Source organism: Sminthopsis crassicaudata, chromosome 4 (assembly GCF_048593235.1).
Source record: "Sminthopsis crassicaudata isolate SCR6 chromosome 4, ASM4859323v1, whole genome shotgun sequence".
NCBI lineage: Eukaryota > Metazoa > Chordata > Mammalia > Dasyuromorphia > Dasyuridae > Sminthopsis > Sminthopsis crassicaudata.
Window position 1 is genome coordinate 291,937,562 of NC_133620.1, and position 68,570 is coordinate 292,006,131.

The window sequence follows — 68,570 nt, forward strand, 5'->3', positions numbered from 1 at the left end:
ATCACAGGGATCCTCTGTAAATGAATTTATAGACCCAAAAACCTAGATTGATAAAAGAGGTTTATTACGGGGATTAGGAAGTAAGGTTAGAAATCCTGACAGAGAGGCATAAAGTCTCAGGGAAATAGGTGAGGGTAAAGAGAGGATAGCACTGGAAAAGAATATTCCAGTGGGTAGAGCTTCCTTGGCATGGCATGGCATGTTAGGACCCCTGCAAGGATTTGTTTCAAATTGATTCTTTTTATTTACAAGCTGGGTTTTGGCTATAGCTGGAATTTGAATAGAATTGAATGAGTTTCTTTAATTCAATAGGTTTGGAATTCTTTTGCTCCAGACTGAACCAACCCACCTAGATAACAGGATGAAACTGTTTATCTTGTTTCCCTGGGGATAGGGTGGGGTGGGGTGGGGGGTGTCCTTCACTAAGGCAGAGTTGAAGGAGATTTTCTCCTTCAAGGAATTTTAGTTTTGGGATCCCTTCTTCACAGGTATCCTTTTCTAATTATTTCTGATTGCTGTCTTACATAGTATCCCTTTAACTCTCAGCATTAGGGCTCTGTGTCCTGTCAGAGAGGACTGCCCTGAGGAAACTTAGGGTGATGAAGAAAGTATATTTTGTGTTTGCTCTATCCTTTTCTTTCTTCCTGAGTGACCAACACAAGCCACTATTCAGAGGAGTATTTGACTAACCAAATGTCCAGGTCTCCATCCTTTCCCCTTCAGGAAATTCCTTCTCTTTTCCTACTAGTTAATGATAGTTAATGATAATGTAATTGTCCCCCAAAACTGACTCTTATGTGGCTGATGTAGCACCAAATATTATTTAGGTACCACATGATGTGCTTTAAGAAAAACACCAAAGGTTGGGGTCCGGTCGTGTGTAGAATTCACAATATGCATTCTCTTTGGCAAAAGGCAGATTTATTTAGGGAAGAGTTTACAGACAAAATGAAAGGATACAATAGACACCAGGAATGGTAAATATGAAATAATGTGGAACTCACAACTACCTAGTATAAAGGGAGTATCCCATGAGGTTGGGGCATACCCTTAGCTGGCAGGCTAAAATCATGAAAGGATTTAGCATCCTAAAAGGGTTAGTTAGCTATAAGGAAGAGAAGTGGGTGGAGAAGCACAGTGGAATTAGGAGAAATACCACGTGGCATGGGGGAGGGGTAAAGGACAGACACCATGAGGCACAATGTCATTGGCAGATTGACCCAAAGGAGGACATTAGGAAACCATGGCTCATAAGCTATTTTATAGGGAAAACTAAGTTTCAGAGATTTAATATAACTTGAATTTCTAATTGGATTATCTCCAGAGGATGGGACCATGAAAATAAACTAATCTAGATTATCAGAACTTTTTTCCTATCTGCCCAGGGAAAAATTTTTGTCATTTCTTCAGTTTCTCTCTGCCAATCACACCCAGCACTTAGGACCTCATCAAATCTACTTCCCTTTTTCCTTATGTATAGAATCAGGCCACCAATTAACAAGTATTAATTAAGCACCTACTATGAATCAGAAGTGTGTATTAAAGTTTAATAATAATCATGTGATACAGGTATTGCTTCTTATGTAACATCTTTCAGGGACTCCATATTACATTTGGATTGCTGCAGTAGCATTAACAACTGGCTCACATGCTGCTGCCTTCCTTAAGGAAGTTTAAGGAAACTATACAAATAAAGTTGTTGTTAAGCTGTTTTCTAGACTTGTCCATCTCTTCATGATTCCATTTGGGATTTTCTTAGTAAAGATAGTGGTTTGCCATTTCCTTCCTCATCTCATTTTACAGATGAGGAGCTCAGCATTTAAGATTAAATGACTTGCCTAGGACCACACAGCTATTTAGTGTCTAAGGCCAGATTTGAACTGAGGAAAATGAGTCTTCCTGACTCCAGGCCTAGCACTCTATTCAATGTGTCAATGTGGGATTCTAGTTGCCCAAATCAAGGAGTGTATGGAATATATTATTTGTTCAACAGGTAGTAATCTTTTCAATCTAAGTGGTCTCATCAGAGTTGCTCTGGTACCTCATATACCCTACTCCCTACTTTTACCTCCTCCTCCTCTTCTTTTGTCTGTCTGTCTGTCTGTCTGTCTGTCTGTCTCTCTCTCTCTCTCTCTCTCTCTCACACACACACACACACACACACACACACACACACACACACACACACACTCCATGACCACCATTTAATGAATTTTACTTATGAGCTTGTTATAAAATACTTTCAGGATTGTTAAAACCGGAAAATCTCTAGTTTACTATGCCCTACTTTGTATCTGAGATTTTTCTTCTTTCAGCCAAATAACCCTCTATGTTTATAAAGTGCAGTCAATCAATTTTTTGCAGCCATATAGCTTATTTAACTTAGTGAACTTGTAAGGGAAAATTTTTCAGTGCTCTCACATGGGTTAGATATGTCATATTCCAGAACTTCCTTTCAAACGCAAAGGTTCATGGACAAGGAATAATAATAGTACTGAATAGAGTACAGGGCCCAGATCTAGGTCTGGGTCTAAATACTAAAAATGCTAAAGAAATTTGAGGTAGTGATAAGAGACAGGTCAGCCTTCTGATCTTCTTATCAATTCAAAGGTTTCATAATGCCTTATTTGCTGTCTCTGCATAATGATGGTTCTTTACTAGCTGCTCTCTTTTTTCCTTGTGTCGTGATCAATGGAAGATGAGGGAAGAAAAGAAGATGGCCATTTTCAGAGACTTGATTTTTCCTCATTTTGTTCCTTAAATTACAAGATGCTGGGGAAAATATTAATTAGGAGATAAGAAGATAGAATGACCATAATACCTTTCACTTTCATTCTCATCTTATATCCAGTCAATTCCACTTACTCAGCATCTCTCACATTCCTCCTTTTCTCTTTATTGATGCAACTTATCTGGTTCAAACTCTCATTATATTTCTTCAAACCTTCATCTGGATTACTACAATAGTTTCTTAATTAGTATCTTTATGATCAGTCTCTTCTCTAAATCATCTTCTGCACAGTGCTAAGCCAATATTCTTTTTTTGTTGATGTTGTTATAGTTTTTTATTTATAAAACATATGCATGGGTAATTTTTCAACACTGACCCTTGCAAAACCTTCTGTTCCACCTTTCTCTCACCTTTCCTCCCAACCCCTCCCCTAGATGGCATGTAGTCTAATACATGTTAAATATGTTAAAGTATATGTTAAATCCAATATATGTATACATATTTATACAGTTATCTTGCTGCACAAGAAAAAATGGATCCAGAAAGAAAGAAAAAAAATAAACCCAAGAAGGAAAACAAAAATGCAAGCAAACAATAACAAAAAGAGTAGGAATGCTATGTCATGGTCCACACTAATTTCCCATAGTTCTCTCTCTCAGTATAGCTGACTCTCCTCATTTCTAAGCAATTGGAACTAGTTTGAATCATCTCATTGTTGAAGAGAGCCACATTCATCAGAATTGATCATTTATAATTTTGCTGTTGCCATGTATAATGATCTAAGCCAATATTCTTGAAGTTTATTCTTTTGCTTAATAAGCTTCAGGGTTTGCCCAATAGTTTGAGAGTAAAACCCAAATTCTTTTAGACTCCAATCTGTTTTTCTAAGTTAATTACCTATTAGCCACAGTCACAAATTCTGTGCTCCATTCAAACAGGCTGACTTGGTGTTCTTCATGCCATTTTCTAATTCTAGGCCTTTGTACAGATTGTCCTCCATGTCTGGAATGCCCTCCTTTCTCACCTCTGCTTCCTGTAACCTCTGCTTCCCTTTAAAGACCAGTTTTTTCAAGCTTCCTCTTTCAAGAAATTGTTCTTGATTCTTCTAGATGTCAGTTTTACCTTCCCTCATCCCTCATGATTGTGTATACTAGGTGGCACAGTGGATAGAGTACTGGAATCTGTATGAAGTAAAGTGGAGATCTGGAGTCAGGAATACCTAAATTCAAATCTAGCCTTAGACACTGACTAGCTTTTAAAGTACGTCACTTAAATTTTGTTTGCCTTAGTTTCATAAACTATGAAATGGAGACAATGATAGCACCTATCTTTAAGGATTATTATGAGGATCAAAGATTAATATTTGTAAAACATTGGTACATAGTAGGTGCTATATAGTCCTTCCTCCTTGTGTATCCATCTGTAAACATAATAATAATAGGATGTAAGTTCTTTCAACTCTGAGATAACACTACAAACCACTCAGACTAGCTAAAATGACAGGAAAAGGTAATGATAAATATTGGAGGAGATGTGGAAAAATTGGGACACTAATACATTGTTGGTGAAATTGTGAACTGATCCAACCATTCAGGAGAGCAATTTGGAACTAAAGGGGGCTATTTAACTGTGCATATCCTTTTGATCCAGCAGTGTCTCTACTGGGTCTGTATCACAACGAGATTATAAAAAAGGGAAAAGGACTCACCTGTGCAAAAATGTAGCAGCCCTTTTTCTAGGGGTAATAAACTGGAAACTGAGTGGACACCCCTCAGTTGGGGAATGGCTGAATAAGTTATGGTATATGAATGTTATGGAATGTAATTGTTCTATAAGAAATGATCAGTTACGTGAACTTATTCTGAGCCAAACAAGCAGAACCAGGAATACATTGTACACAATAAAATAAGAATGTGCAATGATCAACTATGAGAAACTTGATTCTTCAGTGATCCAAAGCAATCCCAATAGATTTTGAACAGAAAATGCCATCTACATCCAGAAAATGAACTAAGAGAACAAATGTAAATCAATACATGCTTTGTTCACTTCCTTTTTTTCTGCTTTTTAAAAAAAATTTCTCCATTTGTTCTGAGTTTTCTCTCTCAACATGATTCATAAAGTAATGTGTATTAAAAATTTTAAAAATAAAAATAAAAGTTAAAAAAAAAGAAAGAAAAAAGAAATGATCAACAGGATGATTTCAGAAAAGCCTGGAGAGATTTACATGAACTATAAGTGAAGTGAGTAGAACCAAGAGAACAGTGTACACAGCAACAAGATTATGGGATAGACATGGCTCTTTTCAACATTGAGGTGATTTAGACCAATTGCAATAAACTTGTGATGGAGAGAGCTAGCCATCTGTATTCAGAAAGAGAACCATGGGGACTGAATGTGCATCACAACATATATTTCCACCTTTTTTGTTGTTTGCTTGATTTTTGTCTTTCTTATTTTTTCCTTTTTGATCTGATTTTTCTTATGCAGCATGAAAAATGTGAAAATATGTATAGAAGAATTGTACAGATTTAATATATATTGGATTACTTACTGTTTAGGGAACGGGGAAGGGAAGGGAGGGAGAAAATTTTGGAAAACAAGATTTTGGAAAGGTGAATGTTGAAAACTATCTTTGCATATATTTTGAAAAAAAAAGCTACAAAAAAAGAAAAAGGATCCACAAGTGCAAAAATGTTTGTAGTAGCTCTTTATGTAGTGGCAAGGAGCTGGAAACTCGGTAGATGTCCATCAGTTGGAGAATGGCTGAATAAGTTATGGTATATGACTGTTATGGAAAATTATTGTTCTATAAGAAATGATCAGCAGGATTATTGCAAGAAGAAGACCTGGAGAGACTTATGTGAAATGAGTAGAACCAGTAGAAATTGTACACAAGCAACAAGATTATGTGATGATCAATTCTGTTGGCATGGCTCTCTTCAACATTGGTGAATCAGGCTAATTCCAATAGACAATTCCAATGTGATGGAGAAAGACATCTGCATCCAGAGAGAGGACTATGGGGACTGAATGTGGATCACTACATAGTATTCTCACCTTTTTTGTTATTGTTGTTTTTTTGCTTTTTTTTCCCTTTTTGATCTGATTTTTCTTGTGTAACATGATAAATTTAGAAGTATTGCACATGTTTAACCTATACTGGATTACTTGCTGTCTAAGAAAGGGAGGTAGGAGGAGGGAGGGAGAAAAAGTTGGAGCACAAAGTTTTGCAAGGGTGAATGTTGAAAAATATCTTTGCACATATTTTGAAAACAAAAAGCTATTAAAACTTTTAAAAATGTAAATTCCTTGAGGGCAGGAACAGACTCATTTTTGTATTTTTAGCACTAGTACTTAATATGGTACATGGCACATAGTAAAATAAATACTTATTAACCAATTGATTGAAGAAGGAAGTATCTTATCCTAATTTCACAGATGAGGAAACCGAGATTCAGAGAAAAGTGAAATAATTTGCTCAAGGTTACAGTGAGTAAGTAGAAGATCAAAGATTCCAACTCAGGTCTTCTGACTTCACAGTCAGTTCCATAGAGGAAACCTCTTTAAGGGGCATTGAAAATGGAATGAAGAGACCTGGGTTCAAATTCTGAACCACATGCTTGCTCTATGACACAAGGCAAGTAAGTCCTTTAAGGTCACAAAACCTTAAAATGTAAAATGATGATAAAATTACTACCTATCTCACAGAATGGTTGTGGGGAATGGGCTTTGTGAGGACAGAAACTGTGTGTTCTATTTTCACATGCTCACAGTATCTAGTATAAAGCAGATATTCAGTAAGAATCTATTGGCTAACTATCTCCTTATATATACACCTCTTTCATCTGCTTCAGCTACATTTCATTGCAACATTACCAAGTCAAGTTTGTGAGGTATTGACAAAAAGATATAAAGGGTCTATCTCTTAGGCTACGATGTTTCCCCTCAGAATATAAATAAAGGGCCACACAAACTTTATCTCTTTTCTCTTCCCCTCCCCTAGCCCTCAATCCCCTAAGGGACCCAGGCATGTATACCCTACCTCCTTCCCGAGTTCGGAGAATCTAGGCGTCTAGTTGCCCAGCCCTATCTCTGGGTAAACAGGAAACCTGGTTGGGGCTTACTGGGGAGGAACCATGATGAGAGGAGGGGTATTTGGAAAGTCCCAGACAGATGTGGACATGGTATATGTGTGTGGGGAGGTGATAACCCCACCCCTGAGGTATGAAAGACCCTCTTCTCTTGTTCAGGCCCTAGCTCAGTGCATCAATGGGGGCTTCAGGACTGGAGGCCCGAGTTGATGGACCTAACAGGAAGGGTTGCCTTTTGCTGGCTTCAGTAGGAGCTGCTGTGTTGGGGACTCTGCTGCTATCTGTACCCTTCACTGTCTTGGCTGTGCTGGCTCTGATGCCCCAAGAACAGGGGGGAAAGGTGAACATTGGCTGTTTGAGTCTCTTTCTCTAATCACACTTTTCTTGTGGAGAACCTTTGTTTCTCTCTCTAGGTCCTGGTTTCTTTCTCAGTTTCTGTGTTTTCCTTTTTCCATCTGTGTGAAATATCTGGCATCCCTATATCCTTCTATGTGAGCATCAATAACACCCTCCTCCAATTTTCTTCATTCATGGTCTTATGCTTTTTTCCTGTGGCCTATACCTTCGACTTCTCTCTCTTTGAGCTATCAAAATTTGACGCCTTCCTTTCTCTTTTCACATTGACTCCAGTGACTCTCAGACCCTGGGAAATGTTGGGGGGAGTTGCTGGGGGAAGAAAATCTAAAGCTGAAAAATCTAATTCTTGGATCCAAGTGGAAGAGGAAGTAATGATGCCACGTTTGAACTTAAGTCATTGTCTCCTCATCCAGGTAGCTGACCCTTCTGGTCCAGGAGGACAATTGCTGCAACAACTAGGTAAGGGTAATTCCTAGTGTCCAGATGTGGTCCCTTGGTCCTTTTCCCTATCCCTGTTCATCTCATGAACCCAAATATCTAGCTCATGATTTTTCAGAATCTTGACTATCCCAACCCTTCAATTTCCCCTCCCTCCCTGTCTTTCTCTCTAGGATTTCATAAACTGCCAGTGGAGTCCAGATCAGATTTCAGTTCCATTCCTCCAGCTGCCCACCTCATAGGTAAGAGCTTGGATTTACCAGAGGATGTGGAGATGGGCTTGAACTTGGGAAGATTTGAAACAAACAGGGCTTTTTGTCTCTCCTTCCCTTTCCCTATTAGCTATCTTTTTCATTTGCCATTATCTTGTGTCCACACTCCTTAGTTGGTTCCTCAAACTTTTCATATTCTCTTCCCCACCCCACCCCATTCCTATTCTATATAGACATTCTTCCTATTTCCATTCTCAATTTTCCATTCATTTTTGTCTTAACTGTCCCAGGCTTATGCTAGCCTCTCACAGGTTCACTCTCATTCCTTTAGCATCCTGAATCTTGGCCTCCTGAGAACATCTAACCTAAACTTGGAAAGGTGCCCTCTTCCATAAATCCAGATCTGAATTGTTATACCAAGACCTCTCTCTGGGATACACAAAATTCAGCTTTGAGTCCCTTAGACTGTTTAGAAACCTTCCCTTTCTCACCTCTTCCAACCCTCCCTGAATTTTCCAACCTTTTTCCCATCTTTTGAGCTTGTTCCTACTCTTGGTCTGATCAGCCACGGCTGGGCATACTGTAACTTGATTCTTAACATAGTGATGTCATTTTGGTCCTCTTCCAGACTGAAGAACAATAATCGACTGAGATTTCAATGCAACTTGCTTGATCCAGACAGAATCACTTAGCTCGGAAGCTGGTTCTTAAAGAGACAGTGTTCACCATTTCACCCCTATTTTTCTACAGGTGTCTCAAAATCAGCTCATGGACTGCACTGGGTGTCGGGACACGAGGAAGCATTTCTGAAGAGTGGAACACAATTCTTGGGGGATGAAGGGCTACTGGCCCTTCCTCAAGATGGAATTTATTTCCTTTACTGTCATATTGGGTACAGGGGCCGAGCTCCCTCTGGTGGAGAACAGGCTCGCTCTCATAATCCAGGGGACCCTGGAGTTCCTGTCATCCTCAGCAGTTGGTTATATAGGGCTGGGGGAGCCTATGGATCAGGGGAGCCAGAACTGCTGCTTCAGGGGGCAGAGACTGTGACCTCTTCTGTGCGACAAAACAAGGGAGTTGAGCAGGGTACTTTGTGGTATGCCAGTGTAGGGTTTGGAGGATTGGTTCAGCTTCGAGGGGGTGAGAGGATCTATGTTAATGTCAGTCACCTAGACATGGTGGACTTCAGGAGGGGGAAAACATTCTTTGGAGCTGTAATGGTGGGATGAGGGACACATAGATACTATAGAAAATGTCCATTGGTGGGAGTGGCAGTGACTTAGTTGGACTGGGGTTGGGTGCTGTTCAGGTAAAGGATCTCTAGGGAAAACGAAGGCTAAATGGTCAGATGAGTAGGGCCTAGAGGTAAGAGAAGGAGGGAGAGATGGGAAGAGAGATAAATTGTAATTGTATTAGTTTCTTAAATAAGGTATCAAGAGTATCTTGTAAGTTTTGCCCTGACAATAAAGATGATTGTCTCCTTTACCCTCTGTTTTGCTGTTTCCTTTGCTCGACACCTCAGCATTACCCTGTATTGTATAACATCATCTTCCTCTACTCAGCCTCAGATTTAAAGTAATTTCCAACTCCTTTACGGAGGGAATTGAGGTACAGAGAAGGTGAATTACCCAATGTCATACAGATACTAAGTGGGAAAGACAAGATTCAAACATAGGTTTTCTGACTCTAACTTAAATGTTCTTTCCTCTATACCATATGCCATCTCAGACTAAGGGTAAAGAGAACAGAACCCCATTAAATTTAAAAACATTCTCACAACATTCCATAAAGCTACTCGCATTCCATCCTGGAACTTTTTTTTTTTTTTTTTGCTCAAGAAGTCTGACCTGTTGTCTGTAATCTTCCTAGGTATAGATTGAGAAATTCAAAGGAAAGGAGAACAGTTATGTGGGAGACCTAGGCACTCCAGCTACATTCATCAATCTCTGCCTCACCTCCAGTCTCTTTAAAATATCCTCAAATAAGCTTCCCCGCCCCCCTTCAGGATCTATCAAAATTTCTTTAGCCTGGGAAGACTAAAGACTAAAGAGAAAGAGGAATAGGAACTTTGTGTGTTTTAGAAGAATTATAACAAGGGGAAAATTTCTACCATCCAAAATGACCTGGCTTAAAATGCTATATAGGGATTATGTCTGACCCTTAGCCAATGGTATCTTTCTGAGTTAGGCCAATGGAGTTATGATGCTTCTTTCCCCCAAAGAGACTAGAACTTTCATGACAGAGGAAGAGAGAGGAAGAGACATATAGGGGTCGGAAGATATATGGAAGAAAGAAACTTATTTCAAAAGGAAGTTTCTGTATGGCAGAGAGGAAAGACTATCCTATCTTAGGAAAAAAATTAGTGGTGGTGATTAGGAAAAAGAAAAAAAATTTTCAGAGGAGATCATTCTCAAATCCAAGGTAGAGTGGAAAGTCCTACTCCCCAGTTCACATCTTGGGTCCCCAGTTCCAAGAAGAGTTAGGGGAACTAGGGTGAGTAACAAGAGCATCCGCCCCAGCATCATTGACCCATTTAGAGCCCCAGTGTGGAGGAGGCAGATGGAGGACCCAACACTCTTATCTAGGTCAGTCTTACTTTATGGGACCTTGCCTCCTTTCATTCCTCCCAGAATTATTTGATGTTAGAAACATATTTGTTCATCTATATAGCAAAACTGGAGGTAGAAATGGGAGTGTGTGGGAAGAAAACTCTTTCCATCTATAGTTTTGTTTTTGTCTTACTACATATCTCCCTTTCCCCATTGTATCCTAATTCAGAGAGACCAGACTAGGTCAGACATAATCCCTATATAGCATTTTAAGCCAGGTCATTTTGGATGGTAGAGCTAACCACCAACTACACCAAAATTTTTCCCTTGTTATAGTTTTTCTAAAACACACAAAGTTCCTACTCCTCTTTCTCTTTAGTCTTTAGTCTTCCCAGGCTAAAGAAATTTTGATAGATCCTGGAAGGGGGCAGGGAAGCTTATTTGAGGATATTTTAAAGAGACTGGAGGTGAGGCAGAGATTGATGAATGTAGCTGGAGTGCCTAGGTCTCCCAAGTAATTGTTTTCCTTTCCTATTGAAAGACTATTTCAGAATAGTCTTTGTTGTTCTGTTTTTGATTTTTTCCAAATCTCTTTAATATCATTTCTTGGAGAACAGGAAAGGGAAAGGGAAAGCTGAGAGTACAAGAAACTTTGATCCCTGAAAGGAGTCTGTGAAGGAGGGAAATTGGGAGACCTAACACCTGACTTCCTGGAAGTTCTATGACTCGGGTCATAGGAGATATTGTCCGTCCCCTGCTTTCTCAGGCCCCTGAATCTTAAACTTCACCTGAATTATGTGGAATTTTTCAGCTAGAAATTGGAATTCCCAGATTTGGAAATTCTTAATTCTCTGGGTATGATTTCCCTAAGGAACTGGGGAAAAAAAGGGACTTGGAGTGGTGGTGGGGGAACAGATAGATGACAGCTCTTTTCAAGCAATTGAAAGGCTGTTCTTAGAGAAGGTATTGGATTCGTGGATTGAACAATAACAGTTGTTAGGTGATCTAGTTTAACTCCCATTGTATAGATTAAGGATCTTACAGAGACAATAATTTGTCTAAGATCACATAATATGTATCAGAGATGGGTGTTTCACTCTGTTTAATGTTCTCTCCAAGATAACACACTTCCCCTCTTTGTTGGTAACATTTAAAAAATTCATGAGAAAGGAGGATGTTCCATTTACATTTTGTTGGATGACAACAATTAACTCCCAATCACATCAAAATCTCTTTCTTTCAGTCTCTATTTGGTATGAGATTTTCCCCAATACATACAGAATCCCATTTCTCCTCTTTCTATAACATGAGACTCTTTTCTTTTCCATAGATTCCTGCCTTCCCAGGCTAAATAAATTTTGATTATTGATACTGAAGAAGAAAAGTTGTTTTCAGAAGAAGATGAGGATAAATACAGGTTGAGGGAAGGGACAGAAGCTAGTTGCATGAGATCTAGAAAAGTCTGGGTGACAGAAACAAAAATAAATGAAATTTTCAAGAAGTTGACAGTGAAATGGAGAGCAGATGTGTTTACAATCAATAGTCAAGGGAAGCTTTTTATATGACTGGAAAGACCTGAACATGTTTGTAGATGTTGGGAAGGAGTCAAGTAGATGGGTACTGGAAGTAGAAGAGGATGAGATCAAAGAATATAAGCTTGTGGAGGAAAAGGAATGCTTCTTCCTCTATGACAGGAGAAAAGAAAGAAAGGGTAAGATTTTTCAAGAGCAGTGTTGAGGAAGCTCCTATAGGATGGTCTCAATTGGCTTGGCAAAACAGGAAGCAATCTTTTTCTCTAAGTATCAAGGTATAATACTTTTCGAGTCTATCTCTATGAGATCTCTTGGATTCTATGATTTTAGAATGTAGCGTCTAGAGATGAGGAAAGGATTATAGAGAAAGCTCTTACATCCCAGAGAGAAGGAATTAGGAGGCAGGGATGAAAATTTTCTCACTTTGAAATGAGGCAGATAGAGGAAATAAAGCAACTGAATAACTCAAATGTATTGTGATCTCCCAGACATTTAATAACAATCACTTAATAACAAATCTCATTTTAAAGCAAAATTTATTTCACGCCACTGACAAATAGGGCGCTTACAAACATGGCTCCCCTGGGGAGCAGAGGTTCAGAGACACAGCAACACACAGCCACTAAATCAGCAATGTGATAAGATCAGATAATTTTTTTTAAATAGGCAGGTGAGAGGGTAGATGAGGGGCCAGAATAGGAGTACCCCTTGCTTCAGTTCCATTTTCATAGAAAATACTCCAAAGCTGGGGAAACCTCAATATCTGGGTCCCCCATGAATCCTAACATCCTAAATAAATATTTTCAAGAATAAATAAATAAATAAATAAATAAACAAACAATAAACACATTATCTAGTCATAAATAACAAAGGCCACCCCAGGTTTGATCCCAGGGAGGGGGGGGGAATAAAGGCAGGATTCCTGAATTACAGCCAATAGAGTAGGAATGATCTGAATTTTGATTCATTTCAGTGTTTAGATGAGATATATATATATATATATATATATATATATATATATCTATCTCAGAGAGTGTTCTAGAATAAAGAGTATCCTTTCCCTCAGGTCAGGCTTCAAGGGGTGGCCTGGGCATTCTGGTTCCCAGTTTCGATCTAGATTCTTAATTTGTTTCAGCATGGATTTCTTGATAGTTTTATATTACTCTGAATCCTTTATTTCTATGGCCTGACATATATAATAAATAATAAAAACTGCTGACAGCAGTTTTTATTACTACTTATATTCTTCTGACCCTTGTTTTCTTGATGCCCTTTGTCATATTTTAAATTGTTCTAAACTCTGGTTGTCAGTCTTTAAACCAATTCTCAAGCCCCCAAAAGGAAGGCTGATTGCCTCCAAGTTAAGGAGAAAGATTGATAAAGATTGTGGAATAAGGAGTTAGGAAGGTATGACTTCCTTTCTTCTCTCAAAGAGCAATGATCCCAAAATAGACCTGGCCAGGCTCAGCTAAGTCAAGATGTTTTGGATAGTTGGTGTTAGAACTGAGCTTATCACCTTCTTCAAGCTGGAAGACACCCCCCAGGTAGGTTGGTTCATACCAGGGATTAGCTTCCCTAGCTTCTCTTGTTGCCTTCTGGCACGGACTCTTGATGGCAGCAAGAAGGTTGACTTTGTTTTGGTAGGACAGTGCAAACCGGGAGATGGTATGAGTGAGGTACAGGGGTTCACTGGCACAATTCTCTCCCTTGAAAAGGAGCTGGGAGTAGACCAGGTAAAGTCCAGAGGCAGGTATCACCAGCTGATTGTCTCTCAGTTCCATGCCATTATTCAGGAGAGCATTGGCACTCCTATTCAACCACTGGAGCTGCCCCTCTGCCCTGGAATTAGCTGTTGGGAAGGAGGAAGAAAAAGTTAAATCCACATGCTTCTTTTGAGTTCCGTCTTCCACATTTTGTTCCCCACAACTTATTTCTAAAATTCAAGACATTCTTTGTGCCATATCCCTCAGGTTCTTTCCATCCCCATAGAATCCTATCCTTTGAATTCTTTCTTTCATCTTCCAGTTCTAGCCATCCAGTTCATTTCCACCCTCTCCCTCTTCCTCCCCTCCTAATATTTCTTCTCCTATAGGTTCTGTTTTATCCCCAAAGTTCCATATTGACTTAGCCCATTCTTTGATTCCAGGCCCCATTTGACCCCACTTCCAAAATTTCAGATTATTACCTATAACATGAGCTACAGGCTTGCCACTTTCACTCTGACAAGATCCTAGAATGGGAGAGAAAAGAGGAGGAAATGAAAGTTTAAAACTGAACTTAAGCTCTCTTTCATTCCCCTTTGCCAACCCCCACCAAAATTCAGAGATGCTTCCTGTCCTCTAAGAACTGTTCCCTTATCCCGATTCCCAGCCTCAACCCAGATACATCCCACTTGAAAATGAGGGTTTATGAGATTGGGATAGTAAACAAGGGATACTTACTGACTCTCTGTGTCAGAGGGTTCATGTCACGAAAGGCATCTTGCTCCTAGAGAAGAAAAAAGAAGAGGTTAATGATGAATTATGGACAAAAAGAGTTAAAAAGACAGAGGTCAGAACCTACACATGCCTCTCATAATTCTCATCTTGTCTCTTTTCTCTCTTATCTTTCTTCCTTATTTCATTTTTCTCTTTATATTTCCCCATTTATATTTCTATTTAGTTCTCCCCCTCCTTCTTCCTTTCCATCATTCTTTTTCTTTTCTATTTTCATAATTGTAATTTCCCCATCCCTCTATTATTGTGTTTCTCCCTCTTTTTCTTTACATCCTTATCTCTCTTTCCCCATCTGTCCTGCCTTTCCCAATTCCTCTCTGTTCCTGTTTTTATGGCCAAGTATTTGTGAGGCATCTCACCTCTTCCTTCTGAGGTCCTATCACACCGAAGTGCAGCAGGCAGAAGAGAATAGTAGCCCCAGCAAGAAAAAGGAAGGAGGTAAGTGTGAGGCAGAGGCAGCGGCCAGGGCCTTGGGGCCCCCTTGCCTTCCTTTGGAGTGCCTCTTCTGCTAGTTCCACGTCTCGGATCATGCTCTCTGTGCTCATGATTCCTCGTTTGGTGGAGCTGCTCAGTTTTCCAGGGATGTTGTGTCAGAAGAGGCTGAAGTCCAAATTTGTAGTTCCTTGGTGCAAAGAGGCAAAAGACTCAGTGGACAGAGTGTGTGTGCGTGTGTGTATGAGAGAGAAAGAGCTCAGTGGTTTGAGTTGTTTAAAGGGGTAAAAATTTCAGAAAGCCTGGAGTAGTCTTTCTTTCTCTCTGATCAGTCCCTTGATGTTCTCTGGGAGCTTCTGTCTACTGATGAGTGAACAGCTGCTTTTATATGCCCCAAGGACAGGGTGTGGGGGGGTGTGGAAGGGTGTGTGTGGAGAAGTTCTCATTCTGAGGGCGGAAAACTTCCCTAGTGGAGAAACCCATGAGCTCATCTGGAGGAAGCTGCTGTGGGGGCCCTGTGGACCTTCCCCAAGCTCCTCTCAGTTTCCTCCTCTTAACGGGGGCGGGTATTGGAAAGTTGGACTTAAAGGAATCCAAGAGTCCAGAGATATCACTCCCCTTATGGGTTAACCCCAATGATGATTTCAGGAGGGAAGATGTCCTGAACTGATTGCCCATTCTAATTCCCCAGGCCTGGGCCCTTAAATTTTGAGACAAGAAAGGCTAGGGCTTAAGTGGGATTTTCAGATTCAGATGTCTAGAACCCTTAAAGAAGAATACATTGAGGTCTGGGGGATTGGAGCTCTCTTAAGAGGAAAGGGAGAAAAAGAGAGAAAGTTGGTATTTAGAATCTGAATTTTGGAAAGGAGTAGAGACATCCCAACAAAGGTGAAATCAGTCCTAGCAATGTCCTTCTACTTTCATTCTGACTTCTGGATTTCTTCAGTTTCATTCTTGGTCTACAGGAATTTTTTCTTGATATAGGACCCCCATATCATCTATGATTATCTCAGAGCATCTTTATGTCAGGGTATATATTCCTGGAAGCCCCCTATATTCTTTGATATCACTCCCCACCCCCAATACCTTTATCATTCATCTTCTAAGCTTCCCATATTACTTTTATTTTCCCTTAGTCTTAAGTATTTTTCTCCTCCATTGTCCCCATATTTCCTCATGTATCCTTCCCTTCTCACATGGCCACTATTATCTTTTTTTTGTTTGTTTTCCCTTTCACAAAGATCTCTCTGTTACCCTAATCCTTTAAATAGACCAGACAGACAGGCATCTCAGAAGAAAAATATTTATTGAACTTTGCTGAGGGCATAAGTCCAGGCAGGATCCCTAGCACTCTGCTGTCACCATTTCTACAAGCTCTTCTTCTCACACAAACCACCTCCTTCCCTCTCTCTTATTCCTTTTCTACTTTTTCTCTATTTTACCTCTGTGTCTACTTGATAAGTCTTCCCTTGATAGTTTTCTGTCTCTTCTAGCTCCCTCTTCTCATTCTCTGTTTCTCTATAAATAAATAATATTCATCATTCATAAATAATTTTCTCTATTTCCTCTCCCAACCAATCCCTGATTCCCATCCTCCATACTCTGTTTCTTTTTCCCTTCCACAACCAGGCTTAAATCTCACTCTGATTACTAACCATTTTTGTATGGGTATTATTTTTGTATGGGAAATTCTCAATCCAAAATTTGACAGTGATTTGGGGGTGAGGATGTGTGTGGTTGTCCTCACCTCAACCCCCATTCTGGAGTGCCTTCAAACCTCCCAGAATTTCATCTTTGGAGGTTGTAGAGAAGGGAAGTACTTGAAAGAAATGAAGCAATGTTGGAAGCAGAGAATGGTGATGTGGACCTTTGAAACTGTAGAAATAGAAGAATGGACATGGAGATGGGCCTTGAAACCATTTTTCTCTTTATTTTTCTATTTCTTTATAGTGCAAAGGCCCCCAAAAAGATACTACTAGGGGACTGTAGCAGGTGGGAGATACCGTCTGTATGAGTGGATAGCTGATCTCCCTGGGTGAGCAGGAACACAGCTCCCTGGTAGACTGATTTCATCCAGGATCCTTGGGTCCCTTGGCACACAGACTTTTGAGCACTCAGGAGGGGTACATGAACTTGGTACTTGGTGGAGAAGAGGAGAACTTCATGGCTCAAATAGAGTGGGGTGGGAGCAACCTGAGAACAACTGGCTCCTGAGAAGACAACTTGGGAGTAAATGAAGTAGAGGCCGCTTGAGGGGACCAAGAGGGAGTTGTTCCTTAGAGAAAAACCATGTCGGAGGAAAGCGTGATCTGTGCTTGCTCTCCAATGTATAAAGTCCTTCGCGCTGAGATCTCCTAGGGGAGAGACACAGAAGTCAGGGAATGTTATGGGACTGGGGAGAATAGATGTACAGGCCACTTGGGAGGAGAAATCTGGGAGCTGGTTGCTTGGGTCTGTGAGGGGAGTGAAGAAGGTAGAACATCTAGATTCTTACCAACAAGATGGGCAGCTGGTTTCAGAGTGTCTCTTATGAGGCTCTTCTGGCTGAACTGTTGAGCTGTCTGGAGTAGGGCTGGGCTAGATGAGTGAGAGTTATCAAGATTGAGAGCCCCCTATGAAAGAACATGGTTAAGAAGGTACCAGGGGGCCAAGATTTCTTTCTTGCCCCTTTAAGCTCTCAATCCCCAAATTATCCCCCAGTCCTGTTGCTTCTCACCTGAGCCTCTGGTGGCTGCAGCCAAAGTGCATGGAGGCTCAATGCCCCCAGGAGACATAGGACTCCAGATGAGGTCATGGGGAGAATCTGAGGAGAGAGAAAGAGAAAGTGGAGAAGGGACCAAGGAGGAGATAAGGATGGAAAGAATTAGAGATGGGGAGAAAGAGAGAAAGGAAATAGAAAACAAGTACAGAAACAGAAACAGGAAGATAGGAAAACACACTGATATAAAAAAGCTTATATATACAAAGACAGAGACATAGACACAAGTAGACAGAAAAAGAGGAGAAACAGAGAGACAGAGAGAAACACAAAGACAGAGAAAGAGAGACAGACAGAGACAAAGAGATTGAGATAGACAGAAATGAGACATAGAGAAACAGAAACAGCCAGAGAGGAACAGAAACAGAAGTAAATAGAGACTAATGGAAAGAAAGTCAGAAACTCAGAAAGGATGAGGTGGAGACCAAGCTCAAAGCAGACCTAGAGAGGGGCAGGTAGATAGACACAGGAAGCTATGGTGAAATAATTGGAATCAAGGTTTTTTGGGGTTTTAGGGTTTTTTTTTTTTTTAAAGGGCCAGGGGAGAAACGGCAAAGGGTTCAGGAGTGTCTCAGCCAGGGGCCCCTACCTGCTATGAGCTGGGCTTCCTGGGCCCGGTAGCCTGAGTCCCTTTATAGAGGAAGCAGCATCAGGGCGGGAGGGTTCAGGGCTCTAACCTGGCCTGGGGAAGCCCCCAGGGTTTACAAAAGGAGTTGGTGTTTTTGCTGAAGGCAGGAAAGGTTGGGGCTATTAGGTTAAGGCTAGAGGCCCTGAGACTAGGGTTCTGGGAAAAGGGAGTAGAGTTAGGAGGATTCAGGGGGAAGGTGACATGAAAATGAAGGGGAGGATACTGAATTGGGAAAGCTCCCAGAAATCTTCCAGATCTTTATTTTCTTCATGATCCCTGCACTCTCCCCCTAGACTATGCCGCTGCTATTTTCTTCATTTTTCACTATTTATATCTATCCTATTTGCCATTTACTCGCTCCTGATGTCTCATTACATATTCCTTAGCCCATATAAAATCTACCTGTCTCTAGCATATGTTGCCTAAGTTTTAACAAAGAATAAATCATGTTGCCATATGTAACAAAGATTCCTTCTTCCAGATTGAGTCTTAGAGAATTGTCTTCTTCTAATCTCACATAGTTATGCTCACAGGTGGCATAGTTATCTTTTGTATATTCTATATGTTTCTTAATCATAACTTATGTGATAAATCATGCCAGTCAAATTACAGTTCATGTAAGCAGTATTCAACTGATAAGACTTCCCATGTTCTCCCATGTTCTGAGCTACCTATATGATATAAGATATATTGGTTATAATGTACTTCAATTTACTCTCTCCACTCTGACAAAACAAACACACACACTTGCATGGTGATTCATTCTTGTCTCTCAAATCTTTCTATCCCTCACCCCCAAGTTTTTCTCTACCCCCTTTCTCATTTGTCATTTCCTACTTCTCCCTCCTTCTCTTATCTATTTCCCATTCCTTTTCCTTATATCTAAGCTTGACTGCCTCTTTTTCTCACTATCTCTACCATCTCTGTTTCTTTAATCTTTTCTTGTATTGTTTCTTTCTGTTTTTGTTTTTGTTTTCTAAGAGTTTTATAGTCATTTGGTAGTGTGGGCAGATAAAAGACAGGGAGTTCTTGAGAAAATGGAATCAAATAAAGATGAAGCACACCCAGTCCAAATATCAGTGAGACAGAAAGATGAGAAGTTTGAAATAACTGAGGTACTGAGAGAAACAGAAGAAAATGAAGAGAATGAAAGAATGAAAGAACGGGTCTGCAAAGTCTGAAGGACTGGGTAGCTGGATGGGGAGTGTCAAGAATTGAAAGAATCAGGGAGAGACTGAGAGACATAGAGAGACAGAGACAAAGACTAAAGAACCAAGAGAGGAAAATCCAGGGAGACTGAGTCTAAAGAATTGAATGTGAAAAACTGAGAGAGAGAGAAATGGGAATGAGAGAAGGATTATAAACTCATTTTGAGACTGGAATACTCCAAGGCTGTGTTAGGTGCCTGATATAAAAGACATTATGATATTCTACTAGGATCATGTCAGGAAGGGCAGCTCTCAGTTTCAATCTCAGTTTCAGATATCGAGCAGGATTTAGTTTCTGTGAAGAGGCAGGTGGTTGTTTGGGGGATTTTCCTGGGTATGAAGAGTGATAATGTGTAGAGTTGGCTCTAGTATAACTTTATGGTGACATGGAGTAAGAAGGCTTTTCCAAAGAAATTAATGAAATTATTGAAGACTCCACATAGAAAGAGAAATCAAATAAGACTAACCTAGTTCCAGCCTGGAACTTAACATTGCTCTAACTCAAATTTGACTCCATCTTTAATCACAATCCTAACTCAATCCCAATACTGATCTTAACCCCAAATTCATATGGCATTTTATCCTCAATATCAATACAACCTTTATTCCAACCTTAACTTTAATCTGTACTTCTAACTTAAACTTCCAATATACCAATTCAACTTCTATTGTCAAATTCTTAACTTTGATTCTAGAGTTCACAAAATAGTTCATGCCTCTCATAGCTGTTAAGAACCTGAGTCACTAATCAGGGAGATCCCTAACCCCCCCAGAATAGGGGCACAGGATGCCTGGGTGCCTGGCCCCAGAGGGTGGGAGGAAGCTAAGGGCCCCCAGGGAACAAATATTTTTATCAGCATCAGAACAAGAGACACAGAGCCGGAAACTATGTGGTGAGAGAAAGTGAACTTCATCCTCATCTTTGGGGAACCCCCTTCAGGGCTGAGGGGTCAGACACTTTGAAAGTGGGATTTTTGAAGAGTTGAGAAATTAGGGATGGTACCTGGGAAATGGGAGACACCTGGATATATATTATTTTACACAACTGTAAGGGAAGAGGCAATGTACTTAGAAACAAAGAAAAAAGTTCTGGGTAGAAGGGAGAGGGTTGCCCAGATACCAGTATTTCCTGTCCCCTCTCTCCCCTAATTCCTCTTCCTCAGGGCATAAACTTTCCCATTCTTAACTCTGGGGCTCTTTGCATTCTGGGTCTGAAGTTTCTGGGCACTTTAAAGAACTGATGCCAGACTGTTCACCGCTCAAGCACAGTCCTTTCTAAATCATGCCAATTCCCTCTGAAAAAGTTCTTCAATTTCCCAGAGAACAATGTACTGTCCCTTCAAAAGGCTTATTTCCCATACTTCAATCTTGTCTGTCTCAGAAAATCTCATCCATATCCACGTATCCACATTCCCAAATTAAAATACAAAAATGTTCAAAAATGTTTGTGGCAGCCCCCTTTGTAGTGGCCAAAAACTGGAAACTGAATGGGTGCTCATCAATTGGAGAATGGCTGAATAAGTTATGGTATATGATTGTTATGGAATATTATTGTTCTGTAAGAAATGACCAGCAGGATGATTTCAGAGAGGCCTGGAGAGACTTACAAGAACTGATGCTGAGTGAAATGAGCAGAATCAGGAAAACATTGTACACAAGATTATATAATAATCAACTCTGATGGATGTGGTTCAACAATGAGAGGATTCCCGTAGACGTGTGATGGAAAGAGCCATCTGCATTCAGAGAGAGGACTATGGAGACAGAATGTGGATCACAATACAATATTTTCACTGTTTTTGTTATTGTTTGCTTGATTTTTTTTTCTAATTTTTTTTCCTTTTTGATCTGATTTTTCTTGTGTAGCATGATAAATATGGAGATATAAATAGAAAAATTACATTGGATTACTTGCTGAATAGGAGAGGGGGATGGGTGAAGAGAAGGGAAAGAGGAAAATTTGGAACACAAAATTTTGCAAAGGTGAATGTTATTTGTTATATTTGTTATGTATTTTGAAAATAAAAAGCTAAATATGTCTTGGGGATCGTGAGGAGAAAAAACCCTCCAATTTTTGTTTTTGGGGCTTACATTCTACTAGAGTGAGAATGGAGGAAGGAGGCAAGAGGAACAATATATACAAAACTAATAGAACACAAATTGATCGTTGGAAGGATCAGAAAAGATCAATTGTCAGAGATTGCACATCATCTGAGTGTTGGAGAGAATCAGGGTTTCAGGCGAGGAAGGCGAGAATTCTAGACATGGAACATATATGGCCTATGGCTAAGGTGCCAAAACAGACCGTCTGTTTATCCTATAGTTTCTTAAGATTTGTGCTTTAGGATTATAAAATTAGCAGTTACAATGAAAAGAAACCGATTAGGCACCTATGGAAAGAAACCAGGGCAACAGTCCAGGTGATAAGGGCCTGAACTATGGTGGACTGGAGAAAACAAAGATCTGCAGGGACTAATTAGACATTAAATAGGGTGAATAAACAAATATTAAGGGTGATTGGAAACTTTGTTGTTTGAGACTATGTGTTCCATTCCCACTCCCATTTTCTATTCATTTTTCTTCCCAAAAGGACCCTATACTTAACTGCCCTTTACGTGGCTCCATCTCTTTGGGGCTCCCTCATACTGATATGAGCTCTGTATGTAAAAATTTAGTTTCTAACATAATACATAGATGAGCATGTACCCATAGGCATGAAAAGGTAGTGAGACACTATTATCTTCTTCCCTTCTAGCTCTTTCTCATAAAACTAAAGAAGAATGATAAATATGGAAATATCTTTAGAAGAACTGCACATGTTTACTCTATATTGAATTATTTTGCTATCTAGGAGAGGTGGTGGGAGAGGAGGGAAAAAAATTTAGAACACAAGGTTTTTGCAAGGGTGAATGTTGAAAACTCTGCATATATTTTGAAAGTAAAAAGTTACTATTAAAAAACAAAACTAAAGCAGAGTGTTTGAGTTGGGTAGGAATGGGCTGGAAGGGAAGTAGACAATAATCTGATCTTCACTCCCACTCGTATTTCCTGAAAGCTAGGGTCAGAGGAGGGAGTAAGGAGCACTCTCCATGGGACTCCCCACCTGATTTCTAAGCCCCCTTCTCTGCACAGAATTTTAACCACTGTTTCCGGGAAGAGAAGATAATGATCTATATAGACTGGGACAATATCACCACTTATAGACCAGAAGTTCCTGGGTTCTTGAGGGGAATAGAAACTGAAATGGAAAATCAGAGTCCTGAACTGGGAGGGTAGGGAAGAATGGAAGTGAAGTTGAGAAGTTGAAGAATGGAGGTGAAGTTGAGAATTGGGACAAGTCACTGGATTTTGAAAAGCAGAAGGGCTAGAAGGTAGTTCCAAGATATTGATGTCTGAATTCCTTGAGAAGTCTGATCTGCATGCTTAGTTCTCAGTTGGGAAACTAGATGCCTAGTTATTGGGCGTGGACCTCGAGTTACCCAAGAATAGACAATCCAGGTTACACAATTTGGCCTTTCCTCATCCTTCCCCAATGCTATTTTTAGCACTTGAAATTCCACTCCCCCACAAAGGGGCTGCTTCCCTCTCTGTTTTTGGTTTCCCTTAACTCAGTCCTCCTTACAATCCTCTTGAAGGGTCTCCTAGTCTCAACTACCCTCCATCTCAAATCCTAGTGACTCAGCAAAGGGAAAGCCCTGGGGGAGGGGGTGGAGGTAAGGGGGTGGAGGATGTGGTTCTGGTAGAGGTTAGGGGGTGGAGAGGAGAAAAGAAGAGACTAGTTTTGTTCCCTTTTTTGACCTGACAGTAAGCCTCTTTCTCCAGCCACAAACAACTGGTTGAGGTGATTTAGGCACTTGGTCTAAAAGTTGTGGGGGAATGGAGGTGGAAGGGGAAGTTTGGGGGAAAAGGGAGGGGATGAGAGCTTTGGTGGAGCAAGCTAAAGACTCTAGACCTTGATCTTGGGAGGATGGAGTGGCCAGGATGAGCTGATGTCATAGGTTGAGTACATCACATGCACATGTAGGTCTCTGGTATATAGAACTATAGACTAAAAATTCTGGAAGGAGGGAGATGTCATAGGTGACAGAAACCACTCAGATGGAAAAAGGCAGAGTAGCGCTCAAGAATAAGATGGGGAACTATATTTTATTAGGAAATGAGTAGGAAGAAAAGGGACTTAGTGGTAGTAGCCTCCCACTACTGCTCCAGCTCAGCTTTTATGTCTAACCCACAACTTGTCCTCATTCAGGTCTCATCTTTTCCTACAGTTCCATACTCAATTTTTTCCTTATTCCAGGTCCCATATTTTGTCCTTATTCTCTGTTCTTATCTTGTGGTCTTCATTATTTATATCAAATGTACTCATTCTCTGTATTTTTCTTCCAGATCATTTTAGGCCTTCTGCATATTGATTGAGGACCTGAGACAGAGCTGTCACAATTTCTATTACTTTTTCCCTTTCCTTAGCCTCAATTTGGCCCCCAAATCTCTGTAGGAATTTGTCAGAATGCCACACTAAACCTGATGGACCTCAAATATTTCCTTAAGGTTCTCCGATCTGTGGGTGGGGTTCCCTAGCTACTAGGGCTACTGCCATTGCCTCAGGATCCTTCCTCCCAAGGCAGTGCCAGGGTATAGCTCCCAAACACCAAAATCAGTTCCCTCTCTTGGTGAGGTCTCCCTTGGGCTTTGTCCTGTTACGGTTTCCCCTACAATGCCCCCTGGCTTCCTGGACCTTCTTAGTTCTGCTTTCCCTCAGCTCTTCCTTAGCCTGGGCTTGCACTTGGAATAGCTGACATTCATTTTCTTGTTGCCAGCAGTGGTAGGAGGCTCTCTCTGTTGCTTGTTGAGGTCGTTATTTCTGGGCATGTTCTTGGGCCAGACATTCAGTCCATGCAGAGTAGGACTCATATTCTGGGGTATCTAAGGCAGCATCCTCATCACCTAAGGAACAATGGGTATATAAATGGAAAGGTTTAAGGAGGGAGAAGGAAGAGAAACAATAAGGTCAGAAGGAAGATAGTCAGGAGACAGATGAGAGGCAAAAGATATGGAGACAAAAAAAATTTAAGGGATAGGAATTAATGTGGAATAGCTAAATAATAAAAGATATGGAAAGTGGGGGAGAAGATGAACCACTGAACCACCATTTTACATTACTGTCTGACACTTTCAAAGCTATCCTTCTAAGGGGTGGACTCATCATTAGGACCTTGAAGAAAAGCAGCATGCAGAATAGTATTCCCATGGCAGTCCTGGCAAGTGGGGTCAGCACCAAGTAGCAGTTGAAAGGTAGGGATATCATGGCAGGCACAGGCTTAATGGAGTGGTGGTGGTTTTCCAGTATCTAATATCTAGCCTTGGGTGGTGTTGAAAGAGGGATGAGCCTTGCTCAGATGTCCTGTAGAAAGATATCTTCCGAAACATGGCTCATGTCTATGTTGGTAAGAGGAAGAACCCATGGTGGGTATTGGAAAAGAGAGAAAATAAAGCAATTAAAATTAGAAGAGAATATAAGCTGCATGCTGTCTTTTCCATACATTCTCCATATTTTTCCCACTTTTATACACTTCTACCTTTCATTTTATGTCTTAAAATAAAAACTGTCTTCTCAAAACTTAAGTTCATCTGTCCTGTGGGGTACTGTGATAAGTAGCTATATAATTTTGGAATGGAGATAAAGTTATTTGGGGGCCTTTGAGCCAAAAAGTACAATTTTTTTTTCCTATTACATAGTTTTTCATTTTTCATTTTATCTTCCATTCCAAATTCTCTCCCTCTCTTCAGTGCCACCTTAATCCATTGAAAAAGCAAGAAATTCGATACCCATTCATATATGAAGTCATACAAAACATATTTCTGCATTAGTCACGTTCAAAAAGTACAATAAAGAAGATTTGAGTCTCTTTTTAGTAGAGGAACATTGGGCTAGTGGCAAAACTTCAGAAAATGAGTTTTGTAATCACCTAATTTGATAATAATCTGTCTACATATTGATATTTATATCTTATGAGTAGGCAGGGCCCAAGTCCTCCTTCAGGGCTACCTCAGGCTGGAGGCAGGAGAGACCCCTGGGGCTGACCCAACTGACCAGGGATATTACCCTGCAAAGCCCTAGTAATGAGTAGGGTAGGACCTTACAGGGCAGCCCTTAAATGTGGTAGTCTGCTTTCTGGAGTGGGGGAAAATGACATCTATTTTCACTAACCTCGAACTGAAATTTAGTCTTTTCTTAACTAATTTTTAAATGTTATTCCGAAATAGCCAAATAGGTCCGCCAGGCTCCAGATCTAGCCTAATCCCAATTGCATGACGGAAAGGAATCTGAGGGTCAGGTGAAAACACTGGGTCTCAGGCCCCGCACGCAGCCGCCTAGTAGGAGGGTTGGGGAATCTAGGCCCTCGATCGTTTTGCAGAAATCCTCGCAACACCAGGCCTAAAGCAGCAGTAAACTCTTGGCCTGAAGCTCGGTGGAGAGAAGATAGGACCTCTTAAATCTAGCTAAACTGTGCGGGAGTCCCGCCTCGGGCCAGAAGGAAAAAAGGCGGAAACAAATCGGAAAGGAGACAGGGAGAACAAAGCGGACAGCTACTACAACCGAGCTGTTCCGTCGTCAGTTCCGGACTAGCAACGCGGAGCACGAGACAAAGGTTCCGCTGGCCGGGGAGGAGTAGGGAAAGATGAGGGGCTTTACTCTTTGGCGCGGGCGTGAAATGGAGAAGCTTGAGTGAAGTAAGAGCAGTTTGCTGTGATTTCACCACCGACCGCCTTCGTTGGTTGGGCTGGGGTCTGGTCTTTTAAAATTAATTAAATAAATAAAGTAATTAAATTTAATTTGAGAGGAAAATGGGGTTTGGGGAGGGAGAAAAAAATCTGAAGAGAAATGAGCACGGGGAGGAGACCCAGAAAGGGCTGGCGGAAGGTGGAAGTGGGGAGAAATGAGAGAAATACAAACTGAGCAAAGGACCGCAAGGGAGGAAGAGAGAGAAGAGAGGGAGGAGGAGCTCAAGGAGTCCTAGTTCTAGAATTCAAACCTGGCCTCAGACATATAATCGTTAATCATACGAATTTACTTGGCTTTTTAAGGTTTGCAAAACGCTTTACAAATATTTCGTTTTTATCACAACAACTCTTGTAAGTAGATGCAATTATCTCCATTTTACAAATGAGGAAATAAGTAGGCAGAAGTAAAAATATCTCACACGGAAGGAATTTGTGACCAAAGAACTAGAGGTCATTATTAATCACAAAATAGAAAATTTCATTTATATTAAGTTAAAAAGCTTTTGTACAAATAAACCTAATGCAGACAAGATTAGAAGGGAAGCAATAAACTGGGAAAATATTTTTACAGCTAAAGGTTCTTATAAATATATAATTGACTCTAATTTAGCCATGCTCCAATTGATAAATGGTCAGAGAATATGAACAGACAATTTTCAGATGATAAAATTGAAACTTTCTACCCATATGAAAAGGTGCTCCAAATCATTGTTGATTAGAGAAATGCAAATTAAGACAACTCTGAGATACCATTATACACCTCTCAGGAAAAAATAATAAATGTTGGAGGGGATGTGGGAAAACTAGGACACTGATACATTGTTGGTGGAGTTGTGAACGGATTTTGGAACTATACTCAAAAATTATCAAACTGTGCATACCCTTTGACCCAGCAGTGCTACTACTGGGCTTATATCCCAAAAAAATACTAAAGAGGGGAAAGGGACCTGTGTGTGCCAAAATGTTTGTGGCAGCCCTTTTCGTAGTGGTTAGAAACTAGAAATTGAGTGCATGCCCATCAATTGGAGAATGGCTGAATAAACTGGTATATGAATGTTATGAAATATTGTTCTATAAGAAATGACCAACAGGATGAATACAGAGAGGCTTGAAGAGACATGGACTGATGCTGAGTGAAATGAGCAGAACCAACAACAATACTATATGATCAATTCTGATGGATATGGCTCTCTTCAACAATGAGAGAATCTGAATCAGTTCAAAGTGATCTGTGAACCAGCTACACCCAGAGAAAGAACATTAAGAAATGAGTATGGACCACAACATAACATTTCCACTCTTTCTGTTACTGTTTGCATTTTTGTTTTTTCTTCTCAAGTTATTTTTACCTTCTAAATCTGATCTTTCTTGTGCAACAAGATAACTATATAAATATGTATACATATATTGTATTTAATATATACTTTAATATATTTAACATGTATGGGATTACCTGCCATCTAGGGGAGGGAGTAGAGGAAAGGAGGGGAAAAGTTGAAACAGAAGTTTTTGTAAGGGTCAATGTTGAAAAATTACCCATGCATATGCTTTGTATAAAAAAAGCTATAATAATAATAGTAAAAGAAATATCTCACACACATAACTGTGAGCCTGGGCATTCCTCATTTGTAAAATAAAGATAACAGCATATACCTCCCAGGGTTGTGAGGATCAAAAAAGGTAATATTAGTAATATGAAGCATGTTATTGAATCGAGTACATATTTCTTCCCTTAAGTAACTTGCCCAAGGTTACATTAGTGTCTTAGGTTAGGTATTTCCAGGTTCAAATGTGCTCTGTTCACACATACTAGCTGTGTGACCCGGGGCAAATCATTTAATTTCTCTTGCCTGTTTCCTCACTTGTAAGATGAGGATAACAATAGCAGGTACCTTCTGGGCTGTTTTATGGATAAAATGAGACCAAATCATAAAGCATTTTGCAAGCCTGAAGAGCATTAAACAAATGCTGGTTATTGTGCAATGAAATTGCTGAGATTTAGAGAAAAAAACAGAATTGTCCATCCTTTGTATTCCCATTTTGTGATGATCTCTTCCTCCCAGACCTTTATTGTCCATGTTCATAGCCCTCAATTACCATTATGATCTCTTTTACCGTTCACAGAAATCCTATTCATCAAAACCTAGAATGAGGTAGAACTTGCTGCCAAAAAATAGAGGCTAGAAAATTGCTCTGAGATAGGGAGGGATTTCCCTCCCTACCCCTCCTCTACCCAAAACAGGCAATAATCTGGTCTCTGTAGCCCTCAGATGGTACTACTGCAAGAACAAGGGAATGAGGTGGAGTAATTAGCTAGAATTGGGAATAAGAGGAAACCGAGAGCAGGGGGACACTAAGACCCAACGGAGTGGAGGATAACTGCATGTGGTGGGGTGTGGGGGTGGAGGTAGTGGCAGTAAACTGGTACCTTTGGTAGCATCACCACTCACAAATAGAGATGGCCAGTCAATCTCAGGGCATCCAGCAACTGCTGCAGGCTGAGAAAAGAGCAGCTGAGAAGGTGGCAGATGCCCGAAAGAGTGAGAGCCTTGGTGGGAAACTAACAGGGTTTTAGAAGGATTGGTCAATTTAATTACTAAGAGGAGTGATGGGGGATGGGACAGAAAAGTGGAATGTGAAGTAGCCTAAGATGCCAGCATTTCTTTAGAGATGTATAAGGAATTGAACTACCATGGTGATCACGAAGGACTCTTTTGGTTGAAAGTGCCCTTTAAACTATCTTTCTGCAGCTGTTCTTCCCTTCTTTCACTCCAGGGAAGGCTCGGCGTCTGAAACAGGCCAAGGAGGAGGCTCAGTTGGAGGTAGAGCAATATCGTAGGGAACAGGAGCAGGAATTCCAGAGCAAGCAACAAGCGGTAAGATTTGGCGTGTATTGCATATTGGAAAACATTATCAGGGTAATTTCTCTAATGGTATGGGAACTTTAATGAGGGACATTAGCATTTTCAAATATTTTTGTGGAGGGAAGTCTCTCAGGAAAGCATAGAATTTATGAGGCAGTGTTTGCAGGTTTTTATATCTATTGTGGAAAATAGCAGTGGGCTAGGGTGGGAAATATAAAATCTTCCTGGGTCAGGTGATAATGTTGAAGTGGATGGGGAATTCAGTTTTTGGATTATGGGTCTTAATGTACATACTTCTCTCTGGGCCTCAATGGCTTTTATAGAATTTGCATAGTCTGTACATAAAAGAGTAATATTCATATTTGCGTCTTTTTTTTTTTTTTTTTTTGCTCTCTCTTCTTGTGGCAACCTCATATTCTGGGACTCTGTTTCCTATTTCTCTTTTCCTAATGCTCCCACCCACCTTATCCTCTCTTCCCCAAAACAGGCCATGGGTTCCCAGGGGAACTTGTCAGCTGAGGTGGAGCAGGCAACTCGGCGCCAAGTACAGAACATGCAGAGCTCCCAGCAGCACAATCGTGAGTGTGTCCTGGCTCAACTCCTTGGCATGGTCTGTGACATCAGACCCCAGATCCATCCCAACTATCGGATTGCTGCCTAGGGACTCTATACCAATCATCTCCCCTCTTCCCAAAACTTTATACCTTGTCTTCTAGCCATATCCCTTTTCTCCCATCAGTCTTCCAGAAATGCAAGGAGTTACCCTGTGGTTCTCCCATGTAGAATCCTAAATCTTTAGCTCCATAACTCCTACCAGGAACTTTTAAGTTCTCAGAGAATGCTTATTTCACAAAGAATCTAAATCTACCTTAAAATGTTGACTTTGGTAACTGCCCTCTAGTCATTGTAATAGTTGTGTGCCTGGACAAGCTACTTAATTTTTTCATATGTAAAATGAAGAGAATTGCATGTAATTACAATGTTCTGGTGAAGATTAAATGAAATGACTTTTGTAAAATGTTTTGCAAATCTTAAAGTATTAAAGGCTATGCATCATTAAGATTTTTCCCAGATAGATCAAAATCTCTTCCCAGTTGATATCAATGAAATAATCCTAGTAGCCTTCTGATTTAAAGGACCATTCTTCAAAGTGTACGGATTTCCCTGCATGGCATTCCTTTGACCAGTGATGAAACTACTGACCTACAAAATTTTATTAATCTTATGATTCTAAGGGTTTCTTTTTCTTCCTGTTTTCCCTTTTATAATCTTTACATCATTCCTGCTACTTCTCCATTTTTTCTTGTTTCTCACAATTTATTGAAGAGACTTGTTTTACTTTCTTTATTCCAAGTGTTCTTATGTGAGTGTTCCCTATCTTTTTCTGTTTTCCTTCTCCCTCACTTTAGTTTCCTATTGTTCTATTCAATTCTAAAATGAAACAAATGCAAATGTCAATAAAATAAATTATGAAAACTTATAAGAATTCTTTTTTTTTTTTTTTTTGAAGAATCTCTCTCATAATACTTCATTTTTCATTCCCCTTCACCTTCATTACTTATTGAAACTTGAAATATTTAAGTTTAGGACAAACCAATTCTGTTACTTTCCACATTGTCTTAACATGTTCTAATTTCCAGAAGGGGAAAACTAGTTTTTGAAAGCAGCTCAACTTTAAATAAGGGGCAAACCTGGAATTTGTACCCAAATCTCCCACTCTAAACCCATTGTTTTTCCCCTCCATTATTTCTTATATTTATGTAATATTCCAACAAATGATAAAGGTAGGAGATACCCCTCATCCCAAGAAAGCATTTGGATTTCACCTTGCCCCTAGGCAGAAGGGGCAAGTTTTTGTGGATATAGATCCCAAAACTGGAAGCAACAGCAAGAGGAATGGAAAATGAAGCCTTGTGCCTGAATTTAGGCTCCTCATCCCTAACTTTGGGTCCTTAAAACTCTGCTCCCTTCCTGGGGCACCCGTAACTTTGCCCAGCTATGGCCTGTGACAGTGGCAAGTCAGTGGTCATATATCCTTTATAAATTTGTTACGGCATATTAGCATTGTTCCAAAATCAGACATATCCATAAGTGGGCCCATCTGCCTGGGACACTGGAGGGGGTTTCTCTGGTCAGCTGTGCAGACATCTTCCTCTTCCCCTCCATCCCAGCTTCAGTGAAGACTCTGCTCAAAACTCAATACAAGATGCCCCTCCCCCTCCCCCCCAATCCGCAGCGCCTTCTCAGAGACTACATTCCCTTTGTTCCCTATCTTGCATGTACACATGTCCAAGAGTACTAGTTTTTGGAGGCCTGGGCTGTACTTTTTTGCTTTTGTTTTTTCTTGCATCATCAGCAGGCGCTTGATAAATGCTTGCTGACTGGCAGGACTGCACCAGGAGGTCGCTAAGGTTCCCTGTCAGAATGGCAGCATGCCCATTAACCTCCTTTCAGCAGGACAATGGGTTAGAAAGAAGACAAGGGCGTTCAGTTACTTCCGCTTTCAGAGCTCCTAAATCTGCTTCCCTTTTCTTCCACCCCTCGTCCTCAGCCATCGCACCCATCCCAGAGGCCCGGTAAAACCTGGCCTACGCCGAGGTCACCTTGGCAACTGCGGCAGTCGTAGGACGCCGGGAGAACGTGCCGCCACTTCCGCGACCCATTCATTGCGTTCCAAGTGAAAAGCAGCGCTTTAAGCAAGCCTGACTGAAAAGCAAAGTAGGAGAAGAGAGTCCGGGCTAGTGGGATGGGAAGGTTCGCAAAAAAGAGAGCGTAAATCTCCCCTCACAACTTTGATTCGGAAGGCGGCGGGAGAACCGAAAAGAAATTCATAGTTTTCATCCAGTCAGGCGATCCAGAGGGCATCTCTCTAATGCGCGGGACGGTTGATTCGTAGGAGGTCCTCGAGCCTTGCTTCCTGTTCCTCGCGTCTGCGCACTGGTACACTGGAAAGAGTGGGGTGGAAAGGGGAGAGGGAACGCGGGGACCGGAAGTGGAGGCCGCTTTCGTCGGTCGCCGCCGCTGCCGCCACCAGACGCATTTCTTCCCCGCTCAGGTAAGCGGCGGCCACGGCCTTTATCCACATCCATCCATCCTTCTCTAAGCCCATTCGATAGCAAGGGACCCCCAATATCCCTGCCGAGAGCGATGCTTTAGCCTCCTGGCCCCTGCGGGGCCGTTATTTCCGCCTCTTTTCCCGCCCCGCCCGCGAGGGAAGAACCCCCCCCAGGGGGGAGGGGATGGCCGGGAGCGAAAGGGGAGGACCCAAGATGGCGGCGGTGGCGCCATTGTGTCCCAGCCCCCGAGGCCCCTCTGGTAACCTCACGCGCTTTGTCGCCATCCTCCTCTTCCCCGCCGGCGGCCTTGCTCCAGTTGGAGAAGGTCGGGAGGGACACTGTCTCCTCTTTAGCCAGTATGTTTGTGGGGATCGTAACATACGGACAATGCAGAGCCTTATCTAAAGCCACACTACCCGTGGAGTCTTTTCTCCCGGTTCTTTGTAGAAGAGGGACAGGTCTCTGGGCCCCATGTCTGTAAATTACCAACAGGTTTCCTCCCCCTGATCCTCCCCAATGATTCAAGCCATTAAAATGTTGGAGGGGAAACGTGACCCTCTTAGTGAAGACCTCTCTTGTCTCCCCATCCTACTTCCCATTGATGAAGAACGTTTGCCTTTGACTTTAAGGTTCTCCACCTGTGGTAGGTCCCTGTTCAAGAGGGACTTGGACAGACTGGGGCTTGAGTAACAACCAGCCACGTAGTGTGTTCGTCATGAGGCTAGAACTCTGCGAGCTATGAATATCATACCTTTGGTTGCTGCAGGTTTGGGGGGGGAGAAGTTATTTCTTCTATAAGTCGTTAGACATTAATGCTGATGCAGGCTTTGTTCCAGCTCCAGACCCTCCCTTTGATATATTAAAAAAAAAAAAAATTTCCTTAACTCTTTTGTAGTTCTAAATTTGTAGTTGATTCATACTATCATCAATTTCTTCTCTTTTTCTATTACTCGGGTTCCTACATGTGTTAACAAGCTTCAAATTCCCCCCCTCCCCCAAAAATTTACTTTTCTCTGTCCTCAAACCTCATTTTTGTATTCTAGCTTGTCTGTTTTTCTCTATCCAGAAGAAATAGCTCAAAAAATTTTAAAAGAGGGAGGTATATGGAAAAAACTGGAGGTTGGTGGGAATTTTTTTTCTTTTATCACCAGCTTGTTTCTCCCAATCCTATCTTCCTTAGCTCTCAATTCTGAATCCAGTGTCTCCATCTTCCCTTGCTGCTTCCTGAATCTCTACCACTTACGCTTCCCCGGACCGAGTTTTCCCAGGGTCTATCTAGATCTCTTGTCCCTGACCCAACTATGGCAGAAAATGATGTGGACAATGAACTCCTGGATTATGAAGATGATGAAGTGGAGACAGCAGCTGGGGGAGATGGAGCTGAGGCCCCTGCAAAGAAAGATGTGAAAGGCTCCTATGTCTCCATCCACAGTTCTGGCTTCCGTGACTTTCTACTTAAGCCAGAGCTGCTCCGAGCCATTGTAGATTGTGGCTTTGAGCATCCATCTGAAGGTAAGCATCTTTCTTTTTTTGCACCATGAGTTTAGGGAATTCAGGAACAAGAGGCTTTGAGGTAATAGAAAGTAGACTTTGGAGGATGATAAAAACTGAGGAATTAATGGCAGCCGAAGGATAAGGGTTTCTAGAGTGAGGTCATAGAGGAATAAAGCAGTGCCAAGATGTCTATTGAACTAGAAAGATTGATAGAGTTAAAGGTAATGTTGGTTGAATTGACAGATGATTGGAGTAAGGTGTGGGTAGACTGGTAAAAATGGGGTAAGCAGATTATGAAGGAATTTAGAAGAGGTAAGCATTTTTCTGAGAGTCAACACTTTAAGAGTTAGGATGGAATAAAAAGGTAAAAGAGTAATAGAAAAGATTTGTTCCCTGAAGACTGAATCCTTAATCCCATTCTTTAGGATTATTATTGTCTAAAATTACAGCAAGCAGATTCTTTATTCAAAATCACATTTTTTTCCTTCCTTTCTCTGATTAAGTGTAGAACTGTCTTGGAGTGTAAAACAAAAGGGTGAGGATTAAACATTTGTTAAGTGCTTACTGTGTGCCTGATACTATTGGATACTTTATAAAAATTGTCTCATTTGGTCTTCACAATAATTCTGGGAGGTTAGTACTATTATTAATCTATTTTATAGATGTAGAAACCGAGGTAGACAGGTTAAGTATACAGGGTCACACAACTAATAAGTGTTTGAGGCTGGATTTGAACTTTGGTCTATCCACTGCATCACCTACCTGCTTCTACCAAATATTGAAGCTGGTTCCTTATAGTCTGAAAGAGGTTTTAGGGGGTTTAGATTTGTGGGTCTGGGGAAAGGAGCTCTACTTCTAATCTATCGTTTTTTCTTTTTCTTTCCTCAGTCCAGCATGAGTGTATACCTCAGGCCATCTTGGGAATGGATGTCTTGTGCCAGGCCAAGTCAGGCATGGGAAAGACAGCTGTGTTTGTGTTGGCCACGCTGCAGCAGCTGGAACCAGTCACTGGTCAGGTATAAACTATGTGGGGAAAAATGAGGAAGGAATGTGGAAGTGAAAGAAGTATTCCTATCTAAGCCACATGATGTATTTTCAGAGACATGAGCACTCAGTGCTGAGATGACCTCTATCTATCACCCTTGACTGATGGCAGATGGGTCTTGGGCAGGGTGGAAGAGGTTGGGAGTGGGAGGTGAGGATCTTCTGACTTCAAAACCTAACATTAAAATGTACAGACCTATTTTCAAGACCAAATTCAATTTAAAGGTTTTGGGGTTAATTTAAAACTTTTTAAAAATTCTCCCTAGTATTTAAGATTGTATGAGGCAAGACTGGGGAAATAATGGAAAAGCTTCCTTTAAGGAACTCATTTTTAGTTTTGAAGGCCAAAAATACGTAAAAGTGGTTTACAAATAATTCTTGAGTACCTGTATTTCACAAGGTACTTTTGTTTTTAAATGCTTGAGAGGCACTTAAATTGTTAGGTGCCAGGATTGGAATTGTTGGTTGTATTTTCTTGTTATGATCTGTTTTTTCTTAAATAAAGGGCAATTTGCTGAACACTTGTCTTGTGTCTTGTGTCTAAGGTTTCTGTGCTGGTGATGTGTCACACTCGGGAGCTGGCTTTTCAGATCAGCAAAGAATATGAGCGTTTCTCCAAATACATGCCTAATGTCAAGGTAATTGATGGGGAGAAGATTAGATTAAGAGTAGAAAATAAGGGTGGAGGAAGAGAGCAGTAATTAAGAAGGTATATTTGGGAATATAATAGAAAATCAGGCCATCTAATCCTAAAATGAATTTAGCCATTTCCAGAATAAATATTGTCTTCTGGTGTGTTTTGTTTTATGCAGTAGGCAGGTTCTTGGAAAGTTGAATGTGGGTGAGATTTTCAGTAGATTTCATTAATCTCCCTCAAAACCCTTTATCTCATTACTAGTGAATTTTCAGTGGCCAGAGACTCTTAACTACATTATTTTTGTTAATTCTTCCCCAGTCTCCTTTGTTAAGAGGTTTGTAAACCGGGGTGTGTAGTTGATTCTATTATCCTGACCCTTTGCTTCTCAATTTCTTTGCCTTTAAGTTACTTTACTTGCTCTTTGTGCCTCATTATTATATTTAGGTCTTTTTTCTTCCTGATTACTAGTTGGGATACTCTAGGAAGTGATAGTATGGATAAAAGCTTAGGGTGTGTGGTGTGGGAAGGTTTTAAGCTCTCTATCCCTAATGGTATATGTGGATTCGGAAGGTATATGATGTCTTCATTCTTTAGGATAGCAGAAAATTGAGGCCTGGCTATCTGGACCACTGGATGGATGGATGGCCTAAGAGGTTCCCATTATACTTTTCTCACTTAACTGTATTGGAGTAGAAAGCATGCTGTCTGCTTAGGTACAGATGAGTTTGCTTGATTTTACTTCTTCCCAGTCAGAACTGGGCTGTCTTGGTTGGGGTAAATTGTGTCCAATAACTTTGCAACAAATCAAAAGCTCTGCCTTTCAATGTTCTCAGTTCCCTCAGTACATTCATCCTAATCCCAGAGGAAAGCAAGACTTTTCAGAATTATGAGCAGAAGGGTATGGAAGGAACACTAGCTAAAGCCAGAAGATTTGAGTTCTAGCCCTGATTCTGCCACTGCCTAACTGAAATAGGGAGGGAGTCAATCTTTGAATTTAGTTTTCCTTATGTATAAAACGAGAGCATTAGATTTCTGAAGTTTTTATATGACACTAAGAGAAGGTTTTAGCCAAACAGGGAAGAAGTCAAGACTGGGAAATGGTGGCTGTTTAGGAAATAGGAAGATAATTAGTCTGTGAGGTGACCTTCTCAATTCTGGATGGCAGGTGGCGGTGTTTTTTGGTGGTCTGTCAATAAAAAAGGATGAAGAGGTGCTGAAGAAGAACTGTCCACACATTGTCGTGGGGACCCCAGGCCGTATCTTAGCCCTGGCCCGAAATAAGAGCCTCAATCTCAAGCATATTAAACATTTTATCTTGGATGAGTGTGACAAAATGCTCGAACAACTCGGTGAGTGGAAGACCTGAAGAATAGAGGAATCCTAGAACTAGGGCTGTAGTAGGAAATTGAAGGTTCAGGGTATTTGACCGTTGGAGCCATATGATGTGTTCATGTTAAAATGGAGCATCTAAGTGCTAGGATGACTCTTAATCTATCACCTATGACTAATGGTTCTGGGTTTCAGAAGCTGGGATTCTTTGAATATTTGTGAATGCATTCATTGGTTCATGATGAAAGGGCTTCAGGGGAGTTCAAGCAAGTCACCCTGGCACTTTGGGCAGCTTTAGTGATGGGAATAATAAAGTTTTACTTGTTGTTTGTTAGAGAAGGTGTGCCTTCACACTATAGAAGAACTTCCTTAACCTGAGAATACTGTTTAACAATTATTCAGCTTCAAGTTTGCAGAGTCTATTCCTGACAATTTTGTGGTGGGGAGGGGAAGAGAAAGAGAGAGCATAGCCAAGACATTGAAATAAGAACTGAAGTAGTAGATAGGCTAAATTTTAGTTACTGTAACTAGGAAGTAAGAGAAGACTCATTATGTTTAATTAGTGAGAAATTATTGGGAGGGGAATTTTGAGCAAGATTTAGCTTGGAGATATGTTGGCAGAATTAAGGAGATGGATGGGTCTGGGTATGTCTGTGTGTTGGGGCAGCATATTAAAACCCAAAGTAGTATACTGATTTCGTTTAGGTTGAGAGAAAACAGGGAGGCATATAGTGGACTCTTGTTTTCTTGAGTTATTGTAAAGTACTTATTCTTGTGTTGCTCTATGCTTAGCCTCCTCATCACTCCTCTTTTGTAGACATGCGTCGGGATGTCCAGGAAATTTTCCGCATGACCCCCCATGAGAAGCAGGTCATGATGTTCAGTGCCACCCTGAGCAAAGAGATCCGCCCTGTCTGCCGCAAGTTCATGCAAGACGTAAATACCCTTCTACCTTCTCTCCCTCCATCCCCTGCCCGCAGCCTCCTCCTACTCCCTCTCCTCGACCTTCTCCAGTCTACCCTCTCCCTTGTCCTCCCAGCGCTGAGATGGAGTCATGTGACACCCCCCCAGGGCTGAGTCCTCCCTGGAAAGACAGAGATAGAGACAGCCAGTGATAAGGTCTGCGCGGGTGCCAGGGAAACTCCGGAAGACTTGGTCGGGATAAACACGAGAGCGGGTAGAAATCAAATAAACCCCAACAAAATAAGAAACCCAAGCAACAAAATTCTTTTTCCCTTTGGCAGGGTGGGACAGAATGTCCTACCCCACCATCCACTATTTCCCTTGTCCCCCATGAGCATACACCCTCAAGGTGGCATCGAGCACAACTGGGGCCTTTTGGCCCCCCTAAAAACTCATCTCCCCAAAACCCACATTTCCTGATGACAGGAGAGCAAGAGAGGGACAGACATATTGCAGGGCATGGCCAAGAGAAGAGCAAAAACCACAAATGAGTCTGCCCCCTCCCCACCTTCAGGGGTGGGGGCCTTTGGCACCTCAACCCCCCACCCTTCTACTCCTTCCCTTCCCTTTCCTCATCCTCCCCCATCTGGACCCTGTGGAGATGTGAGCCAGCAGCAGAGACTCAGCGCGGCGGGGGATTGCGGATGGCATCCATCATCGGAAGGCGGCAGCGGAGGCCGCAGGAGAACCGTGTCCAGGAAGCAGAGGACCAAACCAGCCTTTTTTTCCGTTCCCGGTTTTTTTTTCCTGAACCTTACGTGTACCGCGTTCCCTTCGCCCATGCGAGTTGCGGGGGTGCTCCTGAGTGGGTGGTGGATTTTTTTGGGTTTTTTTGTTTCCTTTTTTTCTGGGAGGGGGAAAGGGCAAGGTAACAAGTGAAGATCTTTACTTTGCTGTAACTAGGTGGGGTCTGGGGGTTTTCAGAGTGGGGAAAAGAACAGTGGGATATAAGGCAAGGGGTTTATCTATTTCTCCTTCATGTGGGATGCCTCTCTTGTACGTTACCCTCTTTGGGTAATAGAGTTGAAATTCAAGGAGGCTTTTAAACTCCTGCTCTTAAGTGAACTGAACCATCACTTTATTTGCAGAATTTAGGGCTAGCTAGAGAGATTAGAAAAGCAAATGGGGATTAAGGTTGAATCTTTTTATTACCTTTGCAGTGGTTTTATCCTTCCCTTCAAGGGGATCAGGAGCTATAAAGGAGAATTCTTATATAATAATGAATTCAGTTCTTTGCCTGAATGCCCTTACTACTGGAATTTATTTAATCTTAGATTCTAGAGAAAGCCAGTCCTGTAAAGGGTCTTCCATCTTAGATGGTTCTGGCTGGAAGGTGAAAGCAACAATTTCCTTTCAATCAGCTGAATTCTGATCTTTAAGAGATTTAATTATCTCTCCCTAAGTCATCCTGTCATAACTTTTTACTATTTCAGAATTATGTGATTATTGATATCATATCCCTCTTTTGATCACATTCACTTTCGCCCCCTTCTCTCAGGCAAACTAAGGTGATCTTTTCTAATCCATCTGAGTAGCCTCTTGCCGTTGGATGATTTGACTTAAGGCCATCAGTTCGGTCCTTTGTCCTCCTGGCCCTCTAACCCTTTCCATGGGTTTTTAATGACATCCTAACATGGCTTATGTAAAATCTTGTTTTATAGAAGAGAGACCATGTTGAGTTTGGGAGGCTGTGGGGTTGGAGATGGGAAGGGTACTTGACATCTTAACTCTATTCTCCCGATCCCATTCATGGGGTGTATTGGGAGTCACCTATCCCCACCCTCCCCACCCCCCTCAGGTTTAACACCCCCACTCTGCCCTCCCTCCTCCGTCCCCTTCCTTCCTCCCCCCCCAGCCAATGGAGATCTTCGTGGATGATGAGACGAAGCTGACGCTGCACGGGCTGCAGCAGTACTACGTGAAGCTGAAGGACAATGAGAAGAACCGAAAACTCTTCGATCTCTTGGATGTTCTGGAGTTCAACCAGGTCAGCTGAGCCTAAAGGTGGGAGGGGCCAGACAAAGGAAGAAAACTGGAGAAAACCCCTTGAAGGAATGTTCTTTAGTGGGGGTTCATTAGATCCAATACTAAGGAAGTCATTTCTGTGTGCTCGATCTTCATGATTTTATAAATGCAAGGATCATCTTGTCAGTCTTTGCTTTTCCTTAAAATCATTATTTTTTTGGTAACCTCCCATAACTTCCCTCTGGTTTTATATTATTCTCAAGATAGACTTTTCAGAATCAAGTGAAACAAACAGTGAATATAGCCTTTTTTAAAGGCTGTCAGAGTAGCAGGAGTATGTAGGTTGGGGGTGAAAGAAAGGATTGAATTGAGTATTCTGAAATAATGGGTTACTGAATCCTTTTTCTCACCCCACTATACACAGGTGGTGATCTTCGTGAAATCTGTGCAGCGCTGCATTGCCTTGGCCCAGCTCCTAGTGGAACAGAATTTCCCAGCTATTGCCATTCATCGTGGGATGCCCCAAGAGGAGAGGTAAGCAGAGGATTGGGGTGGGAACCAAAGGAGTACTAAGGGCAACATTATATCCTTTTCTGCTCTCTTCTCCCTGTTCTCACCATTAGGTTGTCCCGGTATCAGCAATTCAAGGATTTCCAGCGTCGAATCCTTGTGGCCACTAACCTGTTTGGCCGGGGCATGGATATTGAACGAGTAAACATTGCCTTCAACTATGACATGCCAGAGGACTCAGATACCTACTTACATAGGGTAAAGCCCCACAGTTGGGAGTAGTACTTTTTAATGCCTTCTTTCTTGGTCTTCCAACCCCTTCCTCATTTTTGGTCCTCTATCATCTTTTCTGTGCCCTGTCTCTTTCTCGGATATTCCTTGACTTTATCACCGCCTTGTTCCTAGGTGGCTAGGGCAGGCCGGTTTGGTACAAAAGGTTTGGCCATCACGTTTGTATCAGATGAAAATGATGCCAAAATCCTCAATGATGTCCAGGATCGTTTTGAGGTTAACATCAGTGAACTGCCTGATGAAATAGACATTTCTTCCTACAGTGAGTATTGGACATTCCCTCATCACATGATCTCACTTTATTGGGCCTTTTTTTTCTTTTAAGTCTTAGAATGTCTTATTCTTTTCATACTTATCACCTTTCCCTCTTCTTCCCTCCTTAATCTATCTATAATTCTTTTTCTGTATCACTTCCCTTCCTATCACTATTCCCACCCTATTTTAATTTCTTTCTTTCTTTCTTTTTTTTTTTTTTTTCCAGTTGAGCAGACTCGGTAGAGGCCTTGGCCTGTCCCTGGAGTATGATACACTCTCTCTCCCCAGGAGCCGAACACTCGGGCGCGGGGGTGAAGGAGACACTACTGCCACCTACCCCCAGCCTCCCTACCCCAATGGCCCTGTTCATGTCATCCCCCCAAACACCCTTATTGATTTGTCCTGTCGGATTTTTTTTTTTTTTTTAACAAAACTAAAAATGAAACAAAAAAGTATCTTGAGTTGTCTGAGGGTTTTGTTCCTTTATTTGAGGGATGGCAGTGGATGGTGTCTTTTTCTTCTCTTCAGCCTTGAGCAAAGAATGCAAGTCATCTTAGGGGACTGGAAATAGGATCATTGTGAGGGGATTCAATTATTAGAATGAGGAAGGACTGGCTTCCCTTGAGTACCCCTTCCCTTTCTTGACCCTACTTAGAAGGAGAACATTCCTATTTCCCCTCAGAAAAGGAGGGAACAAGATAGGATCTGGGGCAAAAGGGTTCTTAGAAGTGTTTGGATTCAGCCAGTGAAAGAAGGTAAGGATGGGTCCCCTCAAGCATCACCTCTCAGGCTCTCTCGGTGTCGCCTCATCTGCTCCTTGAGCTTCTGGATCTTGAGTACGAGGGCTTGAGCTTCCCATGCCCCTTCTTGCCCCTCCAGCAGGGCTTGATACAGCTCTAGTTGTTGCTCCAGCAGTTCTTCTGCCTGGGCCAGCTCGGCTCTTCTGTGGCCTGGACCCTGGAAGGAAGATGCCGAGGATTCAGGGGAACTTAACTAGGCTGTGATGCAGAGTTTACTGGAGAGAAAAACTACTTCTGTTACCCCATCTCTTGAAATCAAGGCCTGGCCTCCTGCTATAATAGGACAGTAGAAGAGATTAAGTACTAGGGGCAGATGTTGGTCTCATGTCTGGATAAAAGGGATAGTATGGCTTTGCTGAAAAAAAGAGAAAACTGCCCCTCCCCTCTGACAAATAATTAACTTTTAAACCAGGGACCTGTTCAAGGACTTTATGGACTCTGCTATATGAAGGAGTTGGGGGAGGAGTGGAAGGGAAAGGATTAGAGAATTGGATGTTTCTGTCCCAAGGTGGGTGTGGGTGTGGGTGTTGGTGGATTGGATTGGACTAATTCTTTTCCCCCAGCCTAAAATAATACAAGTCCCCATTCTCACCCTTCTTACCCTGTTTGGGAATAGAGTCTTCCTGGTCTCTTCTGTAGCTAATTCTTCTATAGGTGGCCCAGCATTCTGGGAGCAGGCCTTACGAGAGATGTGGAGGGCCATAATCCGGGACAGCAGGAACCGGTAGCAGTAATGAGAGAGCCAGGGCAGAGGGAGGCCCATGGCAGTCGGTCTGGGGAGGGAGTTATGTCCAAACTGCCTTGCAGTTGCCAGGAACTGACTTCTTCCAGGGCCCTGCCCAGTCTCCCGCCCCTGCCCGCTTCACTGCTCTTGTTCCCTCCTCAGAATGGCCAACCCCAGAGTTCATGAACTCCTGTTCCTGGGCTGCATATAATATTTTAATCCACCAGGCACCATTGTCCTTTGGATCTTAAGTCCTTGGGTAGTTCCAGTTTAAGTTCTTTGTGAACCTAAATAGCTTCACATTTTTTTTCCATTTCTTACTCATTCTTTTTATTTTTTATCCCTACCATTACTTTCACCCTTGCCTGCTCTTGTTTCCCCAGAGCAGGATCACCACCCCCTTCTACCTTACCTACCAGGCCTGTCCTTTCTGGCTTCTTGATAAATAGTCCCACTTTGATAGGGAAGAGTTATTGCTTAATATTTGAATTTTCATTTTGAAAAGGTAGAACTGACCTCTCATTTTGCTATAAACTGTTCCTCCTCCTCACATTCTAGATCCTCCCTCTTTTTCTTCCATTACTCCTCACTTTATACTATTGACTCACAGAAAATCATTCCCAGAGCGAGAAGGAACCCCAAGGATCTTCTTGTTAGTCCAATCTTGACACATTTATTAGTAATCCTGAGAAGTGATCAGTTCTTTAACTGAGGACCCTAGTGGCTGGGGTGGGGTGTAGGGGATAGGAATCTTCTGAAACTACTCATTCCACTTTTTGATTGTTTACTTTTCATCTTTCATCAATTCCTTATGTCTATGTACTTTATAATATTCACCCAATGCTTAGTTCTGTGCTTTGGGGCCAAGCCAAATATCTTTTTGAATTTTGAAAATACAACTGATTAAGTGACTACTAAGTGCCCCTTCAGCTAGGTGTTGAAATAGTTTGATAGTGGGTCACAAGATCTAATAAGTTCAAACCCAGTCTCTGATGCTTAGCTGGCTGACCCTGGGTACAAGTCATTCAGCCTCTGCTTCAATTTTCTTATCTGTTAAATGGTGTAATGCTACATAAATACTAGGTTATTCTCCATGTTAAATTTCCTAGTCTTTCATTTGATTCTTGTAGATACTCTGGTTTGTTGATACCTTTTCTAACATGTTCCACCCAGTCCCTCCCCCGGATTAAACACAATACTATACATTTGACCTCAATTTCTTATATTCGGTTCTCTCTGTTCCCTAATTTTTTTATTAGTACTGCTCTCACCCTTCCTTACTCCTATATCTTTCCTTTCTTTCTGTTGAGAACTAAGCACAAGTCCTAAAAAGCCATCAGCCTTTTCTCAGTATTATATTACACCTAAGAGCCACACAATTTAGTACTTAGATATTATCTAATTGTTTTGTATATATTAAGTTTTGTCTCTGAAACTGGACTGTCTTATGGACAGGGATCATTGTTCTTTGTATCCTTCCTATTGCTGGACATAAAGGTTCTGACTCGATAAATATTTGTTATGTAGTAAAGTCAGTCTCTTGTAAGTGAATAGAAATACTGAGGGACCAAACTCTGGAATCCAGGTCCACAGCAGCCTGAGAGGGCTAGTCTGAAGGAATCAGCCAGCCTTCCTATTTTGAACTTAATAATCCATTAGGGTTCTGTCATCTAAGAATGTGTCTAAATTTTTGTTGAACCTGTTTATATTTATTTCATCTGGTCCTAAGACTTAGAATAACAATTTCCCCTTTTCCCTAATTTGAAGTAAGAATTCTTTAATCTAAAAGAGACCTTTCAATACTCAGAAGATCCCCCAGCTCAAGGTTGTTATTTTTGGTGAATAAATTAATGTTAATTAAATCCCAAACTCTTAACTAAGGCTGCTGATGAAAAGGGAGAAAAATCCTCCAGTAATAGGGAAAAAATGTTTTATATTTCTCACTTGAGAAGGTGAGTCTGTATTGTTGTCTCTATGCCTCTAAGGAATGGTCTCTTCTTTGGTCTATGGGAGAGAAGCAATGGTGGAAGCACATCTAATTGCTTCGAATCCTCTTCTCTCCATTCAATTCCTAAATCTCTACCCTTAAGCTCCCACAGCTCTTTATCCCCTGCCCTTGCCCTGGAATCTCACCTAACGTAGGCTCAGCACTCGGGAAGTGTTTGATTATTCCCTGAAAGGTGAAGAAAAGAGAGGTTAGAATCTATGAATATGAACAAAGGAGGAATGACTTCTGAACAGTAGAAGAGTAGGTGATGGTGGGGTGTAGAGCTAGAAAAGGGAAGGGGAAACAATATTAATTGCCAGGCACTGTGCCAAGTGCTTTACAAATATTTCATTTCGTCCTCCAACAGCCTTGAGAGGTAAGTGCTATTATTATTCTCTCAATTTTACAGTTGAGGAAACTGAGGCAGACAGAGGTAAAGTGACTAGCCTAGGCTCACACAGCTAGTAAGTGAGATCACATTTGAACTCAAGTCTTCCTAACTCCAGCCCCAGGGATCTAGCCATTGTGCCACCTAGACTTGGAGTCTAGGTGAAATTGGTCTGGGGGAAAATTGGTCAGTTCCTATCTCCTCTAGATCAGGTAGCCTCAGGGTCCTGAAGTCCCTGGCTCAGAGAGTCTTTATCTGGAAGCCAGGTGGATAGAAATAAAATACTAGCCATCTGAGGGTGTGTTCCCCAAGAGCTTCCTGGAGACTCACATGAAAGATGGAGACACTGGTGAGGAACTGAAGATTTAGGGTTTTCTTAGTTTCTTAACCTTTCCTTACTGCCCCATTCACTGCCTCCCTGGCTTATGTAGGCTTGTAGTCTCCTTATCAATTAAATCTGCAAGAATCTCCTGACAATAAAGAAAATAAGAGATCGGAGGCATAAAAACACACAAACCCCTTCCACTTCCCCATTCCCACCAAGACCCTTGTAGAGAATTCCTCTCAGTGTTTTTTCCTCTAATTGGGAATTTTAACTTACCTTCTCTGGGTTCTTAATGAAGAAGGAGAAATGATTCAAGACACTCAACTCATCCAAGGCCTAAGATAGACAGGAGAAAGTCCCAGTATTATTCTAGAGGCCTGGGTTCCTGACCTCCAAGTCCTGCCCATAGCAATTCCCTAAGTCGTCTTCCTACAGTCTGGATGCAGCCAGGCCCATACTGCTGAAAGATGGCTGCCTACCACCACCTGCTGTCTCTTTCTGGTTCTGGGAGGAATGCTCCCTAGGTCCAGGTTGCTGGATTTTAGGCACTTGCCATCATCTCCCAGCTCACAGCTATAGGACAGCTGAAGCCACTGGTGTCATTTCCTGCACCCCATGTCCTAAAGTTAGTGGCAAGAAGGCAGTGTAGGAAGGAAAGGGATGTGTGCATGAAGGTGGGGTCTGAGAGCGTAAGGACTCCTGTGTCCCATGATGGGGGAAATCCAAATAAGTGGGTTCAAGAAGAGTAGGAGGTCTAGGGTTCCAACTTCTGGCTCCTACTAAGAGGTGGGAAGATGGACTGGAAGATGGAATTCCTGAATCCAGTAAGAAGTTTTCCTGGACCTCATGAGGACCAGAATAGGGGTGAGGGAATAGTTTGAAGTTTGGATCCCTAGCTCACCACTGAGGTTCTTGTAGTCCAAAATGTTCCTCAGATTTTAGCCAATGTCTTAGGTCCTGTCTTTTCAGGAAGGCCATCCCCTTTAGGCATCTTCTCAATGCCTGGGATTCTCAATCTCACTGTCATAGGTCATGTAGACTCCAGTACCCAAGTAATCCAGGGCTATGTAGTAGGTTGCCCTGTACTAGGCTGAGGTTTGGCAGTGAAGTCATACCATAGGATGGGAGTCTGAGAAATTGGAGGGGGGGAGCAAGGCAAGCATCTGTCCCTAATTCGCCTAGCCTCCAAAACTGGGTTTGACATTAGACCTGATCTATTTCAAGGTTTTATCTATCTCTTGCTTGTCTTCTTCCCTTTCCCTCTTTTTACTCTTTTTTTACCTATTGACTGATTGCTATTTGCTTTTCTATTTCCTGTCTTGGTCTTCCTTTCTCCTTTTTCCCCTCCCCCTTTTCCTCCAATTCCTCTGTATTCTTTATTTTTTCCTCTTTACCTCTATTATTATTTTTTCTAAATTTCTATTTTTATTCTTTCTGTTTATCTTTTCTCATTCATATATGACTAATTATAACAATGGATACCAGCTTTGGCATCAGGAAGTCTTGAGTTCAAATTCTGCCACAGACTCTTCATAATTCTGTGATCCATAACTTTTTTTTTTTTTTTTTTTTTGAGGCTGGGGTTAAGTGACTTGCCCAGGGTAACACAGCTAGGAAGTGTTAAGTGTCTGAGATCACATTTGAACTCAGGTCCTCCTGAATTCAAGGCTGGTGCTCTGTCCACTGCGCCACCTAGCTGCCCCTATGGTCCATAACTTTTTTCAGTTTCCTTTTCTATAAAATGGGGATAACATAGCAGCTCCCTTCACAGGATTGTTGTGAGAAACTCCATGAAAACAACTATAAGAGATGTACATTTTAAAATATTTTTACTCTAGCTGAAAGAGCTTTGTATTTCCCTAGCAGATAAGAGCACTCCATTTGAAAAGGATGACTAAAGATGGAGAGAGACTGCAGCTAATCAGCTGCCTATTGAAGAAGGAATTCTGGAAGCCAGCAGCTCTGACAGACCATTGGGCAGAGAATTCTGAATATACTCATAAGGATTGTGCTCATTGTACAGAAAAAAATAAGTAGGTCAGTTTGTATAGAATGGGAGTTCATAAAAGGGAGTTATGTAAAGTGAGTCTAGAAAGATTGTAGCCAAGTTGTAAATGGCAATTTTTCTCTTCATTTAACCCTTATTCACTTCCTGTTCTCCAAGCTTCTTTTTTTACTAAGACATTTATCCAGTATGGGTGGGACCATATATGGGTAATAGAGCTTAGAAAGATTTTAGAACTTATCAGTTTTAGGATTCTCATTTTACAGATGAGAACAGATTTCTGGAGAGTTGATTGAAATTAAGATTTGAACTTGGGTCCTATAGTTTCCAATCCAGAGCTCTTTCCCCATTCGCCTCACATTTATTTCCAAAATTTAGGGTTCCCATTTATTACTCACATGGCTGATCCTCTGATGAGAGTGCTTCCATACCAGGAGACATTGTAGAAGGAAGATTCCAAATCTGTATCCTTGGAAGCTGAGGGGATTCCCTGTATGCCAGGAATACTTAAGTGTATGGGGAGATCATGAGGACCCAATCTGGGTCCAGTTTGTTGCCCTGCCCCATCCCTAGGGAAGAGGTCCAGGGTCATGGAAGCCATTTGAGGGAATATCAACATTGAGGAAGCTTTTGATAAACAACCATGCTGAGCCAGTTTATGAAGTGAGTTCCTTTTGTGTTTAGGAAACTTTTTGGTGGGTACATATAGTGTTGACCAAATATAGTGGAAAGAATACTAGCTCAGTAAGGATACCTGGATTCTGGTCCTTGTGTGATATTTATTGTCTTTTGTTTTTATAGCTCAGTTATTTCCCTTTCACTTGCCTTGTCCTCACCACTGAATCTCTTCTTCATGAGAAAGGAAAGATATTTAAACAGAGTTAACTGACATGGACCCCTTTTTGATTGATTTCCATTTCCATAACCTCTCATTCCTTTGCTGAGAGGAAAGAGTATATTTCTTATTAGTTATTCAGTATTGAGATTTTTCATGATAATACATCAGTTCAGCTTTATTTTAGTTACCAGCATCGAAAGAGTAGTTGAAAAAAAAAAATGAGGATGTTTAGTGAGAGGAAGAAAAGACTGGGATCAGGGGGAAGTTGTAGCATGATACCATTTGGAAGTACCTGAAGGTTTGGCATGTGGAAGAGTAATTCCAATTGTTCTTTATCCGTATGAAGTAGAACCAAGAGCAAAGAGTAGAAGTTGCAGAAGCAATTTTAGGTTTGACATTAAGGAAAAACTTCCTGGCAATGTCAGAAAGTAAAATAGGATGTTTTGAGAAGTCTTCAAGCTGAGGCTGAATGAGCACCAGTCAGGAAGATTAAAATGTTCCTTTCATGTATGTTCAGGATTTCTGTGTTTCTACCAAAGTTCAGAATCTGTCATTTTGTGGTTTTTGTTTCCCCATTGAACTAAGTCCTATACTACTGCTTTCAAGAGATACTAAAGGCAATATGATGTCAGTACTTAATTAGGAGAGTTTCTAGTCAACCTGGAAATCAAACAAACCCAATCATCTTGGGGCAATTTAAGAGAGTTCCAATAAAACCTGGATTCATAAGAAACCATTGAAAGAATCCTTTCCTAATTGGAAATTTCCATTATCAATTTTTTAGCTAGCCAGGTGGTGTAGTGGCAGAGGGCTGAACCTGGAGGCAAGAAGAACCAGCATGCAGGCATTCAACAACCTCAGCATTCACCAGCTGTGTCACCTCTGTCTGACTGTTTCAAGAGCTATAATTTTTGGGAGCAGAGCCAAGATGGCAGAGAGTAGACAGGTCTCTGAGCTTTTCCTGGCTTCCCTCAGATCAATACCAGATCAAGCCTCTGAACAAGTTTTGGAGTGACAGAACCCACAAATATTTGGAGTGTAACAAATTTCCAGCAGAATTGGGAGCACTTTAGAAAAGGTCTGTTTCAATCAAGCATGGGAGTGGGGGTAGACAGCCTAGTGCAGGTGCAGCTCAGGGATCCAGGGGAAAGTGGTCTCTGAGCACCAGGGGAATCTACCAGGAGGCTTATAACCAAAATCCAGCAGTGTTTACTACTCTGTCAGTGGTTCAGAAACCAGTGGATCAGCAGATTAGCTGTGGGACATTCAACACAATCATAGAAGGGAATTAATGAAAAGAATGCAAATGAAGATGGCCTACCTCTTCCAGACCTATATTATAAAGTAATGGTCATCAAAACCATTTGGTACTGACTAAGAAATAGAGTAGTTGATTGGTGGAATAGGTTAGGTTCACAAGACACAATAGTCAGTGATTATAATATTCTCGTGTTTGACAAACCCAAAGAATCTAGGAGATAGGGACCTAGACAAGTATTGCAAGGAACCTGGGTGAGTAGTACTTTAAGGTGAATGTACCAAGACCTAGACTAGGCTTTGCCTGAGTTTTTGAAAGAGTTCTGGATAGGTAGCTCCAGCTTTGAGTTTATGCAGAGAATGTGCCCCAAGTATCTATTCCAACCATTGTGAAAATGATGTCTACCTACCTGTCTTTTCTTTTCAAGTACTCATAAAAAAGCCCAGCACATCATTACAGAAGAATACTACCTGTACCAGCACCAGCAAACCTCCTTATATGTGAGGATACTCCATTCCTTTTATATATAATAAAGAGAAATCTCTAGATTTCAGAAGATGAACTTCACAGTTCATTGTTTCCTAGCCAGCCCATCAGCCAGGTTTTATGCCTACTATGTGCCCAAAAATATGCTAAATGTTGAAGGTAAGAACAAAAGGCAAAATGAAGGATGGTATGAAGCAGAGAAAGACTTGTGATAGGCAGATCAACCTACAGTTATTACAATAGTCTAGTTGTGAGGTGGTGAAAATCTGAACCTAGGTGGTGGTAGTGTCAGATGAGAAAAAGGGGTGTATAAAAGAGATGTTACAAAGGTAAAATTGACAGGTCTTGGTAATAGATCAGATATAGGCTTTGGAGGAGGGAAAGAAAGAAATCAAAGATAGCACCCAAATCATGATTGGGTGACTGAAAGGAGTGGTTAGTTAGAAAGAGAACCAGGAGAGATCAGTATCATGAAAACTTAGAAGAGAGTGATACATAGTTTCAAAGATGAGAGGTCAAGAAGAATGAGAATTGAGAAAAAGCTATTAGATCTGGCAATTGTTACTAACTTTGGAGAAAACAGTTTCAGTCAAATGATGAGGTCTAATGCCATAATATTGAGTCAGGGTGATGAAACCTGGTTCGTATTGAAAATGGATATGAATTGATGATCTAATTTAAAATAACCTATTACCCAAGAAACACTGCAGATGCCATGAATTTAAAGAAAAATTATTTACCCAAGTACAGGGACTTGGAGAATGGATTATTACTGATTGGGTCCTGATATATACACAAATTTGGCTTCTTCCCCCATCTTTTCTTTTTGGTCTCCCATTCTGCATTTTCTGATCTTTTAGATCTCTTGATGCAAATGGCTTCCAACCTGACCCAAACTTGTGAATTAAAAAATGGGAGAGTGGATATTTAAGGCAGAGAGGATGGGGACAGAGTGAGAAAGCAGATGAGAAAGGAAGAAATGAATGGGGAAGTAAATCCATATTCCTCCTCAGAGAAATGGTTTGAGGGAAAGTAAAAGTAAAAATATGGGGAAGGTAAAAGTATTGGGAGAAGAATAGAGAGAATTTGAAGCAATTTGAAGCAAACCAGGCCTGGAGTCGTCGGTAAGATGAATTCATATCTAGCTTCAGACACTGACTAGCTGTGTGACCCTGGGCAAATTACTCTACCTCAGTTTCCTCATCTATAAAACTAGAATAATAATAGCACCTCTCTTTCAGGGTTATTGTGGGGATCAAATGAAGATGATATTTGTAAAATACTTAGCACAATATGGCACATAGTGTTATATAAGTAAGTTGCTGCTGCTGCTGAGTATGGCACTCTTAAATTGATGATGGTAATTAGAGTTGTTTAAATACTTCTATTTCCCCTCTCACTCCTACTATTATATTACATTATATGGATGGGTTTTCCCAGGATAACTATTCTTTTTTTATTCAGGGAAATAGTATCAAAGGATCTGTAATTTTCTTTATCTTTTTGTTAGCCCTAAGTTCCCTAGCAAAGACAGGCTGTTCTCTGGGGATGTTTTCTCTTCAGTTGTTTTCTCCCACACTGTAATCCCAGTATGTGCAGTCAGGACTAACAATTTGCCAAATTATGACAGTTCATAAAGACAAAGTAAACATTTGAAACCAAAAAATGTGTTCCTTCTATGTCCAGAAGAAAAGATTCTAAAATTCTCTGGAGGAGTAACTCAGAGGGGAGTAGAGATACAGGACTGCCATTTGGGGGGTAATGTTTAGTGGTAGTGGTGTGATGGCTTAAACAATAGTCCTGATATCCCTCATGCCAAATTGGTCCAAGCACTTGACTTGGCTCTCTTCAGCAATACAAAGACTCATTATAGATAATACTATCCATATCCAGAGAAAGACCTATGAAATCTGCATGCAGATTTAAACATACTTTTTTTCACTTTTTAATGTTTTTTTTTCCCCCATGGTTTTTCCCTTTTCTGTTTTTTTGTTTTTGTTTTTTTCTTTCACAGCATGAAAATGTGGAAATATTTTTTAACATGATTGTACATGTATAACCTATATCAGATTGTTTGCAATCTTGGGAAGGGGAGGGAGAAAAAATGGAACTCAAATTCTTACCAAAAAAAATGGATATGGAAAATTATCTTTACATATAATTAAAAAATAAAATACTATTTATTTTTTAAAATTAATTGGAATTAATATATATTTTAAAAAATTGATCCAAGCACTTCTCCTTTATGCTTTTTTATCTGTTCTCTCAGTTCTAAGTGGCTTCTGTCTTATATCTTCTCTTTCTCCAGGTCTATGTGACTCCTTACAGCTTTCTTTTCTGTAGCTTCATTCTTCTATTTATACAGTAAAGAATTTGGTTCTTCTTTGAGTTCATCTTCTGTACTCAGTAAACTGATTTAAATGTCATTCTGAGTCATGAACTATCATTTTTCATTGGTCCACATTACACTCTTCATTTAAAAGACTAATTCATATCTCAAAAGGGATTGACTTGAATTTTTCAAATTATTTTAGCATCTGGGTAGTTGGCCCCTGTTTTAGAAGGCTGTGAAGGCAGAGAAGAGAAAATAAATTTTTAGGATATGTTTCGGAGAAAGGGAATATCTACTTTAGGGGATTGTGGCTAGATTTTTGAGACTCTGTGAATATGGGTGGGAAACATCTATGTTTATTTCCATATATTTAGTTTCCTTTGTAATCTTTTGTTTTACACATTTTATTTTATACATTTAAAAACATTATTTTAAGGTGTCCTATATTCTTCACTGGATTGCTTAAGGGGCCCATGACCCCCCAAAAAGTTAAGAACTGCTGCCTTAGAGCAAGGAGAGGTATCTTCATTTAGGCTTATTACACAACATGTGTATGTATGGGAGAGGAGTAGTTCCTTATCAGTTGTTCTTGTGGTTGTGTTAAAGATATCACTGTCCTGGTTTAACCAGTTATTTAGTTAACCTTTTAAGAGCTTCCTATGCTTCAGACACTTTGCAAAGGAGTACAAAGAAAGGAAAAAAAATTAGCCCCTCTCCTCAAGAAACATATTCGAATAAGACTACATGTAAATAACTAGGCACATAAAAGATAGATAGATACTTTGTGAGATACTTTGTGTTACCTAGTTATAGATATTAAATATATATATATGTGTGAGAATCTGGCCTGTACACACAGTGCCTGGAATATTGTGTCCCCATGTGAAAAATCTGAGAGTCTTGTAGATATGTTAAAGGAAGTGTATTGGAGAGACAGATTATGGAGCATGCATCAATATTCCATAACTGATTCTGGTCAGCTAACCACCACATAAAGATTAAGGGTCTTTGATTAGTTATAGATGTGTGGGACAGTGACCCTTACCCAAGTTAAAATCAGAGACTCTCAAGGTAAAAAGCAAAAGAAGGATTTATTACAATCTCTCAAGAAAGGGCTCCTATCAGACAAAGCATCAATAAAGGAATGCAAAGCATAAACTGCAAACACAGAATTATATAGATCCTAATGCAGAAGAGCACCCCCCCCCTTCTGATCTTCTCTTCCATTGGCTGTCAAGTTCTCATTTACCCAGAGTGAAAGAAGAGAAATGTTTATGTAAGATAATTGAACACCTTCAGCTTTTGGCTATAGTTCAACCTATTATTGTAAAGCCTTAAATCATAATTAGGGAATAGATCAAGGTCACATTAACTCAGTTTATCCCATTCAATCCCTCTATTTATTAACCTTTGAAGACCTCTCACACTATTCTTGATACATTTCCTCAACCATCTTGTTCTCAGTCTCTTAATTCCTCTGGACTACTTTTGTCCCTTCTTCCCTAAAGGGGTTCATCCTGTCCAAATCTAACTGGGCTTCCCTCTCCAAGTTGTTCAGTCTTTTACTATTCTGACCAGTGATGTCTATATTACCCTTGTAATACGCTATATCTAATAGGAGAAGCAGACAGGGAATAGTGTGACTCCATTTAAAGCAATCAACAAGAACCAAAGAATCTATTTTCACCAGCTGCCTCCAGACCAAGACCATCAAGAAGTATTAAATGGTGAGAATCAGTTCTGAAATGGGGCATGGGCTAATTTTCTAATGTCTTTAGCAATTTCCTTCACTACCTGTCCATTATCATCAATTTTCACTCAGCAAAAATTTAATTTTCCCACAAACTTTACCTTCTTTCAGCCAACAAATAGTGCTGGAGTACTACTTCTCTAGTGTGAATGACCTGATCTGCTAATAAATACAGTGCTTTTGTCATCTGGTTAGTGGTTAATTTTCCACCATGGCCTGGAGTCTAATGAGCCTATTTAACACAAATTGGGATTTTGTACTCCCAACTGTCTTCTGGGGCCATCTATCACCCCAAACATTTGTGTCCTCAGTGATTAGAATAGTTAACTCTTCACAAATAAAGATGCCTATCAATCAGGAAATTCAGTAACAACAGAAACACTAAAAGAAGCAAACATATGCATCTAGCCACAGATTGATGACTCACCTAGTAATTTAGGCTATAATGACTACATATTTTCAGAAAGGAAATTGCAAGATCTTAGATACTTGAATTGTAGTCATAGCTTCTACTGAACACTTGCCCTCATTATAGAAATTTGCTGTAAGAGAAAAAAGCAGGGACATGATTATAATAAAAAACTGGTCATCCAGGCCTCAGTCTGAGAGCACTACATGAAAGGATAAAGCATCCTTTAGCTTGGTTTGACTTCAGGTAATTGTATGCAATAATTCCATGTTATAGCTAGACTCAGGAATTCTTATTCAAAGGAATACCACTGGAAAACTGAGAAGGATCCTACCTTAATCAGATGCCAAGGTTGTCTTCCCAATTCTTCCCCAGATACTAATGTTCACTTGTAACAAATTCAGCATCACATTTCTCTGGGTAGCTTGCGGCATATTCCTTTCCGATGGTGGATTACTGGCTTGATGATCCATCAGACAATCATACCTGAATTCAAAACTCCAAATATCAGCTCCAGTCCCAAGAGATTTTATCTCAAACAGCAGGTCTCATTAATCAAAGCTTCAGGTAAATTTAGCTCTCAAGGATAACCAATCTATATTAAAAGATGTTCAGGTAGACAAACATTTGGTCCAAGGCAATTTGGTCTCTACATCAGTTTAGTAATCTGTTTCTTAAGAATCTGATTCATTCTTTCCACTTTCCCTGATGAAGGCAGATGCCCAAGTGTATGAAATTGCCACTCAAATTTGCAGTCCCTCCCCATTATTTTTATAAAACCTTAGAAGCAAAATATATTCCATTATCAGAATCACTGGTCTCTACCAATCCATACTTAGGTACAATTTTTTCCAATGTTATTCCACTAACTCCTCTTAAGGCAGCAGAGCTCAGGGGAGCTGTTTCCACCCAGTCTATCAAATGATCAACTATAATCAGTAAATACCTCAGTTTTCCCCCTGGTATCATTTCAATAAAATTTTATTTGAATATTCTGGAACCAGGCTCCTTTTCTCTGGAGGCATACTTCCTCAATATCTTTGATGGGGTACAGCTTCTAGGGGAAACAGCAGTGAAGAGGTCCCCTAACCTTATAGTGCTTCTGTTCTAATAATCAGTCAATGATTCAAAAGTTGTCTGCTTTAGAATGAATGATCCTGAGGTCCCCTGACCTTAGAGTGCTATTGTTCTAACAATCTGTTAATGATTATAAAAGTGTTCTGACCTTAGTCCTACAAATAATTATTGACTGTCAGATAATCTGTTGGTCAGTGATAATCAAGCTCCTGAGACAATAGTGAATAGACCATCCCTCAAATCTGCGTGTAAGCCATAAAATTAGCATATAAGTAACATGAAGCTCTGGTCTAGCTTTGTCCTATAAACCAGTCTTTTTTCTCTTGGTTCCTTGCTAATCCCTTTGGAAACTTAGCCTGCTGTTGTCTGTAGAGGACCGAAGATATTGGGGAACTCTGAGAAAAGTATACTTGAAGCAAAAATACTTAAAGCAGGGTGTTAACTCGGTGTGATTAATAAGATGGTTCTCTAGTTCACATATACTTAGTACTTAGTGTGGTGATGTAATGGCTCTAGTTCATACATAGTGTGCTGTAATCACATTGAGGTATTTAAGTTCTGAGAGGACTGGAAATAAGAGACTTTCCATCTTTGACCATCTTCCTGGTGGCTCTCCTGCCTACTTCACTCCTCCACTAAGAACAAGGCTGGTCCCAAGATCCTCCAGAAAGCTAGCCCAGACATTACATTTTAGTGCCCTATATGGGGCCCTGAAAGAAGCACATTATGTTTTGAGGTTCTGGATGTAAAGATCTACATTCAGCAGTTCAACTAACATAATCATAAACTCAGTGGAGAAGTCCCTGTGACCCAGAGTGAATACAAAAATAGACAAGCAGGAAACTTTGGTAAGGCCTAAAACTAGCCATTTTGATTTTTTTTTTTTCAGCTGAAATGGGGCAAATACTAAGAAAAGAGCCTTCCCCACCCCAAGGGAAGTGTGTAGAATGCATAGTTAGGTTTATAAAGAATCAAGGTTTGTCGGTGACTTGTTGGCAGATCACTGGACTCTTTAATGTATTAGAGTGCACGTCTCCTTGGTTCTCTAAGGAAGAAAAATTAGAGCCAGATATGTGGAAACTAGTGGGAGAGCAACTAATTGAATATTACAATGCTAAAGAGTCCTGATTCAATTCCTGAGGAAACATTCTATATATACAACATAATACAATTGGCTTTAAGGAATCTCACAAGTTTTAAAATAAGGAAAAATTTTAATGTGGACAGCCAAACAAGGAAGTGTGAGGAGAAAGAATAGGAGAGGGCTGGTACAGACAAAGCAACTGAAAAGCATGGATAGTTGGACAAGAAAGGAGTTAAATTCATGCTGATGTATTTAAGGAGTGTGGTACTTCTCAGCAGGCACCCTTACGGCATTTCCCATCTCCTGACCTTCTCCCCTCAATTTTGCCTTTGTGGGTGGAGGGAAGAGGAGGAATGGGAGGGGCAGTGACACCATCAGCATCACCCATGAAGCAGTTTTGTCCATCCCCTAAGGCATTAGTTAAAGCTAAAGAGGAAAGGCAGAATACATATGATTTAAGAATAGAAGCATATTCTGTGATTGAAGAGTTTGACTCTTCAGATCAAGAAAGAAGATACACTCCTTTTAATCTGGAAATTATGAAAGCTCTGAAAAAGGCTTGCACTCTTTATGGGCCTACATTATCTTAAAATGATATTAGAGAATTTGGCTTATGAAATTTTAAACCCTAGTGATTGGAAATCTATAGCAAAACCATGTTTGGAATCTGGACAAAACTTGGTGTGGCTTTCTGAGTATAGTGAACCCTGTAGAATATAAGCCCAACGAAATAGGCAACCTGGAGTTAATGTACCAGTCACCTTTGATCAACTAGCAGGTTTAGGTCCTTATGCAGACACTTTAGCACAGATTAATTTCCCTACAGCAGCATATGAGCAAATTGCTGCTGCTGCTATCAAAGCAGGAGGCACCCTCCCAGGAAGATAAGATAGAGAGGAAGCCTTCACACAAAAAAGTGTAAGGTTGAAATGACTCCTTTGCTGATTTCTTGGGACATCTGCAGACAGGTGTCATATGAACTATTAGTGAAAATGCATCAACAGAAATTATAAGACAATTTTCTAGAGAAAATGCTAATAAGGTTTGTAGAAGAATTATACTAGTACTATACAAGGATGCTCCTTTAGAGGAGATCATAAGACACTTTGCCCACAAGTGGGCACAAATATCTCTTATACCCAGGCTATGATGCAGACTTTTCAAGATCTGAACATGGGAAGATAGGGTCCCTTTTGGCAAGGGATTTACAGAGAGACTTGTCAATGCTTTCAAAGTAGGGCATCTGAAAGCTCAATATTGGCATAAAAAACAGAGTGGGAGAACGAGACCCAAAACCCTATGTCCAAAATGCAACAAAGGCTTCCTTTGGGTATTAAAATGTAGATTGACTCAGGGAAACGGTAAACAAGGGTAGGCTCTAGGGCCCCAGTCAAAAAACACTTGAGACATGATGGCAGCCAATGTTACACCCAGAGAGTCTGTAGAAGTTCAGTACTCTCACATAATCAATCAGCCAAGAAGCAATCTGATGGGAGAAAAATATTACAATTGGGGAGAATAGAATTGCATGCAGCTGGGACTACTGAGATATCCCCTGAAGAAGTGAAATCTGTTCCTGTCCCACCTATAGATCCTTTGTCTCTAGGCACAGTAGGCTTGACCATTTCATCTTCTGAGTTCTTACAAAACAGTCTCTATCCATACATTGATTTGGGAAACTAGGGAATGTGTAGATAGACAATGTATGACTTATCACCCAGGAGAAGTAGTAGCATCAGGTTTACTAATACACATTCCTGATAGGCAATCTGGTGATATTTATCCAGATTTTCTCTCCAAGCAACAGAATCCAGGAATATTCTGGACTTCAGTTGACCATTCTATGTTCACTATCTATGTAAATGGCATCCCACTGGAAGGGTTAGTAGACACAGGTGCAGATTGTGTAGTCATTAGAGGTGCCATCTGGCCCAGTCATTGGCCAAAAATTAAGGCAGACACCTATATGTCTGGCATAGGAGGATCAATAGCAGCTGAAATTAGTGCTACTCCTTTGAGATGGATATTTGAAGGTGAAACAGTTTTTACTCCTTTTGTAGTTGAAAAAATCCCCATCAATTTATGGGTAAGAGACAACAGGAATACAATTGAGTAATTCTGTCTTTTTTAGGCAGGGCTGCTGGTGAAGACCTGCCAACACTCTCACCTATTTCCATTCAATGGAAAACTGATACACCAGTATGGGTAGAACAAGTGAAAAAATTCAGGCTTTATTAGATATAGTACACTTATAGATCAAGGACACTTATAACCTTTTGTAAGTCCTTAGAATTCCCCAGTATTTGTTGTAAAAAAGAAATCTAGAAAATGGAGGATGTTGACTGATTTAAGAAAAGTAACAGATGGAAACTATGGGAATTCTTCAGCCTAGACTTCCATCTCCTACTCAGTTGCCTAGAGAATGGCCTCTTTGGGTTATAGACATTAAGGATTGTTTCTATTCTATCCCTCTACATAAGGAGGATATAAAAAGATTTGCCTTTTCATTACCCTTCATTAATTTAGCTGAGCCTTTATAAAAAATATGAATGGACAATTTTGCCATAGGAAATGAAAAATAGCCCTACTATATGTCAAATGTATGTTGCTGCTGCTCTTACTCCAGTAAGAAAAGCATTTCCAAAAGTTATGTTATTACATTATATGGACGATATTTTGGGGTATGCACTTGAGGAACAAATGTTAGAAGCATGTCTACAAAAGACCATAGAAACACTAAGGAATTACAAATTGCATATAGCTCCAGAAAAAATTCAAAGGCATGCTCCTTTTCAATATTTAGGATATGAAGTATATCCTAAGATGCTTACAGTACAAAAGCTTTCTTTAAGAACAGAGAAGTTGAACACTTTAAATGACTTTCAGAAATTGATAGGAGATATCCAATGGATGTGTCCAGTGTTAGGCTTAACTACCTATCAATTACAACCATTATATGACATTTTAAGAGGAGATAGTGCTTTAAACTCACCATGCCATATTACAAAAGAAGCTCAAGAGGCTTTGAGAGAAGTTGAACTGGCTTTATCCAATGTGGTTGAAAGAGTTACTCAGAAACTCTTTGAAATATCAGTTTTTGCTACAAAAGAGGCACCCATAGCAGTCCTTCATGAAGGACACAGTATGATAGAGTGGGTGAACTTCACAGCACAAACAGAACAAAGCCTTACTCCTTACCCACTACTTGTGGCTAGAGTTTTATTAAAGGCCATTAAGCGAGCAGTACAATTATCTGGGATAAGACCTGACAAGATATACACCTTTTATACCAATGCACAAATTAATGTATGCTATGAAACAATCCCAGAGTGGCAAATTTTACACATGGGTCTCCATTAAAGATATCCTGGCTATCACATAATTGGCAATGGATTTTTAAAGAAAAGGATTTTAAGGTTCATCTTAAAGAACCAACTATCTTTACAGATACATTTACAAACATAACATTTGTGCTGTATACTCTCATGATTTAACTATAAAGAGAGTAGTCAGAACTTATTTTCAGTCCACTTAGCAAAATGAATTGTATGCAATCATGCTAGCTCTTACTTATTATCCAGGACATTTAAATATAATATCTGATTCAGCCTATTCATTAGGTGTAGTACAAAGAATTGCCACAGCCCAAATAAATTTTGTAGCTTCTAATATATATATCAGCTTTACAGAGCTTCAAGAGCAAGTGAGAAAGCATCCAAGTAATATTTATATCTTGAATGTCCACTCTCATAGTGGACTTCCAAATCCTAGTTTTTATGGAAATTCAAAACAGATAGCCTTCTAACCATGTTAGCCAATACTTCTTTATTTCAGGCAGCCCAAGAATCTCATTCTAAATATCATCAGGCTGCTCAAGCTTTATGTTTGCAGTTTGGGAAAACAAAAGAGGAAGCTAAGAGCATAGTAAAAGCCTGTCCAGCTTGCCTTCCATAAATTTTGTAGCTTCTAATATATATATCAGCTTTACAGAGCTTCAAGAGCAAGTGAGAAAGCATCCAAGTAATATTTATATCTTGAATGTCCACTCTCATAGTGGACTTCCAAATCCTAGTTTTTATGGAAATTCAAAACAGATAGCCTTCTAACCATGTTAGCCAATACTTCTTTATTTCAGGCAGCCCAAGAATCTCATTCTAAATATCATCAGGCTGCTCAAGCTTTATGTTTGCAGTTTGGGAAAACAAAAGAGGAAGCTAAGAGCATAGTAAAAGCCTGTCCAGCTTGCCTTCCATAAATTTTGTAGCTTCTAATATATATATCAGCTTTACAGAGCTTCAAGAGCAAGTGAGAAAGCATCCAAGTAATATTTATATCTTGAATGTCCACTCTCATAGTGGACTTCCAAATCCTAGTTTTTATGGAAATTCAAAACAGATAGCCTTCTAACCATGTTAGCCAATACTTCTTTATTTCAGGCAGCCCAAGAATCTCATTCTAAATATCATCAGGCTGCTCAAGCTTTATGTTTGCAGTTTGGGAAAACAAAAGAGGAAGCTAAGAGCATAGTAAAAGCTTGTCCAGCTTGCCTTCCTTTCCACACTCCTACACTTACTGCAGGGAAGAACCCTTGTGGTTTGAAACCCAATGAAATTTGGCAAATGGATGTGACCCATTATAATCTTTTGGTCGCCTGTCTTTTATCCACGCTGTGGTAGACACCTTTTCAGGATTCACTTTTGCAATACCAACAGCAAAAGACACAGCCTGAGGGATCACTGAATTCCTTATACAAGCTTTTGCAATCATGGCTGTATCACAAGCAATAAAAACAGATAATGGACCTACATATACTTCTAAACATTTTGCACACTTTTGTGAGCAGTATCAGATTTTACACACCACTGGCATATCTTTTAATCCTCAAGTAGAGAGGAGAAACAGAGACATCAAGATGCTACTCCAAAAACAAAAGAAAGGGGGAGCCACAGGTAACCCTAGAGAACTTTTAAATTTAGCTCTTTACACTTTTTTAAAATTTTTGATAAAGATACACTGGCTCTGACAGACAGGTTTTATAATTCGCTGGAAGAGGAGTGTCCAGTGGGAGCAGCTCTACTATCTTTAGATAATTGCCAGGTGATGTGGAGAGACCCAGAAAGTGGTGAATGGAAGGGACCAGATTAGGTAACTGCTTGGGGGAGAGGGTTTGCTTGTAGCTCCACAGATGGAGAAGGAATCAGATGGGTATCAACAAGCCATATTCACCTTGTCCATGGGACAGAGATGGAGAAGACCCTTGAAACAAAGGAAGCAAGAAACATCCGATAGTTCCATCTCTGACTACATGGGCCACTGAAAAAGCATGGCTGTTAACCCAATGATTATGGTAATTGACTCATTGGATTCCCTGACACATGATGAGACTGTTGCTGGACTTCAAAACTTTCAGGAATCATTAGATTCCCTGACACATGAAGTAATGAAAAATAGATCGATTTTGGACTATCTCTTGGCTGCTGAAGGTGTATGTGAGATCGTTATTTATATACCCTCTTTTTAAGACTTATGGGCATATATATATTCATATTGTTTGTTATATCACTATGATTCATGTTTGTTCTGTCACTATTAGCCTGTATTATATTACTATATGCTTGTGTAATACCTCCCATGTTGATGGATTTATGTATACCTGTTTCAATTACCCTTCAGCTCAGAGGAAACCTGCTAACAATATTTAGTTTGACTCCCCATTTCCTTTTTGGTGTTTTCATCTCCCTTCCTGAGAAGTCAGAGAGGGCATGACCTCCTGTGTTCTAAAACAAAAGAAAGCGGAAGATGTAGAAGATGGAAGATATTGGGACACTGAGAAAAGTATACCTGAAGCAAAGATACTTACAGCAGGGTGTTTACTTAGTGTGATTAATGAGATGATGGTTCTCTAGTTCACACATACTTAGTGTGCTGTAGTGGTGTAATCATACTGAGTTATTTCAGGGCTGACTGGATATAGAGACATTCCATCTTTGACCATCCTCTTGGTGGCTATCCTGCCTCCTTTACCCCTCCATTAAGACCAAGGCTGGCCCCGAGATCCTCCAGAGAGCTAGTCCGGACATTATAATTATCAGCATAATAAATCTTTGTCCCTTAACTTGGAGACAAACTGAGTTTGCAAATTCTTTTTGTTTTTGTTTTTGTATTTTGCTGAGGCAATTGATGACTTGCCCAGGGTCACACAGCTAGACCTGACTTCAGGATTGATGCTCTATCCACTACACTACCTAGCTGCCCCAAGTTTGTAAATTCTTTTGCCATGTCTGTATCACAGATCCCTGGACCTGGGGACCCCTAACATTATTGGGGGTGCTTTATCCCTCAACACCTTATTTATCTTTAGACATATTACAATAGCTTTCAAATATAATTTGTTTCACAATTACACATATGCCTTTACAACAAATTTTCTTGCTCTTACTTCTTTGTTAAAGGGAGAAAGCAAGATAAACCTTAAGATTCAGAATAAAGGTAATATGTAAATAACTTTGGGCCAAATTTCACAAAATTTATACCCTATATTCAGCAGGGCTGACAAAATGTTAAAGCACAGCTCATATGATTTTTGTAAAACTTAAGATCAAATCAAATACAAATTTATAAACTTCTTGTAGCAACACAATACTGAAGTATTAATGCACACATATTTCTAAAACCTTACACCAGAATCAACAAGTTCACAGTTTTAGCAGGCACTAGTTAATAGTAATTATCTCATAATTTCAGAATCAGAATTCCAATTTAAACACACAAAGCCTCAAAATTTAGGGTGGCAAAAAACTGCCCTTTCAAGTCTACCTACAAGGGAGGGGAACATACAAGAAGGTTGTTAAGAAACTAGTGGACTTTAGGACCCTGGGGAAAAGGTTGGAGAAATTTGGATTCAGGTATCTGACTGCTTTGTGGCCCAATGACTAGCTCACCCTCTGTGCCAGAAAGGACGAGGAGCCATGTTGAAGATGTTGGGGCACCAGCATGAACCCCAGAAAAATTGATGCCAGTGAGGGAAGCCAGCCTAGCCATGACAGATTTCACAAGCCTCTCTAAGGGAGAGAAGCCTGGAAAATCCCAGAGAGAGCAGGGTTTTTTTCTTTTTTTTTTTGTAAGCCTCAGGTTCAGACCCTCAGAAAGCTTTTAGCCATGTAAATTAGGCCTACTTAAAAATATAATAGACTAACTCAAATTAGTTGATATGAAGAGGGGGCCCTGAAACTCTGAAAATCCATAAAGGAGAAAATGTCCTTCAACTCTGCCTCAGTTAGGGACCCTGCCGGAAGGACAGTTTTATCTTTGTTATCTGGGTGAGGTTGGTTCAGTCCTGAATGAGTTTTAGGAGATTTTCTCCTTTAAGGATTTTCAGAGTTTTGAGTCCCCTCTTCAGATAGATGGAGACAATCAATAATTAATCTCAAAACCCTCCCAGAGTCTGCTAAAAATGCTTTAGCAGTTCTATTACCTTAATTATTTTTTGCAGACCCAAATTGGCCAGTTATAGGTCCACAGAAACATGTCAAGTTTTTAAAAATTTTTCTTTTTTAATTTAGTTAAAAAACTTTCCCTAGCTCAAAATACTCCTTCTTCTCTCTAGCTAAAAACTATTTGCATGATTCCAAATAGCCAGATCTTTTCCTTTGTAATTCTACTGAGAGAAACATAGAAGATAAAAACACAGGTTCTTTCTGTCTCTCTCACACACACACACACACACACACACATACACATCCCTTTTCTAAATCAATCAAGCTCCCTTTCTTGACCCCTCCTTGGGGTGGAGGAAGGGAGTTCTGGAGTTGCAGCCATTTGCAGCAGGCTGGGTATTAAAGGCTCTTTTGAATTTACACCCAACCCTTGTGTGATTGACAGTTCCTCCAAGTGGGACACAATATAACAGTATTTAATCTCTATAAATTTTTGTACTTCATTTCAATTCTTCCTAAAGGGCTATCTTCTTGGGACACTAGATAAGTTTTTAGAATCAGCTATCTTAGATTGTTCCTTTTGTTGAGGGGTGAGACATCCTAACAGCTTTTGGGGGTCCCCAGGCCAGTGTAACAGGTTTCATGAAAGAATTCACAGTCTCAATCTGTAAATTCAGTTGGCAAAAAAAAAAAAAAAAAAAAAAAAAAGGTTTATTGTCATTAAGTAGTTCTCAGTGAATTAGCTCCTGATTAGGAAGTTAGCCAAGATCTGGGAGACAGGATTCAATTTTATTTAGCCTTTGGTGGCTCGAGGTTAGGAATGATCACCAGATGAACTGAGGAAGTAATCTCCAGGTCAATTATGGGTGATGATTATTACAGATGACAGAAACTAAAGAGTGATCTCCAAGTGAATTGAAGGTGGGGATTATTTTAGCAGTTTCTGAGGCCAGGTGACAAGGAAAGGAGATGGTAAATCAGAACCAGGAGATTCAAGGTTTTCTGACCTAGGACTTCCCTCCCCCCCCAAAGATCAGGGGATCAAAGAGTCTTATTACATCATTTTCCCATGGTTCACAGTATCTTGTTCTCTTTGATGAAGAATTCACCCAAAGGAAAATGGGAGAACCCCTACAAATTCTAACTGCTTAGAATTTCCCAATAGTAAAGGGATATGGGAGCCTTTTACAGACTCTAACTGCTTAAAGACCTCCAATTCCAATCCCAATTACCCAGGTGATTCCCCAGTCCTTGCCTGTAAAGGGTTGAAAACTGAGTTGCACTGAGTTCAAGCACTTGAGGCTAATCACCAATTGGACAATACTCTAGTAACATATGCTTGGAGAATGGCCCTGCCCAACTATCCTGTGCTGGCTCGATCTGTGGGTGAATGAAAAGAGGCATCCCAGGATGAAGTAAGACAACCGGGATCATTCTTTGGCTGTGGAGAAATTGGAGATGTGGAGATTCCTATATCTATTCCCCTGATAGCGACTCCCAAAAGACCAAGAATAAAGACTTTTGCTTATCCTGACTCCGGCTGATTCTAAGGTATCCAAGGCACTAATGTGGTCATTACACTTGTCAAAGAGAAAGTCCTCTTCCCAGCTCTAACCACTTCAGAATCTCTCCCCCCTCTCACAGTTTCTTGCCCTGTCTAGATTGTGCACAATTTACCTGATGGATTTCAAATTTTTCTCAGCTGGTTTATCTCCTGAACAAATTAATCCTCTATCTTTACTAACCCATTTCCATTTTTGCTTTCTCCACATGGTCTCTCCTTGGGGATTTACCTGATCAGAGTGGGAGTTCCCAAGTGGAGTACAAGGACCACTGGAGAAACCTCCCAGAAGACACCTGTCCAAAGATTCAGTACAGGAGAGACCCCCTCATGAACAGGAAATATCCTAGGACAAGCCTCCAAAACTATGTGGGATAGTAACCCCCTATCAAAATTAAAATCAGAGACTCTCAAAGTAAAAAGCAAAAAAACCCAAAAACCCTCCCCCTAAAAAACCCACTTATTACAATCTCAGGAGAAAGGGCAACTCCCAACTAATAAGGTGTCAGTAGAAGAGTGCAAAGCACAGGCTGCAAATACAAGATTATATAGACCCTAATGATGAACCCTGAAACAGTGTTCTCTTTAATCTGTAAAAGGGAGAGTCCTGGAGTCTCAGGCTCTCCCCTAGGGAAAAGCATACCTTCCCAGTTATATAGCCAGAGATGTGATCACATCCTCTGTTGAGTTGAAGATTAGCCTGGGACCAATCCCAGTAGCTCCAACTCTCAATTAAGTGGTCTCATTCGGTAGGAGAGCTGGGTCCGATATATCTATTGAGTGGCTTAAAATTCCAAGATAAGCAATTTATTTTCAACTGAAAATCTAAGCCCCAGGCAGTGACAACATTGAAGGAATCTCATTCAATTTTGAATGGAAGCCCAAGTAGCAGACTGCTAATAAAAGACAATTCTGAACTCCAAATCTCTACAGAAATATGAAACAGGATTATGCTTTGCCAAAGCTGTCTGCCAGGACTCTTGCCCACCGTAAAGATATTCTCTTCTCAGTGTTAACCTTTGCCATTTTCCCTGGAAAGACCTTGCCACTAAGAAGTCTGTCTTCCTAGCAAAGCTGGTTTCTTAGTGCCAATAAAATTGCCTTTTGCCTCAGATTTTCTGGTTTTTGAATTCTTTCAAATTGGACCTGCACTAACCAGAGGTGATTCCCCTTCTCAATTCTCACATCACTAGCACCACATCACTAATATAGAAGCCTCCACCCCTCCTGATTTTTTCTCCCATTGGCTGGAGAGCTCTAATTTACCCAGAAACTAAATATTGACTCCAGCACACACTTTACCTATTAGATATTTAAATGCTATTGAAAAGGTGGGAGGTGGGAGAAGAGAAGGGGAAGAAGACAAGAGGGAAATGTTTGCATATCTATGATCATTGAACACCTGCAGCTTTTAGCTATAGCTCAACCTATTATTGTAAAGCCTCAAGTTAAAATTAAGGCATAAATCAAAGCCACATTCTTATGGAGAGGTTTTCACTCAGTTTTTCTCATTCATAGAGGAATTGAAAAAGATCTATTAGTTTTAGCAATAATTTCTTTTTCCCTTTTCCACTTTAAGGAATCTCAGTGACTAATACTAGTGCATCTGCTCATAGCATCCATTGAAGGGAGTGGAATCTCTGGCTTTGGGAATTCTGAAAAGTAGAGAGAGTAAGTCACATAAATTCAAGGGTCAGGAGGTTACTTATGACTTAGGAATCTAATGCTTAATGTGCAACAAGAAAGTGGTATTTACACACATATATTTTATCTAGGTTTTATTGTAACACATGTAAAATGTATGGGATTACCTGTCATTGGGGGGAGGGAATGGAGGGAGGGGGGGATAATTTGGAAAAATGAATACAAGGGATAATATTATTTAAAAAATTACTCATGCATATATACTGTGAAAAAAAAATTCTAAATAAAATTTAAAAAAAAAATTCAAGGGTCAGAATCCATTCTGAGCTTCTCAACCAGAATAGTATCAATGCCTCAGGGAGTAAAAAATGATTTTTGGGACAACCTTCGAGACTTTTGCCAAATGGAAAAATTCATGAGGTAATTGCACCACATCTGGAATTTGGTAGAATAAATGATAAATTTCAAGCTTATTCTCCCAGAGACCAAGGTGGTGTAGGAGAGAAATGTTGTTGCTACATTTTTGAAGTAACTATTTCAATGTTCTGTCATTTCAGTCATGTATGAATCTTCATGACTCCATTTGGGGTTTTCTTGGCAGAGATACTGGAGTGGCTTGACATTTCCTTCTCTAGTTCATTGTACAGATGAAGAAACTGAGGCAAACAGGGTTAAGTGATTTACCCAGGATAATATAGCTATCTGAGATCAGATTTGAACTTAGGTAGTCTTGACTCTAGGTTCAATGCTCTATCCACTGTGCCATTTACTATCCTATTTTTTTTCAATACCATTTTTATTTTTTCAAATACATGGAAAGATAATTTTCAACATTCACTTTTGCAAAATCTTGTGTTCTAAATTTTTCCCTCCCTCCCCAAGACTAGCTGCCCTATTTCTATGTAAAAGCTACCTCTTTAGAATGTCAAATTCACTACTTACTGCTCTTTAACAAATAAGCGGAGCACAACTGGTAGGGGCTTGAGTCAATGGCATTACAGAAGTCCCTGGGGTACATTAGAACTCTGAGGGAAATATATAGCTTTCCTAGAATGAGTAAGAACATACTATGCAGCATAGATAGAAAATAATATGAATGGAGAAGGCATTAGAAGCAAGAAGAATAATGTGAATTTTGAAAAATATAACAAGGACACTTTGTAAGAAGAAAGAGCTCAAAACTACTTTAAGGGGACATCATGTGTATATACAAGCACTATTGTGAGGAGACAAATTCCAACTCTACCAATAATTTTCTTTGTGTTTTCAAGTCACTTAATCTTTCTTGGTTTCAGTTTTCTCATCTGTCAAATGAAGGGATTGGATATGATCTATAATTTGTAATTAATGTCTCTTTTCACCTTAAACTCTGATTTTGTGTACTAGAGACTTGAAGATTAGCTTTTTAAAAACAGCACTTAATTTCTAGACATCTTACTTTGCATCCCCATCTCTTTCCATTATTACATTGATACAGAGATGAAATCTTTCTTCCTTTAGAAGTGAGCAATGGAAGGAGAGTACTGGAAGGCTGGGTAGAAAAAAATGAGAACTTTAGAAACATTGGTAGAGAAAGTAATGAGGATTGAAGGAACAGGAGAAGGAAAAGGGTGGGGGTAAAAGGAATAAGGAATTGAGAAACTTTGGGACAATGTTGCAAGAGTTTGGAAGATTGGGGTTCTTCCTTGTGGTTTCAATTGCTAAGCTAGACCATCAGAAAAATCTATCAGTACAGTTCCTTGTACAAAGCAAATGTTTAATAAATGTTGGTTGAAAACTAACTAACTAGCTAACTAAATGTTGGTTGAATTGAAGGAGTGCTGCTGAGATCGACAGAGCTG

General features: G+C 40.4%; 7 protein-coding genes and 2 non-coding genes across 14 annotated transcripts; 5 read left to right on the top strand and 4 right to left on the bottom strand.

Moving 5' to 3' along the window:
• The first annotated feature begins 6,966 nt into the window (after positions 1-6,966).
• LTB (lymphotoxin beta) lies at positions 6,967-9,322 on the top strand. The gene is made up of 4 exons (XM_074311470.1): positions 6,967-7,165; positions 7,596-7,641; positions 7,794-7,862; positions 8,583-9,322. Exons 1-4 carry the CDS (start codon positions 7,004-7,006, stop codon positions 9,059-9,061), a joined length of 756 nt encoding a protein of 251 aa, XP_074167571.1. The 5' UTR covers positions 6,967-7,003; the 3' UTR covers positions 9,062-9,322.
• A 3,110-nt stretch (positions 9,323-12,432) lies between these two features.
• TNF (tumor necrosis factor) lies at positions 12,433-15,208 on the bottom strand. Its single transcript, XM_074311472.1, has 4 exons — positions 14,768-15,208; positions 14,355-14,400; positions 14,099-14,143; positions 12,433-13,762 (listed from the first exon to the last, which is right to left on the bottom strand). Exons 1-4 carry the CDS (start codon positions 14,951-14,953, stop codon positions 13,341-13,343), a joined length of 699 nt encoding a protein of 232 aa, XP_074167573.1. The 5' UTR covers positions 14,954-15,208; the 3' UTR covers positions 12,433-13,340.
• A 1,542-nt stretch (positions 15,209-16,750) lies between these two features.
• Positions 16,751-18,369, bottom strand: LTA (lymphotoxin alpha). Of its 4 annotated transcripts, none has more exons than XM_074265446.1 (4): positions 18,188-18,369; positions 17,557-17,643; positions 17,335-17,417; positions 16,751-17,194 (listed from the first exon to the last, which is right to left on the bottom strand). In XM_074265446.1, the coding sequence occupies exons 2-4, from the start codon at positions 17,586-17,588 to the stop codon at positions 16,785-16,787; spliced, it is 525 nt and encodes a 174-aa protein (XP_074121547.1). In that variant the 5' UTR covers positions 17,589-17,643; positions 18,188-18,369; the 3' UTR covers positions 16,751-16,784. The 4 variants fall into 4 exon arrangements, with proteins under 4 accessions (XP_074121547.1, XP_074121545.1, XP_074121546.1 ...); XM_074265444.1 differs by having other exon boundaries at positions 17,335-17,452; positions 18,188-18,365; XM_074265445.1 differs by lacking the exon at positions 18,188-18,369 and having other exon boundaries at positions 17,557-18,128.
• Positions 18,370-23,579: 5,210 nt separating this feature from the next.
• NFKBIL1 (NFKB inhibitor like 1) lies at positions 23,580-28,295 on the bottom strand. Its single transcript, XM_074264728.1, is given in 2 exon segments — positions 23,580-24,378; positions 28,283-28,295. Coding segments are annotated over 2 exon segments (570 nt in total). The 3' UTR covers positions 23,580-23,821.
• Positions 28,296-28,607: 312 nt separating this feature from the next.
• On the top strand, positions 28,608-30,561 carry ATP6V1G2 (ATPase H+ transporting V1 subunit G2). The gene is made up of 3 exons (XM_074311476.1): positions 28,608-28,757; positions 28,993-29,093; positions 29,569-30,561. Exons 1-3 carry the CDS (start codon positions 28,676-28,678, stop codon positions 29,740-29,742), a joined length of 357 nt encoding a protein of 118 aa, XP_074167577.1. The 5' UTR covers positions 28,608-28,675; the 3' UTR covers positions 29,743-30,561.
• Positions 30,562-31,192: 631 nt separating this feature from the next.
• DDX39B (DExD-box helicase 39B) lies at positions 31,193-41,080 on the top strand. 3 transcript variants are annotated; one of them, XM_074311474.1, is made up of 12 exons: positions 32,043-32,136; positions 32,767-32,903; positions 33,318-33,649; positions 34,520-34,647; positions 35,221-35,313; positions 36,478-36,661; positions 37,459-37,577; positions 39,460-39,591; positions 39,994-40,103; positions 40,193-40,337; positions 40,485-40,632; positions 40,852-41,080. In XM_074311474.1, the coding sequence occupies exons 3-12, from the start codon at positions 33,439-33,441 to the stop codon at positions 40,866-40,868; spliced, it is 1,287 nt and encodes a 428-aa protein (XP_074167575.1). In that variant the 5' UTR covers positions 32,043-32,136; positions 32,767-32,903; positions 33,318-33,438; the 3' UTR covers positions 40,869-41,080. The 3 variants fall into 3 exon arrangements, with proteins under 3 accessions (XP_074167574.1, XP_074167575.1, XP_074167576.1); XM_074311473.1 differs by lacking the exon at positions 32,767-32,903 and having other exon boundaries at positions 31,193-32,136; XM_074311475.1 differs by lacking the exons at positions 32,043-32,136; positions 32,767-32,903 and adding an exon at positions 32,321-32,493.
• Positions 34,711-34,786, top strand: LOC141542011 (small nucleolar RNA SNORD83). Its single transcript, XR_012482017.1, has one exon. It is a non-coding gene; the product is annotated as a small nucleolar RNA SNORD83 (small nucleolar RNA).
• On the top strand, positions 36,747-36,825 carry LOC141542012 (small nucleolar RNA SNORD83). The gene has a single exon (XR_012482018.1). It is a non-coding gene; the product is annotated as a small nucleolar RNA SNORD83 (small nucleolar RNA).
• A 4-nt stretch (positions 41,081-41,084) lies between the features above and the next one.
• MCCD1 (mitochondrial coiled-coil domain 1) lies at positions 41,085-42,250 on the bottom strand. The gene is made up of 2 exons (XM_074311477.1): positions 42,027-42,250; positions 41,085-41,582 (listed from the first exon to the last, which is right to left on the bottom strand). The coding sequence occupies exons 1-2, from the start codon at positions 42,186-42,188 to the stop codon at positions 41,397-41,399; spliced, it is 348 nt and encodes a 115-aa protein (XP_074167578.1). The 5' UTR covers positions 42,189-42,250; the 3' UTR covers positions 41,085-41,396.
• Positions 42,251-68,570: the final 26,320 nt, after the last annotated feature.

Excerpts from the sequence above, each read along its gene's own strand:
- DDX39B (XM_074311473.1), top strand. The coding sequence starts at position 33,439 with ATGGCAGAAAATGATGTGGACAATGAACTCCTGGATTATGAAGATGAT. Across the intron at positions 33,650-34,519 it reads CTTTGAGCATCCATCTGAAG|TCCAGCATGAGTGTATACCT; the intron begins GTAAGCATCTTT and ends TTCTTTCCTCAG. Across the intron at positions 35,314-36,477 it reads AATACATGCCTAATGTCAAG|GTGGCGGTGTTTTTTGGTGG; the intron begins GTAATTGATGGG and ends TCTGGATGGCAG.
- LTB (XM_074311470.1), top strand. The coding sequence starts at position 7,004 with ATGGGGGCTTCAGGACTGGAGGCCCGAGTTGATGGACCTAACAGGAAG. Across the intron at positions 7,166-7,595 it reads CCCAAGAACAGGGGGGAAAG|GTAGCTGACCCTTCTGGTCC; the intron begins GTGAACATTGGC and ends CTCCTCATCCAG. Across the intron at positions 7,642-7,793 it reads ACAATTGCTGCAACAACTAG|GATTTCATAAACTGCCAGTG; the intron begins GTAAGGGTAATT and ends CTTTCTCTCTAG.
- TNF (XM_074311472.1), bottom strand. The coding sequence starts at position 14,953 with ATGAGCACAGAGAGCATGATCCGAGACGTGGAACTAGCAGAAGAGGCA. Across the intron at positions 14,144-14,354 it reads CCCTCTGACACAGAGAGTCA|GATCTTGTCAGAGTGAAAGT; the intron begins GTAAGTATCCCT and ends CTCCCATTCTAG. Across the intron at positions 13,763-14,098 it reads GCCTGTAGCTCATGTTATAG|CTAATTCCAGGGCAGAGGGG; the intron begins GTAATAATCTGA and ends CCTTCCCAACAG.
- LTA (XM_074265444.1), bottom strand. The coding sequence starts at position 17,634 with ATGACCTCATCTGGAGTCCTATGTCTCCTGGGGGCATTGAGCCTCCAT. Across the intron at positions 17,453-17,556 it reads TGCAGCCACCAGAGGCTCAG|GGGGCTCTCAATCTTGATAA; the intron begins GTGAGAAGCAAC and ends GTTCTTTCATAG. Across the intron at positions 17,195-17,334 it reads ACCAGCTGCCCATCTTGTTG|GAGATCTCAGCGCGAAGGAC; the intron begins GTAAGAATCTAG and ends TCTCTCCCCTAG.
- MCCD1 (XM_074311477.1), bottom strand. The coding sequence starts at position 42,188 with ATGGGCCTCCCTCTGCCCTGGCTCTCTCATTACTGCTACCGGTTCCTG. Across the intron at positions 41,583-42,026 it reads AGACTCTATTCCCAAACAGG|GGTCCAGGCCACAGAAGAGC; the intron begins GTAAGAAGGGTG and ends TCTTCCTTCCAG.
- ATP6V1G2 (XM_074311476.1), top strand. The coding sequence starts at position 28,676 with ATGGCCAGTCAATCTCAGGGCATCCAGCAACTGCTGCAGGCTGAGAAA. Across the intron at positions 28,758-28,992 it reads GGTGGCAGATGCCCGAAAGA|GGAAGGCTCGGCGTCTGAAA; the intron begins GTGAGAGCCTTG and ends CTTTCACTCCAG. Across the intron at positions 29,094-29,568 it reads TCCAGAGCAAGCAACAAGCG|GCCATGGGTTCCCAGGGGAA; the intron begins GTAAGATTTGGC and ends TCCCCAAAACAG.